Consider the following 72,089-nt stretch of genomic DNA (forward strand, 5'->3'; position numbering starts at 1 on the left):
AAATACTCGCACAAATAATTACTTCTTATTGTGGTAAGTGCTACACAGGAAAAGAGACTGCGTGTCCTATGTGTAATTAACAGAAGACCCTAACTAGTCTTAGGGCCCAGGGCAGGGTCCTGCCAGGAAGTGGAATTTACGCTGAGCCCTGTGGGATGAGTAGGAGTCAGGCACGCAAAGGGAGAACGGCTGGCAGGGGGACTGGAAGGTTGTTGTGGATGGATATGTAGGTTGTTTAATTATTTCACTAATAAATGCTGTAATGAAGGGCCTTAAATTATTTCCTTAAGGCAAATCCCTAGAACTGATATTGCTAGGTCGAGATGTACGCAGATCCATCCTCCCTTACTCTCTTTTTTTCTTTTTGCTTAAACCTTTCCTATATATTACATTCCTGGAAGGGTGGTGGTTTAGGTGTCTAGGGAATTCCAAGTCCCCTGCTATTTTGCTGCTTACTTCTCAAGATGATTCAGACAGGATTCCAAGAGCCTTGGAAAAAAAGACCCTATGGGAAATCTTTGCAAACTGAGGCTGGCAGGTAGCTGCAATGCCTCAAGTATAAAGAGCATCACAAACACTGAACATTGAAATCAGGTTCCAGTAGATCTGAAGCGTAGTGAGAAATCTTCTCCTTCTCCTCCTCCTCCTCCAACTGAAGTGGAGTGAGAAATCTCCTCTTACTCATCCTCCTCCTCCTGCCCCTCCTCCTCCTCCTTCTTCCAGTCTCACTTTGGAGTGCAGTGCTGCGATCTCAATCTTGGTTTACTGCAACCTCTGCTTCCTGGGTTCAAGCAATCCTCTCACCTCAGCCTCCTGTGTTGCTGGGACCACAGGTGTGCACCGCCACACCCAGCTAATTTTTGTTTTTGTTTTTTGGTAGAAAAGGGTTTTCCCATGCTGGCCAGAGAGCTCAACTGATCGCCTGCTTTGTCCTTCCAAAGTGCTGGGATTACAGGCATGAGACACCACGCCCTGCCTATTTTCTCTTTACTTAGTTTCTTTCTTAAATGGAAAGTCATTGAAGAACTCTGTTAGGTTCTAGTTTTGATTGCCTTTTCAGTGACTCTGATGAACACATTATTGTAGTATCTGGGCAGGCTAGCTATTTAAATACTAAGTGGTACTGAAATTATGACCATTTTGCAGGTTAGTACTGAAAATTTCAATTTCAGTTCTAAATTCCAAATGAAAAAAGGCACGAAGTCATTTACAAGAAGCACATGAAATAAAATGGCAATTAAAAAATCTGAAAGCAGGAATAAGGAAAGAAAAAGCAAATTGGTCAAATCATACTAAAAAGAGAAATAAGATGAGTTACATATTCAAATTATATGAGAGGAGGAGGCATGGAATACTTATTTTACCTTAAATTCATTGAGTGGCCTTTTTATGTTCAGTTTTTCTTGAAAAAAATAGTTTTGCTTCTCTCCTCAGACACCTTTGTGAATTGCCCTTCACTTTAGTTAGGTCTTGCCTTAAATGCCATGACATCAGAGTTCTTTCCTGATCACACTAGTTAAAATAGAGCGTCTTGTCTCCAGAATCCTACATGGTCTTCCAGCTTCTACCTTTGTTCTTTCTGATCCATTCTCTGTGCTGGAGTCAGAGTGCTCTTTTGAAACCCAAGTCAGCCCATGCTGTTCTGCTGTTTGTTTATTTATTTATTTAGAGATGTCATTCAGGCTGGAGAGCAGTGGCTTGATCTCTGCTCACTGCAACCTCAGCCTCCTGGGTTCAAGTGATTCTCCTGCCTCAGCCTCCCAAGTAGCTGGGACTACAGGCATGCACCACCATGCCTGGCTAATTTTTTTTTTTTTAAATACTTTTAGTAGAGACAGCATTTCAGTATGTTGGGCAGGCTGGTCTTGAACTTCTGACCTTGTGATCTGCCTGCCTCGGCCTCTCAGAGTGCTGGGATTACAGGCGTAAACCACCGTGCCTGGCCTGTTCTGCTGTTTAAAGCTTCCAATTTCCATTAGAATAGTTCGGACACTCACATGGCCTGTAAGGCCTTACCTAGTCTGGCCACCATCTCACTCCTCTCTCTGACTTTTCTTTTACCACTTTCCTGTTGTTGTGAGCTGAATTGTGTCTCCCTACCTCCCAAATTCATGTTTTGAGGTCCTAACCCCCAATACCTCAGAATATGACCTTATTTGGAAATAAGGTTGTTACAGATGTAATTAGTTAAGATGAGGTCACACTGGAGTAGGATGGGTCCTCTAATCCATTATGATTGGTATCCTTGTAAAAAGGGGAAATTTGGACACAGACACACACTCGGGGAGAATGCCTCATGAAGACTGGAGTGATGCTGCCACAAGCCAAGGAAATACCAAGCCTAGGAGATGGCCTGGAATGGATCCTTCCCTACACCTTCAGAGGGAGCATGGCCCTGCAGGCACCTTGATCCTGGACTTCAAGATTCCAGAATGGTGAGACAAGAAATTTCTGTTAAGCCACTCAGTTTGTGGTACTTTGTTACAGCAACCCAAGTGAACTAATACACCTCTGTTTGCTCTTTAGCATTCTGGACTCCTATGGTTCCTCAAACAGGCCAGATGCAGTTCCTCCTCAGGGGTTCTGCATTGCAAGTTCAGGTCGCCTGGTGTCTTTGCACAAGTATTTGCATGGCCCACTCCCTTGCTGCTCTCTGCTCAAATGCCACTTGGTCTGGGGGTCTTCTCTGGGCCCTCTATTAAAAACAGCACCCGGGCTGGGCACGGTGGCTCACACCTGTAATCCCAGCACTTTGGGAGGCCAAGGCGGGTGGATCCTGAGGTCAAGAGATCGAGACCATCCTGGCCAACACGGTGAAACCCTGTCTCTACTAAAAATATAAAAATTAGCTGGGCATGGTGGCAGATGCCTGTAGTCCGAGCTACTCAGGAGGCTGAGGCATGAGGATCGCTTGAACTTGGGAGGCGGAGGTTGCAGTGAGCCAAGATCACACCACTGCACTCCAGCCTGGCAACAGAGTGAGGCACCGTCTCGAAACAAACAAACAAAAAACAAAAACAGCACCCCTGCTCCTTCATGCTCTATCCCTTTACCCTGTATTATTTTTTTCTGTAGCACTTAACATATTTAAAGTACTTTAATAAATTTTACTGTCATCCCTCACCAATCCCTTACCCCAAATATAAGCTCCATGAAGGTCAAGAATTTCTTTAATTTGTTCACTAGTATATGCTGAGTCTAGAGTAATAGGCACTCCATAAATATTTGCTGAATGAATGAATAAAATATATAAGCAAAGGTCAGGTGCGGTGGCTCATACCTGTATCCCAGCCCTTTGGGAAGCAGAGGCGGGTGCATCACCTGAGGTCAGGAGTTCAAGACCAGCCTGACCAATATGGTGAAACCCCATCTCTCCTAAAAATACAAAACTTAGCTGGGCATGGTAGTGTGCACCTGTAATCCCAGCTACTTGGGAGGCTGAGGCAGGAGAATCACTTGAACCTGACAGGTGGATGTTGCAGTGAGTTGAGATCATGCCATTGCACTCCAGCCTGTGTAACAGAGTGAGAGTCCATCTCAAAAAAAAAAAAAAATATATATATATATACACACACACACACACACACATATATACACACACATATATATATACACATACATACACACACACACACACACATACACACACATATATATGTGAAAATTTAAATCCTGAAGCTTGGAACTAGGGTAACTGTGAAGGCATGCTAACCAATACATTCCTTTTTAAAATGTGATATTCCTAGTTACCACTGGGTCCTAGAGAAAGAGAGTATGGTTCTGGACTTCAGAGAACTTAAAATGTTAATAAACACACATCACTAGTGAGAATTATATGACTGGCTGTTATTTCACTTTCATTAAGACTTTAGATTCTCTAAAATAATTAAACCTACTTTTGATAAAGTTAATACTTCCTACCCACTGAGTATTTAATTAGCTGTGTTAGAAAAGAAATTTGAAGATCTACTACGCTCTACAAGAATTATAGGGAAAGCATCTTACACGCAGGGGAGGAAATTCCTAAAGTGGACAAATAAATAGTCAAATTTAAATGAAAAGAAAACTATGCCAAGTGACAACTGCTCCATTATCGGCCACCTCGAAATTGCCATGTTGAACACCACCAGGACCAGCTACTCCAGCTGCTTGAAGTCACTGTAGACCATGACCAGGGAGACCACGGCTTCCACACAGACGCTAAGCAGGCTAATGGTAGGAAGCCCATGCAGTTTTTGTCCAGGCCCACACTGACTGTGACTGCATGGATGTGACTTGCCACGTGATTCCTGTTGTTTGGTAGCAGCCCCTTTGCCACCTGATATTTATATATTTTTATCATTGCCTTTAGGAATCTGTTTGTCCAACTGAAAAAGGGATCATGTCACCAGTTCACTTCAGGTGTTAAATGTATTTGTAAATGATGAAAGAGCCATGTTATAGAATATTTTGAAAATAAAGAAAAATATTACCCAACTGTTAGCATTTTGGTAATGTTTTCTGTGTAACATTACACAGGGTTAATGTTGTAATTAAACTATGGCTATGCTTCTTACACCCTGGGTTTTCATTCCTATTATACTCATTTTTACCTTACCGCCTCATCCTAAAATGAATAATACTGCTTCATAATGGTGTTTTAGTGGTTGCCTCACATTCAGTTAAGTGGATGAACCATAATTGACAACCATTTTCCTATTGTGAGACCTTTAGTCACAACAGCTCTGCCCCTGCCCCCAGCTTTCTGCTATTTGAAACTGCAATTACTATCTTCACATTTCTAAAGTATCTTCCATAGTTTGCATAATTGTTTACTATAAATGTCTAAAAGTGGGATCCGTGGTGGGGAGGAAAGGGTTAACTGAGCAGATCTAGGCCACTTAAACCGTGCACATTACCAAGGAAGGGGGATTTTCATGACTGGACCTTGGCTGGCTCCTCGGAACTGAGCCCTTGCAATATTCTGACTGATAAGAGCATTTTGCATGCTGGGAGGTGTTCAGCCACACTGTACTCCATTTAGTTTATCCTAACAATGTGATTTACAGTGAACACCTGCGTTCCCTCTGGGGGGTGGAGCTTCAGTAACTGAGGTCAGCCATGCAGGCACTGTATGCATATGTGACTGGCCATCAACAAAAAACTCTGGGCCACCAGTCTCAGGTGAGGTGTGGTTGCGTGTGTTATCACACATCCTTGCTGGAGGAATTAAGTACATCCTCTGGGACCTCACGGAGACTCTACTGAGACAGGAGTCTCAGAAACTTGTGCCTGGAAGTTTCCTCTCCGTGCACAATCACATGTGAGTCCATTTAGTAAATCATCAAGCTTGGAGACCCTTGACACCCCTGGCTATACTGATTGGCATTCAGTTGCAGATAATGGAAACTACTCTAGCTGATTAAAGCAAAAAGTGTTTATTATCATGTATTCTATGACTTCCAAAATTGTTGAAAATTGTTTACTAGCATGTATTCTGTGGTTTCCAAAGATGTTGGAATTGCTAAAAAAGTAGATGCAGCTTCCAGGAACCATTTCTAGCACCAGCATTTCACTGCTTCTGCCAGAATTAGAAAGCCACCAAACTAATAAGCTACTTGCTATAAAAATCATACTGCCTTAGCTAGGATCCATGTCAGCAAAACGCGTGCCTTACATCTTACCTTGCTGCCCTCTTAACTCAGTTCTGAATCCGGGCATCTGAATGACAGCCATATCTGACACTGTAGCTGCAGGGGCATCTGGAAATGGAGCATTTTGCATTTACAGTGCTCAAAGATACAAGCAGGAAATTAGAATTTATGCTGAGTGAGCTAATCCACAGTATCTAACACATTGCATTCAAGGGTATGAACATTTTAACGTTTCTTGGTAGACAGGGCCAAACTGCTTTTCCAGAAGGTTGGAAAAATTCACAATAGCAATAGCAATGAATAACGTTCCATTTTTCCAACACTTTATAGTTTCCTAATGAGGGAAAGATAATCTCAGCAGACAAAAACAAACACTAAGTCATAAGGCACTGTGTGTGCCCACTCTTTTTCTCGCTCTGTTTTCTTTGAAGAAGCAGATTTCTTAAGATTGTGGTTAGGAGTAATCCCTTGCTTGAAAGCTGGGAATTATAAGTCGATCTACAAATCAGCTATTCTATGATGGTGACTTAAAAACAAACAAACAAAACCAAAGCAAGGCACTCATCTATGCAATGCTGGGCTAAGCAATTTTGGTTATTGTTGAAAAGTACTGAATAAAGTAAGGGGAAGGCTAATTTTACTTTTATAAGTCTAATTTATAATTTTCTGTTCCCACAGTGAATTGTCAGGTTCCTCATCTTGGTCTTCCTCCAGGCCCTGCATCTCTTCAATCGGTCCTACATAATTACCACTGGTTGCCTTAGAAATAGGGATTTGGGCTTGGGGTCACAGCTGCTTTGATCTTTGAGGTTGAGATTTCTGCTTGAGAATTTTAGCTATTGAAAGATGTAACATCTCATCCAGACGTCCAGGAAAATAATAACTGTGATGGAGATGTTTATATACACAAGGGATGGCATCAATAATAATGACATAAACTTCCTAATTCCTCAAAGATACTTACAACTTCACAATTACTGGGTCACGGAACACTTCGTCAATTGGTTAAACAGCGATAGAAAATGAATACAGGGTATTTATGATACACTGTCACAATGAGATCCTATTCTACATATTACATGTGTATGTAGAGAAGAACATTGCACAGGAAGAATGCTAAATGCTTATAGCAGTTATCACTGGGGGTGAGACAGTGAGTGGCTTTTACTGTATTCCTTACATATTCTGGATTGTTTGAAAATTCTAAAATGAGCACATCTTACTTTAATAAAGATTTTAAAAGGTGAGAAAAAAATCACTAAAAAAGTATTTGCCAATACCTTAAAGGGTTGTAGTAGATTTAAATTACGTAATTGGTAAGAATGTGTTTTTGTAGATTATGTACTATTATGAAAATACAATGTAGTAAATTTTCCTAAGTCCATGATCTCCCCTCCTTACTTAGAATTAATGGGTCTGAAGCCTTTAGGTATGTTTAGTTTAAGAATTTTATTTTAAAGGAATTTCTGTGGCATAACATAATGTTTATGGTACTTTTACTGAAAGTCACTTATAATGATCAAATTATAACAATTTTTGCAATAAGCTCTCATTAAATTTTCCTAAAAGTAGAAAAAGTACACATTATATACCATTTTGAACTTAATTATTTCTTTAAAATCTCAAAATAATTCAGTGTAAAATGTTAGTTTCAAAGACAATTTATGGGAAATTATAAAGCAACTATAAAGTTCTTTATAATAAATCCAAGATAAAAGTAATTTTTTACAGGTTGAAAATTTTTCAAAATGCCTAAGTGGATTATAAATACATTTTGGCCATCTGATGAATTTAGAGGCACTTTAAAAGGTGTCTAGTTGAACTACTACAGATAGGACATGTTTGAGGAAATTTAATTTAATCTGTAAGTCTAATAACACCAGTGTTCATTTCTTCCTGACAAAACAAGAAATTTATTGGAAAAATCCATGAGCAGCATGATTAGTTTGATTTCTTTTTTTCTCTTTTTTAAGAGACAGGGTCTTGTTCTGCCACACAGGCCACAGTGCAGTGGTGTGATCGTAGCTTACTGCAGCCTTGAATTCCTGGGCTCAAGTGATCCTCCCTCCTCAGCCTCCCAAAGTGCTGGGATTATAGGTGTGAGCCACCATGCCCAACCTAGTTTAATTTCTTCATAAAGATTCTTTTATAAGTTGTGCTAATACCTGGAAGGCCTAAAACAGAAAAAAATATTAGAATTAATTAAATTAGGATACTACATTGGAAAACTCTGTAATAACTTTAAAAATCCAAATAAAGAGTATCTGTCTAAGGTTGAGAGAAGGCACTGGAAAGTCAAGTTGAACATCAACTTTATCCGTGCAGGATGCCATCAATGTCTATTAAAATATGAAGACTGAAGTACATCAGATTTCCAGGATTATTTGTTGTTGTTGTTGTTGTTGTACTTGTGGCCTTCAAGATCATTTTCCATTTTATCCATAACATGAACTATTTTAGATTTTATATAACCTCTCACCTGCATTTTATATAGATTTAATTGCCCAAGTCCACTAATAAATTAAAACAGAGAGAACTTATGAAAAACACATTTAATGACATGAGAATGCAAGTAAATAAAGAACATGCCAAAAATGTCCCTTTCCAAGGATAAGTATAAACTCTTCTCAAGGTTAATGGCACTGTTCAATTTATAGCTCTTCTGTTTTATTTCCACATACACAGCTTATGTTGGTTAAAGCTAGATTGCGATTAAGAAAATTATTCTATTTGACCCTTGCTGATACTTTTTTCTTCAGAGAAAGAGACTGACAGCCATCATGAATTTGTACTTCTGGCTCATATTAATTCATTAAAGGAAAGAAAGAAGTTTTCCTCATAACATGACAATTTACCCAGCTCAGTGGGTTGTGATACATTATTCATGCAGACAATACATTTTAACTCCAATTTAGTCTCATTTCTATAGAAGTCTAGCAACAAAGTAAAATGGGTCTTTGAATGATAGTTCATGACTGGTCAACAAATACCTGAATTTTAGAAACCCAAACAGATATTAAGTAATACTCTAATTCACAAAGTATACACATGCATTAAAAAAATAGAACTGCCAGCTAGTATTACTCTGAAGAGAATACTACACTCACCATATCCATCTGTTCTGGAGAAGCTGAAGAGAAGGATGCTCTCAAGTAAGGGCTAGGAGCTGAGCTATCGATGTAGAAAGCATTTCCAGGGAGCATTAATACCTAAGAGAGTTTGTGGAAGATAGGTAATGTACCACTAAAGAAAAACTCAAAGATAATATAGTTCAGCCTAATCTCAGAGTAGGGAAGGATGTTTTAAATTTAAAAGCAGTTAAAGAAATCACAAGAAAAAGTACTAATTTATATAAAAATTGTGTATGTCATACAATGAACAAAACTAAACACATAGAAACTGAAAAAATGTTCAGAATAAATATGGCAAACACTATCTCTTCTCAAACTGTCAGGAATACAGGAAAACTGAGAACACTCAAATTCTAGCTTTAATGTAGAAAGGACAGTTTACTAAAGAAAGATAAATGGTAACAGATACAAACAAATGTTTAACTAGAAAAGTAATTTTTAAGTAATTAAGTTTGAAAGTTACTTTTAAGCTGGGGCCTGAAAGACAAATTAGGTCAGACAAAAAGCAGGGAGCAGTATTTGAGGGCAAAGATACACAGAGTAAAGGCCCTGAGATGGGAAGAAAATTGGTGCAAAGAACTAAAAGGAGGTAAAAGATGTAATGTATAAAATGAAGGAATAAAAGTATTAAGTAAGCGTGTCAAGATGGGGTGGTCGGAACAGCTGCTGTTCTTGATGGCTACACAGGCAGACAGCTCACTGACGGTAAGCTCCATTTCCTCTTCTTCCTGGGCATCACATGTACCCTATTCCCCAGCCTCTTTCTAGCTGTGTGTGACCATGAGAGCAAATCCTAATCAATGGATGTGAGCAGAAGCCAGGTAAGCGACGTCTAAGGCTGGCCCATACAAATAATCCCATGTGTGATCTGCCACGCTCTTTCCATTTTGTGACCATCTTGGAATCCGTATTGAAGAATGAAAGGCAATGAGATGTAAGAAACACGGGTCTCTGAATCACTGTTGGAACACAGCAGGCTGCAGGTCACATCTTAGAATTATATGTGAGTCAGAGATAAACCTCTATTGCTTATTAAGTCTTTGAGATTTTCAAGTTTATCTTCTACGATGGTTAGGGTTGACTAGTATAATCATGATCTTCAAAAGCACCGAGTAACTGCTTGTTACACTGTCTGCTAAAACAAGAGGAATTGGGAGTGACATGATCTGGAGTACTCTGGGGAAAAGATTTCAAGGCAGAAGATGGGTTTCTCCGTCCTGGTTAAAAATAAAATGAAAGCCATCATTTCTCCCAGTAGCATGGATGAGTGTTGGGATGTACTAGAAGCAAGGAGCTGAAAGAGAAGATAGCCAACATCTGGGCTAACGAAGTGGGGATAAAGCTGGAGATTATTTAGTAAAGGTAAAAAAAGAACATGTAGCAGGATATATGGAGTAAATGAAGAGGACTGAAGAAGAGTATAGTAAAAACAAAGTCTATATCCTTAGCACCTCACTCAGACATACCTACAGATAAGCACTTACCACATATTTTGAGGATGATGGCATTGACAGAAAAGAAAAGAATGTATCAAATTGATTTATTATACTACAATGTATTATTTGAAATAAGTCAATTAAGTATTTATCAAGTACCTACTATGTGCTGTGATTAGGGTTAGAACAATTAATAAAGTTTGAGTCCTGCCCTCAAATAAGATGGTTAAGAGAGGATAATAGCTTTACCAAGGCGGTGGAGGTAGGACTGAAGTCCAGGCAGTCTGTCTCTAGATCTAACTTCCAGAGCACCTTGTCTTTTAGGCACTAGCATGGCACTTTGCCATCATCAGTCCAATCTGTCCTTTAGTTCTTATGATTCAAGACAAAACTGACTCTAGCAGTAGGTTTCAGTGTGTGTAAAAGACTGACAAACATGCTAATGGCTTTAATTAATGGAGAAGGAATAATTTATCTGGTAAACTGGAAAGTTACACAGAAGAATGTTTAGAATTTTCAGCTTACTTGATGCCCCAAATGAAACCTAAGTAGACTTATAATTTAAATATAGAAAGAGGGAAAAAAAAGAAACCTAGAATACATTCTATGAGCTAACTTTAAGTGAAAAAAAAAATCAGGATACAAACTTTTCTGTATAATTTTAACCATGTAACATAAGTGCACAGCCAAAATACTAAAAGAACAAGCGTTTCAAGAAACTATACTATAAATGGTCACAAAATCTGGGTGGTAAAATCATGGGCTATTTAAAAAATTTTCATTATACTTTTATACATTTTCCAAATATCCTATCATGAGTATACTTTATCTTCATCATCAGAAAAAAAACCCTTCATTTTAAATACCAGTGGCTCTTACTGAGCACTGAGTATGTGCCACATACTAGCCTAAGGGCTTTACACATATTAACTCACTTAATCATCAGAGCAACCCTGTGAGAGAGGGATTCTTACTACCTCTGTTTTACAGACAAAGCACAGAAAGGATAACCTATTCAAGGCCACGCATCCCCTAAAGGGTGGTGCTGGGACTCAAACCCAACAAGTGCGACTCCAGAGACCACGCTCAGCCACTATGCTGATCAGTAGCTGAGATGAACAACCGTATTTCCACTAATTTAGACCAGCTGGATAATTATGTAACCCAAAAGCCTCTTAGATTTTGATAATGCAATAAAATATCTAACATTAGAACATTATGAGTTGGCTGGTGGGCAACAAGAAGCATCTATTTCTATTTCTATTCAAGTAAAATATTAAAGAAAAAGTGTAACTTTTCTTTAGGTTTCCCAGCCCTTCGCCTCCCAGTTTTACCCCCATCTTAACGGCTTTTTCTTCAATCAGTTCTTTTACATCATTAATGCCTTTAACTTTAATCCATAAAAACATTCCAGCAGCAGGAACATGCCATTCTGCCAAACCTACAAATAAAAGAAGAGAATAAATGTCTTCCAAAGTAAAGCATCTTGGATGATATCAAAGTGTGTTGTTAAATGGCGTAAGTGTAGTAAGTAGAAACTAGTATTCCTAAAAAAGTTCCTTCAATTATAGCATTTTAAAAAATATCATTTAGTGAGCCTTGAAAATTGATGTTCTGGATTTTATTTCAAGTTACTACGGGTGAGGGAGGAAGGGAGAGGTAAGGTGGGCAAGTGATAGCTCACGTGTGCATATTTACAACGCAGTCAGTCTTAGGGTAGTGCAAGAAATCCCACTCACCTCTCCTTCACTTAGAACCATACTTAGACAAACATGGCTATTTCAATTTAGAAGAGGATTCTTCCATTATTTGTGGATTCTTCCAGCATTACAACAAATCCTATTATTCTTGTAACAGTTTAGATGTCCAGTGGATTAGCGTTTTTATCAGAATGTAATTAATTATGAAAAGAAATACTTAAAATTCAAGAATTCCAGAAGCAGTTGTGGGCTTTATGTTTCATTGAGTATTAGGACACAGAAATCAAAAACAAAGCCTAATGATTTTTTTTTTTTTTTTTTTTTTTTTGAGACGGAGTCTCGCTCTGTCGCCCAGGCTGGAGTGCAGTGGCCGGATCTCAGCTCACTGCAAGCTCCGCCTCCCAGGTTCACGCCATTCTCCTGCCTCAGCCTCCCAAGTAGCTGGGACTACAGGCGCCCGCCACCTCGCCCAGCTAGTTTTTTGTATTTTTTTAGTAGAGACGGGGTTTCACCGGGTTAGCCAGGATGGTCTCGATCTCCTGACCTCGTGATCCACCCGTCTCGGCCTCCCAAAGTGCTGGGATTACAGGCTTGAGCCACCGCGCCCGGCCGCCTAATGATTTTTGATTTACGTTACTATCTTTTTTAAAAAAGAACTTGCTGTTGATCAAAAGTTTTTCTTCAGTACTATTATGCAAAGTAGTAAAATAGTGCTCTTGTCAAAAAGATACTAATTCTGTTTTTTTTTTTTTTTGGATGGAGTTTTGCTTCACCCAGGCTGGAGCGCAATGGCATGATCTTGGCTCACTGACACCTCTGCCTCCCAGGTTCAAGCGATTCTCCTGCCTCAGCCTCCTGAGTGGCTGAGATTACAGGTGCCCGCCATCATGCCCAGCTAATTTGTGTATTTTTAGTAGAGACAGGGTTTCGCCATGTTGGCCAGGCTGGTCTCGAACTCCTGACCTCAGGTAATTCACCTGCCTTGGCCTCCCAAAGTGCTGAGATTACAGGCGTAAGCCACCACACCCAGCCACTAATTCTGTTTTTACCAAGACTTTATAGAAAATAAGATAGGACAGAAATAAGGAATTGCTATTTTTGGTTTACTATTATTTATATCAAAGGCATTTTAGCAATACAATTAAAGCCATGTGATTAATTTGACCTTCATAATAGAAAAATGAATCTAAAACATCTTGTAATCAAGTTAGCAATAGATAATACTACAGAGATAAATGAGGTTAATGATTAGAAGGCAAATAATGTATCAATGAGACATCTGCCTTTGTACAGTTTAGTTAGAAGAAGCATGGTTTGACAATTTTACTTTGGGTTAAAATTCTGAAATAACTAAAATTTTTGAAAATAGATATTATTAAGCTTTAAGTAAGTTAGAGGTTGATTTTTAGATTTTTTTTTTTTTTAAATCACAAATTCTTTGCAGCAGACAGGTAAAGTGGATAGGAAGGCCTGTGCCCAGGTTTATCAAATGTTGCTTCTAAGATGATTTATGGTGTAATGTTTCCTTAGCAAGAATACTCCTGGACTGTTTCTTTTCCACCAGGATTGTTAGTAATATGCAGTGTTTAGCCCCTACTCTTACAGGTGCTACTGTTTATCATGAGGATGGAATACGTTCCACTCACCAGTTAACCACTTGTCTGCAGCTGCCAATATTGCATCCTTCTGGTTACTATAGAAATCAGTAACCCTAGAAGAAGAAAACAATGAAATAGATGTGCTCAGTACATTGATTGCAGAAGCAAAAAAGGCTCCAGAGTCCAGGCTATAAGAATTTGTTTTCTATCTTGATTAAAATGTTGAATGCTTGATAGAAGAATGGAGCATATTTGTTTCACTTGTCTGGTGATAAACTTTTAACCGCTGTGTTTTTTCCTTCATTGTAGAATAATTACAAAATAAAAATTCAAAAAGAGAAGTCCATTTCTATGTAAAATATAGAACCTAGAAGTAGCAGGATCAATCTTTGCATTTAGTTATCTAAATACTGGTTCTCATCACTCAGGATAAAAGACAATACTATTGAAATAATGAATCACTGGTCTGGGAATGCAAATACCCAATTCCTCCTTATTTCTAAATGTCCTAGGAGGTACCACATTTACACAGCTAAAGTAATCCATAACTTGTACCAATATACAGACTATTTAGGGAAATTATGTTCACAATCATCTTTACTTGAGCCAAATCCCATGTCATGTATTCTTCATAATTAATCATTATTAAATAAAATATTTCTGTGTATGAATAGTTTACCCATTAAATCATTTAAGTAAGTAAATCCTAACCTGGTGGGAATTTTGGGCTACCTTAGGAGTGGGTGGACACTGCTTTCAAACCACACCTTGGATGCTGAGAAGACTTGCTAGGTGAAGAGCTAATAAAATGAATAGACTTTTGACTTATAGTAGACCATTCCTATTGTTTCTCCTTTCCCAGGATACTTAGGAAGGAAGAATAAATCAATACTGTAGGTGATCTGTATTATGTTCACTGGGCTCCTATTTTGTTCATAAATATTTAAAGAAATGATACAATACCTATCTACATGAGCCATGAAACCCTCTTCTCCCCAATCATGTAGAAGCTGTGATATCATGAGCTAAAAGAGATAAAATCAAAAATACCATGTTTCATCCCCTGAAAATATAATTTTTGCCATATATAAAAGCAAATCACTTTTGATTACATGTAAACCACAATAAGATATAACAAGCTGAGCCTAGCTTATATAGTCAGTGATTTAAAACAAATGTCAATTAATAACAATGACAATACTAGTAAAAATAACAAATATTGATACAGTACTTGTTATGTAGCAGGCACTATTGTAAGATACTAATATATTTTACCAAATGTAATCTCCATAAATTTCTATTTTACTAATGAGGCACAAGGGTTAAGTTAACTTTTCTGAGTCCCACAGCTTGAATTCAGTCAGGCTATCCAGCTCTTGACCCGTGCTGTTAATTGCCATACTATACTGCTTCTCTAAATATAAAAATGTACAGTAGATATGTAAAGTTACATGACATATTTGGAGATTTTCTATTTAAAATAGAAATTCTAGGCTGGGTGCAGTGGCTCACACCTGTAATTCCAGCACTTCGGGAGGCCCAGCTGGGGGATCACCAGAGGCCAGGAGTTAGAGACCAGCCTGGCCAACATGGTGAAACTCTGTCTCTACCAAAAATACAAAAATTAGCCGGGCATAGTGATGTGTGCCTGTAATCTCAGCTACTTGGGAGGCTGAGGCAGGAGAATCGCTTGAACCTGGGAGGCAGAGGTTGCAGTGAGCCAAGGTCATGCCACTGTACTCCAGCCTGGGTGACAGAGCAAGACTCTGTCTCAAAAAAAAAAAAAAAAAAAAAAAGTTTAAAATGTTATAAATTGATAGTTAACTTCTGTTGATAACAGACACAAAAATATGTGAACCTCTGTTGATAACAGATACAAAAAATATGAAAAAAGTCCCCAACTTGGCAAAACATGGGGCCATCTGCACTTTATGGAACATACATCAAACAAATGTCCTATTCTATGCAAACTTTTCTCTTCTATTCATTCTTGCAAGGTTGTGTTACAGAGGGATCCAATAATTTCTCAAAGTTTGTAAGGAAATTTACATATTCTCTTAAATTAATTTTACTTTATTTTAATTAAAACGCATTCCAACCAATTTCTTTAGGAAAGATTAGCATGTCTGCAAAGAAGGCAAACTATGAGTCACTAAACAGGTTTGGAGTTTCTGTTCTCTACCATCTATTTTTTTTAAAAAATTCTGATCTGATTACAAAAAAAAAAAAAAAATATTTCCTAAATTGTCCTTACCTGGTTGAAAGTGCTGGGGTGCAATGTTGAAACTTGTATGTGTAAAATAACTCTCTCTATTAAGGGTTTTGGACCAGTTAAAAATCCTATTCTCAACCTATGTCAAAAGAGAAAAGGCACGATACCAATTCCATATTAACAATTATTACATATCACTTTCCTGATTTCATCAGACAGACAATTGTGACCTGGGGACAAAAGGATCTAGATAATTAAAATATTCTAATAAAACTACTTCTTATTTCAAAAATCAATTTAAGTGTACATTTAAAACAAGATTGACCATGTGTTTCCAAATGTGCCCTTTCATACCTGATATCAAAAACCTGACTGGTCCCACTACAATGTTAGATAAACAGCCAATAATCTTTGATTATTGGAGGTGAATAAAGCGAATAAAAGGCCTATGTTAATATTAATAATGAAACTAATATTTTAAGACAAGCAGACTACAAGCATTTTAAATGAAAAAATTTGTCTAGACTAAAAGATACTGAGGTACTGTCTCTGGCTCTATTAGATCTAGTGTCAAGTTAGAGACACAGGGCCTTACCCGGAGGAAATGATTTTTGAAAAAGAGTCAGCTCTGATGACACGTCCATCAACATCCATGGAAAGAAATGTTGGTACCCTGAACTTAAAATGAAAAATAAAAAATACTGTTGATCTAAAATCTCTGTTAGTCACTGTATGATTATTCTGAATAGAGAGTAGACAGGAGATGGATTTGGATAACAACAGTACAAATATTCTCTTACCTTTATTTCAACCCTTTAACATGGAATAACAAACAAAGATGCATGTTCTTTTATTAGCATCTGCTTGTCTTCATGGCTTTTCTGCCAAAAACACACACAAGGGCTCATTATTTGCTTCAGATGCCATTATTATGAACTTAGGGAAACTTCAAACAGGCCCTCTTTGCCCCAGAGGTTGAAATCCAGGATTAACAGACTTACAGGAGGGACTCCAGGAACACTAGTTTGAACAAGACTATAATGAAGATGGCCAGCAGCACTCAAGGGTATTCAGAGAGAGAGCTGATCCTTACGATCGGCAGAAAGAAAAATGATGCGAATGAAGATGAGAAATTAGTCAATATGAAAGACTGACTTCAACATTTACTTTAAAAGTAGCTACAAATGAGAAAGGAAATTTGCTGGCATGCTGATGGTGGGAGGCAGGAGGCAAAAGTGATGTTTTAGGAAACCCTGTAGAGAAATAAAGAGTTCTTATCTTTTCCCAGTATATTTAAGGGGCAAGCTGAATCCAAGTGTATGTTCTCTGCGGCCTTGAGAGCAAAGAAAGTGTTGGCTTTTGAAGAATCAGGCTTTGGTCTTACCATTATTATCATCTATCAGAAAAAATCATCATGAAAGGTAGCACACATACATAATAGTGTGAGAATCAATCTAAATGCCCATTACTCTGCAGTAAGATCCATGACAGAAATGACAGGGTGGCAAATGTGTGGTGTGCTGCCTGTGATGCCTCCTCTTGTGTCTATGGGAGACACTGCTCACGGAGCACAGCCCTCTTTCTCCTTCCGCTTGAGCATGGCTTCCTAACCCTTCTCATACATCATTCTAATCGGCCACCCCCAAGACACAGAAGTCGACAGCCAAAGATGAAACTCAGTTCACATCCCTGGGTGATGTTTGAGGAGCTGTGAACTTGGATGTGGAGTTCAAGGCATCCATCAGCCCTGATCTACTGTTTGCCCCAGTGCCTGGTACAGAAAGCCAGCTACTGTTTTGAAGGAAAGTAATTTCTGGAAAGAGCAGTAATAACAAAAAAAGAAAGGTACTAATTCCATAATAAAACTGGAAGACTGAAAAGTAAAGTAGTAGCAAATTAATCATAATTGATTTACTTTCCACGTAAAAGTGGATCAGTTCTGACTCTGCAGTCAGCCTAATATCCAACACAGTGCAGTAACTTACAACAACTTATCTTCTAATAGTGAAATAAGTTCATATCATCACTTACCTTGTTAAACTGGAGAAAATAGTAAGGATCATCTTCTATTATGAGGAAATCATATTTTCTTGCAAGCTAAAAAAGGTTGAGGTAATTGTTTATTTCTTAAAGTCATCTATTTCTTAAAAGTTATCTAAAATTAAATTCACTTGGAATTGTAATTTTTTGTACGCATTCAAAAAACTACTGTGTGTCTATTGTCTTAGACAATGAGGATAAAAAGATGAACAAGGCATTAAAGGCTCTTATTCTCATGGAAGTTAGATTCCAGGGGAAAATACAGCATATACAAAGCCTGTGGATCATGAGCAGAATAAACATTAGATGACTGGTTTTATTTACTTTCTTTTTTTGAGAGAGTCTCGCTCCGTCGCCCAGGCTGGAGTGCAGTGGCGCGATCTTGGCTCACTGCAACCTCTGCCTCCTGGGCTCAAGTGATTCTCCTGCCTCAGCCTCCCAAGTAGCTGGGATTACAGGCATGCACCACCACACCCAGCTAATTTTTATATTTTTTGCTAGAGATGGGGTTTCACCATGTTGGTCAGGCTAGTCTCGAACTCCTGACCTCAAATGATCCACCTGCTTCAGCCTCCCAAAGTGCTGGGATGACAGGAGTGAGCCACTGTGCCCAGCTAGATGGGTGGCTTTAAAGTGCTGGGCAGCGCATTACAACAGGTGAGGGAAGAGAGTGACAGGGTAGCTATTTCAGGTTCAATCACTGAGAAGCCCTTCCGGACCAGGTAACATCAGAGCTTAAAATGACAGGAAGGAGTCAGCTGTGCAAATATCAGAAGAAGAAGAATCTAGACTAAGGGATGAATGAGGGCAAAGGCGGCAGGATACGCAAAATGCTTGACATGTTTAAGGGCTAAAAAGGGCAGTGCGGCTGCCCCAAGTGCAGCAAGAAGAATGATAAGAGAGAAGGCTTGAGAATAGACTGACCATGTTACCTAGCTCTGCAGGGCAGATAAAAGAATTTGGGCTTTATTTTAACTGCAAGGAGAAACCACTGGAGCCTGGAGCCCGGCTTTATACTGACATTTCTGCAGGGATGGATGTGGCTGGCTGCTGTGTGAAGAGTGTGACTGGTTAAGAGCACAGGGTGAAATACAGCTGGTGCAGTGAAGGCACTGGAGGAGTCCAGTGAGGGCAGGCAGGGGCTCAGAAGATGGGGACAGTGATGACAACAGAGAAAAATGGAGGGACTTGGATAAGCTCAGTGGTACAGTCCACAGGAGGAACTAGATGTGGGGAATGTGGGGCAAAGGAGGGAAAGACAGGAATAAAGGGTAACCATTCATAGTTGCACTCTTTATGGAGATGGAGAATGTGAGAGGCTGGAGATCAGAGGTTTGGGGTAGGGCAGTGGAAAATCAGGAGTTCTACTTTGGGCATGTTAAGTGTGAAACGATTATTAGATATCTCTGTGGAGATATCAGTAGAAAGTTGGATACAGAAGCCTGGGGCTCAGGGAAGAGGTAGGGGCCAGGCAATGTGGCAGTCATTGTGTATGTAATGGAATAGACAGACACAAAACTGGACAAGGCTGCCTGGGGGGTATGTAAACAAAGAAGAGAACGCAGGACAGAGCCCGGGAAGTACAAACAGAAGAACATGACGGTGTATGTGGTGTGTGTACATATATACGTGTGTGTATATATATGTGTATATATACGTGTGTATATATGTGTATGTATATGTGTGTGTATATATGTGTAAATATATGTGTGTATGTATATATGTGTATATAGGTATACTTACATGTATTATATACATGTATTAGGTGTATATATGTGTGTGTGTGTATATATATTTAGAGTTGGAGTCTTGCTATGTTGTCCCGGTTGGTCTCAAACTCCTGGGCTGAAGCGATCCTCCCACCTCAGCCTTCCAAAGTGCTGGGATTGTGTAAGTCACTGCACCCAACCTGAGACAATATTTTGTACCTAAATTTTCTTTTTCTTTTTTTTTTTGAGATGGAGTCTCGCTGTGTCACCCAGGCTGGAGTGCAGTGGCACGATCTCAGCCCACTGCAAGCTCCACCTTCCGGGTTCATGCCATTCTCCTGCCTCAGCCTCCCAAGTAGCTGGGACCACAGGTGCCTATCACCACGCTGGGCTAATTTTTTGTATTTTTAGTAGAGATGGGGTTTCACTGTGTTAGCCAGTATGGTCTCCATCTCCTGACCTTGTGATCCACCCGCCTTGGCCTCCCAAAGTGCTGGGATTACAGGCATGAGCCACTGCGCCCGGCCTGAACCTAAAATTTTCTAAGTAAAAGGAACTGGCTGTAATCTTTCCTATGATTCCACTGGATGTGACTAAATTCTATAGAGTTTAAAAAGGGTTTGGTATTTATTTTAAAAAGCTATTTGTAGTAAAAGGTTGGGGGCACAGTCAGGTACATAAAAGAGACTTTCTAAAAGGCAAAATTTCTCTTATTTTTCAAAGATTTCTGTGGAGCTTAACATATGTTTGATACTTAAAAAAATGTTTATAGTGAAAAGCTAGGCATCATTGGTATCTCAGAGAGATTTCATAAAAGGGGAGCATGCCTCTTATTTTTAAAGAATTCTTGGTAACCTAAGATGACAAGGAGTAGGAAGCAGAACAGGCAAGTTAACAACACAGAAAAAACGGATATCAAACTTGGGGTAAAATATTAAATAATCTCATAAAATTTAACATCAGGCCAAGGATGCTATTTCTTTTGTATTAAAACATCAATTATGGAGAAAGAAAAATCTCATAACTAAGGAAAGATGCAGAAATTTATTGTGTCTAAATTTATTAGGACCCTGAGCATATATGATTTCCTTTTATTAAAAATTATATTCCTTGAAAGCAAAAGGCTAATGAGAAAGGGAGCTTGCATAGTGCTCTTCTAAAAAGTCACAAAGAAACAGGAACATAACTGCTTTAACCCATTCTACAGTACCTCATAGATTTCCTTTTTGCGTTCACTTGTTAATGAGTTTCCAGTAGGGTTGTTGCCACTTGGAACAGTATAAAGAAATTTGGGGGTGTTTTTCTGGGGATTCTTTGAATCTTCTGGTTTCCATCTGGAAAGTATGTCTCTTAGGGAATCTGGAACAATCCCATGTTCATCACTGGCAACATTAATAATGTTGCAGCCCAGTGGGTGCAGCTGTTGAGCACAAAAGAAAGCCTGAGTCAGTCGTGATTACAAAATGTAAGTGCTATTTTTTTTTTCCTTCTAACCAAGAACTTGCTCATTCATACCCTTAAAAATATATAAACCTGCACGCAGCTCTGAGCTCCTGAGGGTTGAGGTTATACACTTTTTTTTTTTTTTTTTTTTTCTGAGATGGAGTCTTGCTCTATCACCCAGGCTAGAATGCAATGGTGAGATCTTGGCTCACTGCAACCCCCGACTCCCTGGTTCAAGAGACTCTCCTGCTTCAGCCTCCTGAGTAGCTGGGACTACAGGTGCATGCCACCAAACCCAGGTAACTTTTTGTATTTTTAGTAAAGTCGGAGTTTCACCATGTTAGTCAGGGTGGTCTGGATCTCCTGAACTTGTGATCCACCCTCCTTGGCCTCCCAAAGTTCTGGGATTACAGGTGGTGGTGGGACAATGAATGGGATGAGCAGATCACCAAGCAGTACAGTAGAATTTCCATATTTTACCAATTGCTAAGGCTGTACTGGCATTGCTTATAGACTTAGCTTTATACAAATTTGTGGAATCTCATTCATGGTTGAGCATTAAAATAAAAAAAAGGAACTTAAGAAATAATAATTGAATGAGGTTCTAAAAAAATTGCAAATGAAAAGCAAATACTCTTTTAGCAGTCAAATGTAGAATTATGCATAAAAAAGAACAATTCAGATCCTCCTTATGACAAATTTAAAAGGCCTTAATCTTATAAAGCACATCTACCATGAATAAAGCAAATCAACACTGCGCCATACAATAAACGCATACTGCTTATTAGCATATTTCCTCAAAGCTTGGCATACAGCTTCTGTTTTTCTGTTTGGGTATGTGAAAACATTTGTGTGTGTGTATATGCACGCTTTGTATGTAGACACCGGTTTTACATTCACAGGCATTATGTAATCTTAAATCTTAGGAGTTTAGGAAAGTAAATTATGAGTATCCAATCATTAAGAAAAAGTAATTATTTTATTTTAGTTTTTTTATTGTGGTAAAATTGTTGCCATTTTAAGCCTTTTTTTTTTTTTTTTTTTTTTTTAAAGCGACAAATTTTTTTTTAAGCGACAAAGTCTCACTTTGTTGCCCGGGCTGAAGTGCAGTGGTGCAATTATGGCTCCCTGTAACACCATGCTCCTAGGCTCAAGTGATCCTTCCACCTCTGCCTTCTGCCTGGCTAATTAAACAAACAAAAAAACTTTGTAGACACGTGCTTTGCTATGTTGCCCAGTATGGTCTCGAACTCCTGACCTCAAGTAATCCTTCAGCCTCGGTTTCCCAAAGTGCTGGGATTACAGGCGTGAGCCACCTCGTCTAGTTCATTTTAACTATTTTTAGGAGTACAATTCAGTGGCATTAATTACATTCACAATGTGTGCATCTATCACCTCTGTCTATTTCCAAAACTTTTTCCTCACCCCAAATAGAGACTCTGTACCTATTAATCAATAACTCTCCATTCTCTACTCTTCCCAGCCACTGGTAACCACCCATCTACTTTCTATCTCTATTAATTTGTCTATTCTAGATGTTTCATATAATTGGAATAATACAATATTTGTCCTTTTGTGTCTGGCTTCTTAAAGTTAAAACACTTTCAGGGTTCATCCATATTGTAATATGTAACAGATCTGTGTTCCTTCTTATGGCTGAATAATACTCCATTGTATGTATATAACACATTTTATTTATCCATTCATCTACTGATGGACACTTGAGTTGCTTCTACCTTTTGGCTATTGTAAATAATATTGCAATGAACATTTGTATACAAGTATCTGTTTGAGTCCCAGTTTTCAATTCTTTCTGGGTATATACCCAGGAGTGGAATTGTGGGTCACACGGTAATTCTATTTTAATTTTCTGAGGAACTGACAAACTTTCCCATGGTGGCCATACCATTTTACATTTCCACCAGCAATGAATGAACCCAGTGTCTTCACATATTCACTATTTCTTTTTTAAATAATAGCCATCCTGGTATGTGTGAGGTAGTATCTCACAGTACTTTTGATTTGCATTTGTCTACTTAAAAATTTTTTTTCCCCAAGCCTGAGTCTTGCCAAATAATCAGACTGCAGGTACAGCTGTCACACATTGTAGAGTACTAACCACTACACGATCAAGGAACTTGCAGCTTTCATATGTTGATTTATGTTGCTTTGCATTTCTCTAATCACTAATGATGCTGAGCATCTTTTTATGTGCTTATTGGTCTTTTGCACATGTTCTTCAGACTAATGTCTCTTTAAGTCTTTTGTCCATTTTTAAATTGGGTTGTTTATCTTTCTATTGTTGAGTTCTAGGAGTTCTTTATATGTTCTGGATATTAAAGCTTTATCAGATATATTATTATAAATATTTTCTCCCATTGTATAGACTCTTTTTTCACTTTTTTCATAATGTCCTTTGATACACAACCACGTTTAAATCTTCAAGTCCAATTTATCTATTTTTGTGGTTGTTGTTGTTCATATTTTTCATCATATCTAAAAAATCCACCAAATCTAAGGTCATAAAAATGTGCCCTTATGTTTTCTCCTAAGTGTTTGTAGCTTTAGCGCTTATATTTATGTCTTTGATCCATTTTGAGTTAAATTTTCATATGGTGTGAGGTAAGGGTCCAAGTTCTTTCATATGCATGTGGAAATCCAGTTGTCCCAGCACCACAGTTGAAGAGACTACCCTTTCCCCCACTGAATGATCTTGGTACCCTTACTGAAATCAACTGGATTTGTGGGTTTATTTCTGGACGCTCAGTTCTATTCTATTGGTCTATATGATTGTCTTTATGCCAGTACCACATTGTTTGATTACTGTAGCTTTGCAGTTTTGAAATTGGGAAGTGAGGGTCTTCCAAATTTGTTCTTTTTCAAGATTATTTTGGCTATTTAGGTCCTTTAAACTCACATCAATTTAAGGATTGGCTTTTCTATTTCTGCAAAAAAGGCTGTTGGCATATCGATAGGGATTGTATTGAATCTGTAAATTGCTTAGGGTAGTATTAATATCTTAACAATAGTAAGTCTTACATTCTACGAACAGTGGAAGTCTTTCCATTTATTTGAGTTTTGCTTAATTTCTTTCAGCAAAATTTTTCAGTTTTTAATGTACAAGTCTTCCACCTCCTTTGTTAGATTTATTCCTAGGTATTTTATTCTTTTGGATGCTATTACAAATGGAATTGTTTTATATATTGCTTTATATGTTGATTTTCATAAAAATAATATAAAATTTTTTAAAAATAAGAGAATCCATGAAGTTGGAATCAACAGAGCATAAAGGTCATCTCATTCAATTCCCCTACTCTAAGCTAGAATTACGTTTGCTGTATTTGTGTTAGGTGGCAGTCAAAAGTAACTGAGCACCTACAGTGATAGGCAATGTTGTAACCTCTTATGAAGTCCGGCAAGGCCAACGGTTAGCAAGTTCTTATATAGAGCTGAAATTATTTCCCTGTGGTTCCAGTTCTATCAACCTAAGGTCATGTACAAATAAATCTAATTCTTTTGTTACATGACTAACTTCTATGTATTTGAGGACAGTTTTCATGCCTCTCTTGAGTCTTTTCTTTCTGGGGAAAATAGCTCCAGTTCCTACAACATTCATCATATGGTATGGTTTCCAATTCCCTATTTACTCTGACTATCTTTCTCTGAATATGCTCCAGTTGTGGACATTTCTTTCTTAAAGTAGACTGCCCCAAACAAACCTAATTCTCAGCAATGTGCTCTGACCAGTGCAGAGCACAGTCAGATCATCAGCTTCCTCATTCTGTATATCACAGTTCCACGGGTCTAACTTTGGAGTGGAAAGTCCTAATTATACCATATTAGTATACTAAACTGACATATAATATGGTTGTACTTATGCATATGGTAATAAGATAGTAATAAAAAATAAATTTTTGTAATTTAAGTTACATTTAAAGTGAAATATTAAGAGAACTGGACATGATTTTATATAACCTAATTTTAATGCCTATACACTTGGATTTTTAAAAAGAAATGTATAAAGAAGAGGGTACATTTAACATATTTTGTGTATATCATTTATCATCCTGCTTATGGATAAAAGATGCTACTTCATTTTTCTGTGTATAGATTATTGTAAAGTTAATAAGATATTAACTTTATTATAATAAACTTATAAAACTTTTATTATAAGTTTTCTTCTTATTTACTACAACAGAGTTGCCTTTTGTAAAAATGTATACTCACACTTTGAAGAGTTCCTGAATAAGCAGGTTCATCTAGGAGGACATTATCTCCAGGGTTAATGATCATTTCAAACACCTAACAAAAGAAGCATAGGTTCACTTGTTAGTCAGCATAGGTTAGTACTGTTTCCATGCTCAGAAGCCCATTTTTTAGTTTGAGCTCACATGATTCTAGAGTAAGAATTAGCAAATTGTTTATAAAGCGCCAAACAGTAAACATTTTGTGGATCATCGTATTTCTGTTGCAACTATTCTGCCTCTATAGTGAAAAAGCAGCCATAGACAATATATAAATGCATGGGTATGACTGCGTTCCAATAAAACTTTATTTATAAAATTTGATGAAGGCCTGGATTTGGCTCTCAAACCATAGTTTGCCAACTCCTGTTCCAGAGTAAGGTGAACAGAGGTTTGGCTCCTAACATTCATTTATTCCTTTCATTGCTTCTTTGAAAATCTATTAAAGGTTTACTATAAGCCAGGCCTGTGTAAAGTGTCAGAGACAAAATAGCGAGCAAAATGACATGGTTCTTACTCTCATGGAGCTACTGATCCACTGGGAAAGCTAGACACCAGTTAAATAACTACCCAATAAATGTGCAATTAAAAACAGTGGTAAGTGATATTATGTACAGATGCACAATGACATAAGAGCTCATTGTAGGAAGACCTAGGCATTGAGGGAACTCAGGGAAGGCATCCTGGAAGAAATGATGAGTTGGTGTAGGGGGTGACAATAGTTACATTTGAAAAGCCAAAATAATTATGTGTCTTGAGGCAGAAGGTAGAGAAAAGAGTGGTGTGAGATCAGACAGAAGTGGGCAGAGACCAACCATGTAGGCATTTGAGCCAAGGGAGGGAAGTAAGGATTTTAAGAAGAGAGTGGGGAGGGAGAGTCGCATGATCAGATACTCATCTTGAAAAGATCAATCTGACTGCAGTATGAAAGAACAAAAGAAGGGTGAGAATACATGTGGAAAGTTTGGAAAGTTTTTAGTATTGTTTGGGAAGTTACTGCCACAGTCCTGGAAACAGATAAGGGTCACCTTAAAGTAGAGTGGTGACAGTGGAATTGTAGGGAAGAACTGAGAGGTATTAGGAAATGAAAAGTAATGGAACATGATTATGGACAATAGGGAAATGAGGAAGAGGAGGTGTCAAGAATGATGCCTAGGTATTTGGTTACGGAACTAGATAGATGGTGGGGGTGGTGCTATTCACTGAAATGCAAAACCAAAGAGCCACCCATATCTGAGTGAGAGGATGATTTGTTTTAGTGTGAGATGCCTTTGAAACATCCTGTGATGATGTCAGATGGATAGATGGACAAATGGATTTGGAAGGAGTTTGGAAGTTACTGGCATATGGTTGATCATGTGAATGTAAATGGAGACACCCAGGAAAAGTACATAGACTAAGGAGAGATGTTCAAGGACGGAGCTACAGGGAACTCCAATCAATAATGGCTGGGTAGAGGAGGACACTGCAAGGAAGGCAGGGCAAGTGGGCTGGAGGAGAACCACACAACATGCTACTGAGAGAGCTGGAGGAGGACAGTGTTTCCAAAAGGGCGGGGGAGACTTCCAGTTCCAAAATGGTGGTGTAGAAGCAAGTTGGCTTCATTCCCTCCCACAAAACCACTAACAAATATACAGTGCTAAAATTTTCACCAGAAACAACCCAGAACTCAAATATGAGGATGAGTCAGTTCCTAGGACTATAGAGAAGTGAAAAAACTCTGAGCAGATGGTAAGAAAAACATACTTCTGCATCTATGATACTCCTCCTCCCAATTCTGCCTGGCACCAAGCACATGGAAAATCTCCCCCTAACTCACGGCTTCTACACTAGAAAAAGTGAGATTGAGGTGGCCAAGAGTTTCCCCACCATCTTTGGTTCCCTGGCAGGAGTCCTGTCCTTGCCTTAACCCTTGGGAAGCATCATGATTGACTGGAGGAAAAAACATCCCTGAGGAAAGGCATAGACAAAATGGGGAGGCAGGACTACCATCCCAAGCCCTGGAAACTCTGCACTGTAACTCAGCAAAAAGGGCATGCCAAATCAGAGTGATTGTTCAGCAGCACCACACTGCAGGAGGAATGCTCCAGAGGTTCCTGGGTATAATTATTTTGCTAGCCATCTCATGCCAATGGAATAAATCCTTTGGGACCTCCCTGATTTGGGACAGGCTATTCTCGAATTATTTACTAAACCTGGGCTTAAGGTGCTACCTATGAAGATGCCAACAAGGAAGCAGTGACCCAGCAATAGAGATTTACTAAGCAAATATATCCAATAAAAAGCAAAGCAAGCCAGACAAAACAAACAAAAAACTAGAATAAATAACTAATCCTTCAATGCAAAAAACAGATGTATACCTACAAGAAACAATAGCAAACAGGAAACCATGACCTCCCCAACATGACAGAGCAACAATCCAGTGACTGATCCTAACAAGACGGCAATTTGTAAGATCTTTGACCAAAAATTCAAAATAGCAGTTTTAAGAAAACTCAGGGCTGGGCGCGGTGGCTCACACCTGTAATCCCAGCACTTTGGGAGGCCGAGGCGGGTGGATCACGAGATCAAGAGATCAAGACCATCCTGGCTAACACGGTGAAACCCCGTCTCTACTAAAAATACAAAAAACTAGCTGGGCGAGGTGGCGGGCGCCTGTAGTCCCAGCTACTCGGGAGGCTGAGGCAGGAGAATGGCGTGAACCTGGCAGGCGGCACTTGCAGTGAGCCGAGATCCTGCCACTGCACTCCAGCCTGGGCGACAGAGCGAGACTCTGTCTCAAAAAAAAAAAAAAAAAAAAAAAAAGAAAAGAAAACTCAGTGATCTTCAAGATAACTCAGAACAGCAATTCAGAAATTTATCAGAGACATTTAACAAAGAGATTGAAATAATAAAAATAAAACGCCCCAGAAATTTTGGAACTGAGAAATACTGAACTCAGAATTGTTGAACTGAGGAACTCATTAGAGGCTCTCAAAATTAAAACGGACCCAGCAGAAGGAAGAATCAGTAAGCTTGAAGGTTGGCTATGTGAAAATACAGTCGGGGAAAAAAGAAAAAAGAACAAAGAATGCCTACAAAATATAGAAAATTACCCTAAAAGACTAAATCTAAGAATCATTGGTCTGCAAGAGGAAGGTGAGCAAAAGCAAGGCGTATAAAGCTTATTTAGAGAAATAATAACAGAAAAAGTTTCTAAAACTTGAGACAGATAAATATCCAGGCCACAAAAGAAGGTCTGAGAACATCAAACAGATTCAATCCAAATAAAACTACCTCAAAGCACATAAGAAACTCTCAAAGGCTAAGGACAAACAGAAGATATGAAAAGCAACAAGACAAAAGAAGAAAATATATACATGAACTCTGATTTGTCTCGCAATAGATGTCTCAATGGAAACCGTACAGGCCAGGAAGAAGAGATATGGCATTTTCAAAGTGCCCAAAGAAAAAAGCAGCTGTCTAAGAATATTGTTTTCTTTTTTAATGGATTGAGATGGGGCCTCGCTATGTTAACCAGGCTGGTCTCGAACTCCTGGCCTCAAGCAATTTTCCCATCTCAGCCTCCCAAAGTACTGGGATTACAGGCATGAGCTACCATTCCCGGCCCATCCAAGAATATTGTACACTTGATCTTAGCCAGAAGGCTGAGAAGCGATCATCCAAGAATACTGTATCCAGCAAAATTATTCTTCAAATATGATGGAGAGATAAAGTCTTTCTCAGACAAACTAAAGCTGAGAGAATTTACCACCACCAGATCGTATGAAAAATGCTAAAGGGAATTCTTCAACCTGAAATAAAAAAGTACTAATGTGCAAAAGAAAACTTTTCAAGGTAAAAATCCCACTGGTAAAATTAAGTACGTGGACAAACCCAGAATACTCTATGATTGTAATTATGGTGTGTGATCCACTCATAATTCTCATATGAAGCCCAAACGACAAATCGATAAAAAACATTAATAGCTACAGCAACCTGTTAAGATAGGTAATATGTAAATTGAGGTATCTCAAAGCCAAAATGTGGGGGGAATGGAGTTAAAGAATAGAGGATTTTTTTGTGTGTGTTTTTTGCATTTGTTTGCTTCTCCAACATAAGATAAGTTGATCCAAGATAAGTTGTTACCTCTTTAAAATAACTTTTTATATCAATAAGTTTTTTTTTTTTTCTGTAAGCCTCATGGTAACCACAGTACAAAAACTTATAATTGATTCACTAAAAATAAAGAGCAACAAATTACATAATAGTACCAGAGAAAATCACTTAACCACAAAGGAAGACAGTAAGAAAGGAAGAAAAGAAGAGAGGAGTCTCAAAACAACCAGAACACAAGCAACAAAATGCCAGTAGTAAGTCCTAACGTATCAATAATAACACTGAATGTAAGTGGTCTCCATTATCCAATTAAAAGGCATAGAGTGGCTGAGTGGATAAAGAAACAAGACCCAATCATATGCAGCCTACAAGAAACCTACTTCACCTACAAAGACACACAGTCTGAAAGTGAGGAGATAGAAAAACATATTCCGTGGAATTGGAAACCTAAAAAGAGTAGGTGTAGCTACACTTACATAAAATAGACTGCAAATCTAAGATTGTAAAAAGAAACAAAGAAGGTCACTATATAATGATAAAGGGGTCAATTTGGCAAGATAATATAACAATTATAAATATATATGCACCCAACACCATACCTCCCAAGTATACAAAGCAAGTATTAATAAATATAAAGGGAGAGACAGAATGCAATACAATAATAGTAGGAGACTTTAACACTTCACTCTCAGTAATAAACAGATTATCCAGACAGAAAATCAACATAAAGAAACAGTGAGGTAAAACTACACACTAGATCTAATAGACCTAATAGATATTTACAAAAATATTCAACCAACTGCTGCAGCATATACATTCTTTTCATCAGCACAATGAAGAGTCTGCAGAACAGACCATACCTTAGGCTATAAAACAAGTGTGAACAACAACAACAACAAAAATCTTATCAAATATCTTTTCTGACCACAATAATAAAACTAGAAATCAATAACAAGAGGAACTTTAGAAAATATGCAAACACATGAAAATTAAACAACGTGCTCCTGAATGGGTCAATGAAAAATTAAGCAGGAAATTAAAAGTTTTACTAAGAAAAATGAAAATGGAAACGCAATATACTAAAATTTGTGGAATACAGCAAAAGCAGTAGTAAGAAGAAAGTTTATAGCAATAAATGCCTGTATCAAGAAAGTAGAAAGACTTCAAATAACAATCTAATAATGCACTTCAAGGAACTAGAACAACCTACAGGATAGGAGAAAATATTTGCAAACCACCCATCTGACAAGGGATTAACAACTCAATAGCAAAAACCCCAAATAATCCCATTAAAAAACGGGCAAAAGATCTTAACAGACATTTCTAAAAGAAGACATAAAAATGCCCAAAAGGCATTTAAAAAGTGCAGTATTACTAATGCAATCAGAAATGCAAATCAAAACCACAATGAGATATTACCTCACCACAGTCAAAATGGCTAGCTTCAAAAAGACAAGTAATAACAGAGGCTGATGAGGGTAGAGAAAGGGGAACCCTTGTACACTTTGATGGGAATGTAAATTGGTACAGCCACTATGAAGAACAGTACAGAGGTTCCTCAAAAAACTGAAAATAGAACTACCATACAATCCTGCAATCCCACTGCTGAGTATATATCCAAAACAAAAATATCAATATATCAAAGCAGTATCTGCACCTCCATGTTTATTATGGCACTTATTCACAATAGCCAAAATATGGAACCAACCTAAGTGTCCATCAGCTGATGAATGGATAAGGAAAATGTGGTATACACACAATGGAATATTATTCAACCATAAAAAAGGAATAAAATCCTGTCATTTGCAGCAACGTGGCTAGAACTGGAGGTCATTTATGTTAAGGGAAATAAGCCAAGTACAGAAACACAGATATTGCATGTTCTCCCTCATCTGTGGGAGCTAAAACAGTGGATCTCATAAGGATCTCATAAGGACAGAAACACAAATATTGCATGTTCTCCCTCATCTGTGGGAGCTAAAACAGTGGATCTCGTAAGGATAGAGAGTAGATTGGTGGTTACCAGAAGATGGAAAGGACATGGGAGAGATAGGGTGAAAGAAAAAATAAAGAATATAAATGTACTTATTACCACTGAACTGTATACTTAAAAATGGCAAGGATAGCAAATTTTATGTACATATTTTATGGCAACAGAAAAAATTAAAAATTAATTTTAAAAAATAAAATGGATGGGGAGATCAACAGTATTAAAGGATATGTCTAGGTCAAGTAATAGAAAGTTTGACAAATCTTTGGAAATTATGTGGATAATATGATTTCTACTACAATCACTAGAGCCAGGCAATAGATTTTTCCAGCCTAAATCAAAGGGGTCTATTATCACTAAATCATACATAAGTCACAGAATAATTGCTTCTTAACATGTGATGTTTCACAATCCCCAGTTTGAGTCCTTTTTCCTACCATTTTATCAACCCACATCTCACCACAAACAGTATGGCCATTATCAACTGAGATAGAAGACTTGACTTTTGTTTCCCAATTGGCCTGTGATGTTCAGTTTATCTTTTCCTTATGAGCTTTTGGCATCTTATGACAAACAGTATTCTCCTCTGAAAAGTTTCTAATTGACTTAAGCTTTACAAGACATCCTAGGACCAAAGGAATCACTTGGGTGGCATGCACATATTAACAGATCAAAGGAAAACCTAATTAGCATTGGTCCTTGAACAACATGGATTTGAACTGCACAGGTTCACTTATACGCACAGTTTCTTCTGCCTCTGCCTCCCCTGAGACAGCAAGACCAACCCCTCCTCTTCCTCCTTCTCCTCAGCCTAATCAACATGAAGATGACGATGAAGACCTATATGATGATCCACTTCCACTTAATGGTAAATATATTTTCTCTTGCTCATGACTATCTTAATACCATTTTATTTTCTCTAGTTTACTTTATTGTAAAAATATAGTGTATAGTACATATAAAATACAAAATATGTGTTAACTGACTATATTATCAGTAAGGCTTCTGGTCAAGAGTAGGCTATTAGTAGTTATGTTTTAGAGGAGTCAAAAGTTATATGCAGATTTTCAACTGCATGGAGTCATTGCCCTTAAATCCCTGTGTTGTTTAAGGGTCAACTGTAAATATATTTTCCACATCAGTTAGGGGACATACAAATTTCAAATATATTAAATTAGAAGGGAAGGCTGTTATCATCTGGGAGCATTGTTTAAAAGATGAGAGAGAAACACAGGAGCCTAAAATAACATGAATCCTGGAGAACAACGTGGAGGAAATATTAAACCAGATACATATTAGTGCCCCTGTAATAAGCATGTCTGTAAGTAGTAAGTTACTGACGTATTTAGCCATCTATGCTGTCTTCTTTGTATAACTGGTGCTGTAATGGATAAAGAAGAAACTGTCTTGAGCAACTTTCTGGAAGAAAAAGTCCATAGCACCCTTTCTTGAGGAAAGAATTTCATTGAAAAATAGTCTTATATCATTCTATACAATCACAAATGTTTCTCTTCAAGCAAAGACTCAAACACTAGCTAATTCTTTTACTTTTCCTAATTATATACAAAAAGGGTAAGATTTTTTTTAATTTTTAAAAACTTTAAAAAATGTTTTTACTACTATAACTCATTATTTCATAACAATAATTTAATTAAAATTCATTAAAGCAAACAAGATTACAGTTTTCATATTTCCATGAAAAAGAAAATACTCTGGTTTCAGATAAAGATAAATGGGAGTCAGAGATTAATCTAGATCTGAGAATGAATATAGAGAATCTTATTATTCATGGAAAACAAAGGAGAAAATATACCAGCACTTTGGGAGGCCAAGGTGAGCAGATTGCTTGAGCCCACAAGATCAAGACCAGCCTGTCCAACATGGCAAAATAATATAAAAATTAGCTAGGCATATTGGTGTACACCTGCAGTCCTAGCTACTTGGGAGGCTAAGGTGAAAGAATTGTTGGAGCCCAGGGATGTCGAGACTATAGTGAGCTGTGATTGCGCCACCGCACTCCAGTCTGCATGACAGGGTGAGACCCTGTCTCAAAACAAAAAACAAAAAACAAAAAACAAAAACAGAAAAAAGAAAAGAAAAGAACAGATTAAACTGAGGACCACAGATGTGGTCTCTTTATTGTGGCAACTAACCAGTGGTGTTTACATCTGTGGAGTTCCTGGAACCCATAAGGGAAGAAGATGGAATAACTAATGCCACGAGGAGAGGGAGAGAGAGAACCAATCCATGTAAGAAGTCAGAGATACAGACATATAAATAGATCTAGAGAAATGCACCCAAGAGGGGGACAAGATACAAGCAGTGGCAAGCACAGAGATTCCATAGACAGATATGAAAAGGAATATAAATTTTTTTTTCTCAGGAATATGAAGGTATGCCCTCTAAAAAGTTTAAAAATCATATTGAAATTTCCTAACTATAGGCAGAAATCAAATGTAACTTGAATTTTTGAGCCAGATGAAATTAAGCAGTGTTCACTAAGCTGTTGGTAGGAATTGAGTACTCCCTTAGTGGGAATCCTGCTTTAATGGTTAATAGGTCTGCATAATTGACCACATGCTCTGTATTTAATATTTAACAGATTAGGCTAGCGAATGATGTTAAGAACAGATAATTTTTGAAAGTCCTTGTGTTCACAATGAGGAAAACTAAGGGGAAATATTGATAGATCAACCTACAATATTTCTGCCTGGCTTTTGCTTACAGTCAACATCCCCTACCCACCCTTGCCCATCCCCGGCCACAACTGCTCCCACCCGCATCCTATGACTTGTCCTTTAGTTCCCTGTTTATAATTCTAGGTGAAGACAAGGAAGACTACCAGTAATCCATAAAATATGATTCTCTGTGATTAAGTGAGAGAGGACTATAGAAATAAATGCTTCCAATTCTCCATTTTGGCTGAGTTTTCCTTTCAGTCTTACCTTACAAAGACCTTGTTGGCTGCCAGATGTGACACATAGGTCCATTTGTCCTTGACTGGGTGGGTAATGGACAGTAGGAGGATTATGCAATTTTATTTGTAACTGTTTAAGCCAGGACAAAAGCTCTGGAATTCTAAAGCATAAAATGTATTTTTAAATTCATAGTAGTAAAAATCATAGTAATAGTAGTAGACAGGAAATAATAAATGACAGCTTTATCAAGCACTTTGTACACTCAATTAAAAAAACCCTCAAATGCTTTTTTCCAGTATTAATATTCCTATTTAAAAGATAGGCAGTAGACTTAGAGATTAGGAAATTCCCATAAGTCAATCAGCCAGAAATTCTCATAAAGTCAATTATGTAATCAATGAGCTGAGATTTGAATCTATATCTTTCTTATTCCAAACCTGAAGTCTTTAGAGTAATCATTGCATAATCGATTCTTTGTTCTCTCTAGGAAGAGTTCTATGGCTATCTAGAAGTTCAGGCTCAATAAGTTGTTTCTATTACGGAACGTTCGAATAAGACTATGTATATTTAACATATTATGTAACTAATGCATGTATACATGAATAACATATTTCAATATACTTTTCAATCACAGAAAAAACAAGGTTTTAATAAAGTATAATTTATAGGTTCTTCATAAATTATCCTTTGTCACTGGAAGAAGACCAGCTAAAGAAAGTCGTCAGATATGTTTCAGCTTGCGTTTAAGAAATTAAAGACATTTGAACCCATGAGGGCAATGTATTTGCATGGCTGCTTGTTTAGAAAGGGAATATAATTATTAAAAAATTGCCTGGGGACTTAAAGTTGCTGCCTCCTAGACCTTCCATTTCTTCATTTCTCCTGATATGTTTTTTTCACCTGGATATCTTCTCATTTTTTTGGACTCAGCTCTAATGGTATTTCCTTCTAGAAGTCTTCTTGGTCATTTGCAATTGAGAAGCAATCACTGAGGAGTGTTAAGCATTCAATATCCTTTCTGCTCTTAATTATCCTTTGAAAACCTTTCCCCAGACCTTCCTAACTATTGAATACTCATTTGGTTATTATTCAATGATCAAGTGAGTATTTGGTCACTGAATGACCAAATGAGTCAATGGCCTTAGAATGTTTATTAATGGGCCTTAGAATATTTCTTTAATATTCTTTATCAATGGGCCTTAGAATATTTCTCATGAAAATGAGCCAATAAAACTATGTTAAGTATTGATACTTACCCAGCACTCGGAGAATACTGAAGTGCTCTCTTCATCATCTCTTCTCCAAATTCGATGGTCTTTCCATTTTCTACAGTGATTACAGCAGTCTTAAAAGGAAACATGTTTGGATTTGGTAAGCCACCAGCCAAGGAGATCATCGATTTTGGTCCTCTGCTCGATATTTCAGCTACAATACCCATGGAAGAGAAGAAACAATTTCACTGAAGATTGTTATAAGCAGATAGTTAAGCATGCATTATAATCAATACAACTATAAAGTTTAATAATTTCTAGTGACAGAATGTGCCATGGTCTAAATGTTGGTGTTCCCCCCACATTCATACTTGGAACTTGATACTAATGTGATAGTTTTAAGAGGTGGGGTCTCTAGAGGTGATTAGGTCAGGAGGGATCCACCCTCCCGAATGGGATTGGTGCACTTATAAAAGAAGACTGAGGGAATGCCCTTGGCCCTTCTGCCATGTGAGGACACAGGTTCCCCTTTCTACCACGTGAGGATGCAGCAAGAAGCCTCTGTCTATAAGGAAGGGCTCTCACCAGATACAGAATCTGCTGGCACTTTGATCTTAGACTTCCTAGTCTCCAGAACTGTGAGAAATAATTCTATTGTTTATAAATTACCCAGTTTGTGGTATTTGTTATAGCGGCCTGAATGGACTAAGACAAACGCTAGTCTAAAATAAACATACAGAATAACTTTTTCTGGGCCGCCTCACCTGTGGAGGGACCAAAGAATGAAGGTGACCAAAGAGAAGGCAGAGGGATCAGGAAGACAGCAAAGGGCCACAACAGCAGAAGCCTTCCTCCACTTAGCCCCGACCTGTCTGTGAGCTTCATGGCCCACCCCTACCTCTCCCATTTACCTGGCCCTCTCCACTGCACACCCATCTGCACGCTGTGCCTGCCCCTTCTCAGCTTCCCAGGAAGGGCATTTCTCGATAGCACGCCCCCTCCCTTCCAAGGCCGTGCCCCACAGCAGTCTGCGCCTCTCTCTACAGCTGCTCGGACTCTGCTCCAGCAGAAATACCCGCCTTCCGTTTCAGCCCGAGTTCTTTGAGAACAAAGGCTCTGCCTATTTCATTTCTGCACGCAGAGTCTGGCTCAGCGCGAGAGTGCACAGGGGTACGCATGGATGCAACCAAGCGGTGGCTTGCTAGGGAACCTTCCTTAGAGGCTGTGCGAGGAATGTCCCACCCCAAAGGAGTGATGGTCGCCCCGTTTCTCACTCGCGGTCCGGATGGGAGAAGGGTTTCTGGCTGCGCTCGCGGCGGTGATGAACCGTGCGTAATTCATGTCTCTGACAGCCAAGCATCAAGCTTCCTCTTCAGTGGCTGAGGACTAGAAAAACCAAAGAGCCTCGTCAAGTCCTGCCTGCTAACTTCCTCACTCTGGCAACGCCAACGCGAGCTGTCCCCCCGCTGCGTCTGGCTTCCCGCGCGCAGTGCCCGGAGAACGCCGCCGAAACTCCCCGGCTGGACGCTGCGTTCGGTCTCCCGGTCCTAAACGGGTCTGGGGCTGGTGGCGAGCCTGGCAAAGTCCACGCCGCACGCGCTCCGGCGGCCGCCAGGGCCCACGCCAGTTTTGCCCCGCCGCGGGCCTCGCCGCGCCCCCTCCCGCCCCGCGCCGTGGCCTATGGCCGCCCGCCGCGCGCGCCTCCCCGTCCCGGATCATCGCCCTCAGAGCGCAGGGCGCGCGGGGGAGCCCGGGTGCGAGGCGCTTGCAGCCCCAGGCCAGTGACTCTTGACCTCGCCGCTGGGAGTCACCAGAAGCCGGCGTCCGCGTTGGCCTGCCTAGGTGCCGGCCGGGAGGCCAGCCCAGGGGCTGCCCGAGGGGACCGGAAGTGCCCGTGATCCTAATCCTCGGGAACCATCTGGCGGCCGCTTGGGTCCACTGCAGGGGGCTCCCGAGCTGCGCCCAGCCTGGAGAGGCCACACCTTAGTTCCCGCGCGCTCCGCTGGCCTTCTCTCAGTCACTGGGTCTGTGCATTTTGCCCGTTCAGACCATGGCTATGCTAAATACCCATCTTTCGTTAGTGAAACTCTGGGCACTCTCCTGGGAAGCACCCCGGCGACCCAGACGAATTTCAACATCACTTTCTCGAAGATCTCAGCATTTTGGAGTGACGATGGAGTTCTGACAAAAATTTTTCAAGAATCACTCTAAGAGTCTCTTCAATTTTAGTGTCTACCCTCGCACTGAATTTCTGACCTTTCCTTAAATGAGAATTATCTTGGAAGTGAATATCCGGATCTTTTTGGGTCTAGCACCTTGCCTTTTTTTTCTTACAAAATAATCCTTAGGCCCCACCTCCCTCAACTTTTCTGCAGTTTCTCCTTCCTGAATCACCAAAATGGAATGTACAAGGTTTAACGTGAGCACTTAGTGAGGGAAGGGTTTCAGAAAACCTCTCTTTCACTTTTTAAAAATAATTATTTAATGGTCATTAAAATGAATGAACTGGATTCACTCATTCAGTACACATTTGCTGAGTACTTCCTCGAAGATTATTGGCTCACTGCCAAATGGCTCTCTTTTAATCCTTGTTTAATAGGTTGGTCAAGGAGCCACTGCTTTTATCTAGGTCCTGGCGGCAAAAGGCTGAGATAACCCAGTAAAATCTTTATGCTAGCAGCTAAATAACAAAAAGGGAGTATCATTAGTAAACCTGTTAGAAACCCAAGAGTCAAGATGCTTGTGGATTCAGAGACTTCAAGTAGTTGAAATGCCACTTGATGGCTTAACAGCTGGGTGTCTTTGGACATGTTGTTTAACCTTTCTGTGTATTGGTTTTCTCACAGGCCTGTTGGCAGGAATAAATTAGATAATCTGTATTAAACTAATAAGTGCAGTGGTCTGCACATTGTAAAAACACTCTATGAACATTGGCTGTTTTTATTAGTAACAAATGCTTTTAAGCAAAACTTAAGGACTCAGCCTTCAAATGTTTTTGACTAGAGAAGCTATTTGGCAACTTTTAAGGCATGTTCTCAGTTAATCCATGCACACAGATCCTTATCTGTTTGAGCTTGTCCATTCTAAAAGTAGTTGTCCCTGAATTTTTATAGAAGTTAACTCAGGAAGCACTAAAAACATCTAAATAAGGTGTAGATCAAGGTTATTTATGACTTGTAACTAGATATATTGATGTTCCTGGGGACTTCAGGCTTTTTTTTGATAGGGGGAGGGCTCTAACTGAGCATGGTTTCCTCACATACTTAGAAGAAAATTTAAACTTCGGCCAGGTGCAGTGGCTCACGCCTGTAAACCTAGCACTTTGGGAGGCCAAGGTGGGTGGATCACCTGAGGTCACGAGTTCGAGACCAGCCTGGCAACGTGGCAAAACCCCGTCTTTAGCCGGATATGGTGGCAGGCACCTGTAATCTCAGCCACTCGGGAGGCTGAGGCATGAGAATTGCTCGAACCCAGGAGGCCGAAGTTGCGGTGAGTCGAAGCTGAGATCACGCCACTGCACTCCAGTGGGGGATAAAGCTGGGGGATAGAGCGAGACTCTGTCTCAGTTTAAATGTTTTCCCTCTGGCAGTAGCAACCTGTTTGGTCAAAGGAGTTTGAAGTCCTGGGCCAAAAGACTAAAGGTTTTTGTAAGCACATGGATGCACTGGTCTGTGATTTATAGTATTTATTACTCACAGGCTATTTATTTTATTTTATTTTGAGAGACAGAGTGTCTGGAGTCTCACTTTGTTGTCCAGGCTTGAATGCAGTGGCGCCAACCATAGCTCACTGCAGCCTCGTCCTCCTGGGCTCCAGCGTTTCTCTTACCTCCGCTTCCCGGGTAGCTGGGACTACAGGAGAACACTGCCACAGCAGGGGAAGTGTTTAAAATACCTTATAGAGACAGGGTCTCCCTATGTTGCCCAGGCTAGTCTTCAACTCCTGGCTTCAAGTAGTCCTCCCACTTTGGCCTCCGAAAATGCTGGGATCATAGGCATGAGCCACCGTGCTTGGCCTCACACAGGCATTTTTAAAAATACATAACTAATTGATTTTCCCCCTTTCCAAACAGGGGTGACACAATTTAAGGAACCCAAACTGAAGAGACGTGAGGTCATCAAATCCTAAGGTGCAGGTTTTCAACCCTTAAACAGTTTGCTGAATTTTCTATTTGGCCTGCCCTGGAGTTGTACTACTGAGACGTTGGGGGTGCTGATTGATTACAAGCTGGCTGATGATTCAGGCCAGATGGAGAGGCAGAGAAATGGTCCATCAGGGCGGGCTAATGGAATGCAGGGGCACTGGGGGTCATGATCAGAAAATGCAAGGCAGAATATAGTCACAGTGGTGGGAAAGGGACAAGCAAGGGTTAAGTTGGGAAGAGCTTACCAGACAATAGAAGCTGAAGACTGAAGGTAAATTTGATTGCCAGAGAAACCAGACTTTGGATTTGTCAGGCGACAACAGCAGAAGGCTTCTCCTGAGGGACTAAGATAAATGAGCAAGGTTCATTGCTCAGTGCTGCCTTTTTAGAAGCTTGGCTTAGGACTGCCCGAGGATAGAATTAAAGACGTCAGATTCTTTCTCCAAACAGTTACTGAATTCTTACTCTGTTCTAGGAACTGTAATTGATTTAAAAAGATAACTAAGACAAGTCGCTACTCTTGAAAAGCAACTGTTTGTACATTAAGACGTCAATAATTTCAGATAATACAATGTTTGTGGCAGAGACAGGTGCAAGCTGCTAAGGAAAGCAGAGAGAAGGAAGTCTTTCTTTTCTTCTCCTCTCGTCTCCACTCCCTTCCCTTTCCCTCCCCTCCCCTCCCCACCCCTCTCCTTTTCTTTTCTTAAGTATCCCTTATCTGAAATGCTTGGGAACAGAAGTATTTGGGGGTTTTGGATTTCTTTACATTTTGGAATATTTGCATATACATAATAAGGTATCTTGGGGATGGAACCCAATCCTAAACAAGAAATTCATTTACATTTCATATATGCCTTATGCACGCAGCCTGAAAGTAATTTAATACAATATTTAAAATAATTTTGTGCATGAAACAAAGTTCATGTACATTGAACCACCCATGTAGGCCCTCTGTAGTTGTTTGGCATCATTATCATTCCTGACTCTGAATTTATATGCTACTGATAAGCAATCATTTTCTTGTAATTATTCACACATAGTACTTAACAGTAAAATATTTTGTTAATCGTTAGTACAGTGAAGAAATAATGTGTTTAGGTCAACTGAGCAGCACAGCAGCATCACCACAATACCTGTATCAGCTGTTAAACAACAGTAACAGCAAACAATGGCAGGATTTCAGTCTCTAGATATGGTGCTGTGTTTTGATTAAGGTTATGTAGACCGTATTTTGTATTTTAGGTAAGAAGAAATGTCAGAAGCAGTTGAAGGACCAGAAAGTGGGTCCCCTAGGGATGAGGAGTCAATCTGCTGGATGGATTTTAAAACTCTGTCCTCTAGAGTCATCTGTTTCATTAACAATGGTTTTTGTCTGAGAAGGCGCTGTTTGATTTCATAAGCTGACATGGTTTCTTGTTCTCTTATACATGCATGCTGCTCTAGTGCTTAAAAAAGCCCATCACAGATTTTCACCATGTCAGCTATAGACACTTTTCCTGCTGAGTTAACATCATCTTTATCATCCACTTGTGGCATCATTTTGGTGCTCAAAAAGTTTCAGATTTTGGAGCATTTTGGATTTCAAATTTTTGGATCAGAGATGTACAACTTATACAAATAAGAGCACATTGACAGGTTGTGTGTGTGCATGATTTTTGGGAGACACTATTCAGCCCGCTATCGTCAATGACTAAAGGAGCCTAATATGTAATAGTCTGGGAGATAGGAGGACAACCAGAAATTTACAGTGAGAAAGACAGTGAAGGAAGGGAATGTTTCGAGAAAGACTGAAGGGCTCCTAAGAGGATAAACTTATATCTTTTATCTCAGAGCTCCAGGATCATAGATTCAATTATCATGAACCAATAAGAGTAACACTCAATTGCTTTAAGACTGTTTTGGGTTCTTATGCCAGCCCATGTCTCATCAAGGAGTAATCATGAGATGTGTCTTAGTGTCTTAGTTCATTTAGTGTTGCCATAGCTGAACACCCGAGGGCGGGTACTTTATAAAGAAAATAGGTTGATTTGACTCATGATTCTGAAGGTCAGAAAGTGTAGGAGCATGATACTTGCATTTGCTCAGCTTCTGGGGAGGGCCATGTGTTGTGACAAGACATGGCAGAGAAGTGGAATGCTGAGGGGACATATGCAAAGAGACAAACACTAATGGGTGGGCTTGCTTCATAATACTTGTTCTTGCATTAACTTATCCAGTCCTGTGAGAGTGAAAACTTACTCCCATAAGATGGCATGAATCAATTCATGAGGGATCTGCCTCCATGACCAAAGACCTCCTATTATGCTCCACCTCCCAATGCTTCTACACTGGTAATTAAACTCCAACATGAGTTTTTGTGGTGACAAACAAAATCCAAACCAGAGCACATAGTAACTTGAAAAAAATTACTATTCATAAATGGCATTTACCTCAGAAATAATTCTTTGAGTTAGGGTGGACAGCCTTGCCTTGTGGCCAATATATCCCTGTTGAAATATGTATATCGGAGATCTCAGTCATTAATTTGGGTGCAGTTTGGAGCGCAGAAGAGAAACACAAAAATAACCACTGGGTTCTGATACAGACAGAAATGTACTGAGGTCCGTAGAGTAACCATCATAATAGAACTGCCAGTCAAAGCTTGAGAGATGGCAGATATTACCTGTCATGAAATGGGCAGGCAACTCTAGAACTTTATAATTAAATAGGAATAGTATCATCTTAGAGTACTGTTCAGAATCAACACCTTTGTGTGTTGAGTCTATGGGTATAGTCTTTGGAAAGAGACACAATGTGTCTTTAGACTGAAGACCATAGGATGACTCTGTGGAATGCTGTCCTTGTCATTTAGGATGCTGGCTGCTCAGCTGTTAAATAGCTAATGTTCATTTGATATAATGCCATTCTTCTATTACATGCATCGTATGTAGGATACTTGTTTATATTATATGTATTTTAAATCTTCTCAATCTATTCCTCATTTAACATTTTTCATATTTTATTACTTTCACTGTGCTGTGTCCATGTGGATTTTGTAGTTATAGTTTTAAAGTATTAATTTTTTTTATTCAGTTATTTGTAGTTGCTTGCACATTTTTCTCAGTCATTTTTTCCTTTTTTTGAGAATAGGGTCTCGCTGTGTCACCCAGGCTGGAGTGCAGTGATATAAGTATGACTCATTGCAGCCTTGACTTCCTGGGCTCCAGTAATCCTCCTATCTCAGTCTCCCGAGTAGCTGGGACCACTGGTGCACACCACCATTCCTGACTAATTTTTGTAGCTTTTGTAGAGACAGGGTTTTGCCATATTGGCCAGGCTGGTCTTGAACTCCTGAGCTCAAGCAATCTGCACACCTCAGCCTTCCAAAGTACTGGGATTATGGGGATGAGCCACTGTGCCCAGCCAAGTTTGAAATATCAATGAAAATATTTTTTATTTCTAGGATTCTGATTAATTCTTTTCTATCTTTGTGATTCTTTCTCATATTCATCTGCTTTATTTAGATTTTGAAAAGTGGGTATCATTTTCACCACTAGTTCTTTCAGGTCTTAAATAAACTTGTTTTTAGGTCTTTCTCATATTGCTTTCTTATTTTCGTCTTCATGAGAGTGAATTCCCATCTGTTGAGCTTCCCTTGGCCTATATTTCATAGTGTCTGCTTTCCCCATGTCTTTGACATTTTGCATGAGTAGTTTGGTGTTTTCTCTCCTCGTACTCTCTCCTTTCTTCTGGCAGTATTCATTGCTTCCTCCAAAATTCCAAGAGAGGTAGAATCAGCTCTACTATAAAGGTTTGTGGCCCTTGTTCACAGGATGTCACAGATGGGCTCCTATAGCCTTGGGCAGCTCCACCTCTGTGACTTTGAAGGTGATAGCCCCCCTTCTGGCTGCTTTCACAGGCTGGTGTTGGGCATCTGTGGCTTTTCCAGGTGCTGGTGTTGAGTGTCTGCTTTCACAGGCTGGTGTTGAGGGTTTGCGGCTTTTCCAGGTGCACAGTGCAAGTTGTCAGTGGATCTACCATTCTGGGGTCTGGAGGATGGTGGCCCTCTTCTTACCGCTCCAGTAGGAAATGTCCCACTGAGGACTCTGTGTGGGGGCTCCAACCCCACATTTCCCTTCTATACTGCCCTACTTGGGGTTCTCCATGAGTCACCCCACTTCCACAGCAAATTTCTGCCTGGACATTGAGTCGTTTCCATACATCCTCTGAAATCTAGGCAGATGTTCCCAAACCTTAATTCTTGACTTCTTTGCACCCTCAGGCTCAACACCACATAGAAGCTTCCAAGTCTTGGGGCTTGCACCCTCTGAAGCCATGGCCCAAGCTGTACTTTGGTCCCTTTTAGCCACAGCTGGAGCTGGGACACAAGGGCACCAGGTCCTTAGGCTGCAAACAGCAGTCCTTTCCCCAGACCTGACCTGTGAAACCATTTTTTCCAACTAGGCCTCCAGGCCTGTGATGGGATGGGCTTCCATGAAGGTCTCTGGCATGCCCTGGAGACATTTTCCCCATTGTTTTGGTGATTAACACTCAGCTCCTTGTTACTTATGCCAATTTATGCAGAGGCTTGAATTTCTCCCCAGCAAATGGGTTTTTCTTTTCTATCACATGGTCAGCTGCAATTTTCCAAACTTTTATTCTCTGCTTCCTCTTGAACACTTTTCTGCTTAAAAATTTCTTCCACCAGATACCCTAAATCATCTCTCCGAAGTTCCAAGCTCTAGGACAGGAGCAAAATGCCTCCAGTCTTTGCTAAAGCATAACAAGTGTCACCTTTGCTTCAGTTCCCAACAAGTTCCTCATCCCCATCTGAGACCACCTCAGCCTGGACTTTTTTGTTCATATCACTATCAGCATTTTGGTCAAAACCATTCAACAAGTCTCCAGGAAGTCCCAAACTTTCCTACATCTTCCTGTCTTCTGAGTCCTCTGAGTCTCTAGGAAGTTCTGAACTTTCCTACATTTTCCTGTCTTCTTCTGAGTCCTCCAAACTGTTCCAACTCCTGCTTGTTACCCAGTTCCAAAGTTGCTTCCATATTTTTGGGTATCTTAAAAGAAATACCCCTACCAGTACCAATTTACTGTATCAATCCATTTTCATACAGCTATGAAGACACACCCAAGCTGAGTAAATTATAAAGAAAAAGAGGTTTAATGGATTGACAGTTCCACATGGCTGAGAAGCCTTCACAATCATGGCAGAAGGGGAAGGAGGAGCAAAGGCACATCTTATATGGTGGCAGGCAAGAGAGTGTGTGCAGCGGAACTGCCCTTTATAAAATTATCAGATCTTATGAGACTTATTCACTATCACAAGAACAGCATGGGAAAACCTGCCCCCATGATTGAATTACCTCCCACGTTGTCCCTCCCTTGACATGTGGGGATTATGAGAGCTACAATTCAAGATGAGATTTGGGTGGGGACACAGCGAAACCATATCAGTCCCATTCCCTTGCAGGAGTTGAAATACCAGAATTCATCCAAAAGATTTTAGATAAAGACAAACAGTTGGGGGGAGGAAAAAAAAAAGACGACGACGTAGTAACAGTGCTGTGCTGAGTATATCGGTGTTGGGGCAAAATAAAACATCCTCACTCCTGATCTCTTTGTATTTACATGGTTGATATTTATTCATCTTGGAATTGCTGCTTCAATTTTTACATTTTAAATATTCTATAGAAATTCATTCATTCTGATAACTGGGATTTTGGTGCCTTTTCTAATTTCGTGCTGGAGGCTCCTTGCCTCCTTAGTCTCATCTCGTCCAGGTTCTTCCTTCCTGTTCACAAGTGACCAATCTCTTTGTTTTCTTTTCTAGGCTTGGATTATTCTCAATGGCTATCAAGGCCACCATGTGGAGCAGTGCTTCCTGGACTTGGTTTCTTCTTGGCATCTAGACCCTGCCCAGTGCTACAGGATCATCTACTTCATCTCCTGGAGCTCCTGCTTCAACTGTGCCCAGGAAATTGCTGGATTTCTGAGGGAGAATAGACACATGAGCTTGCATATCTTCACTGCCTGCATCTATGATTACCACCCAGGATATGAGGAGAAACTGCACATGCTGCAGGGAATTGGGGCCCAAATTTCCATCATGACCTCTACAGGTAAGAATGGAAACTTTGGGTGGGCTGGGGTGGGTGGGGGCAGGGAGAAGAAAGTTACTAGAAAGGTAGGGAAGGTCGGTATCCCTGGGCAAAAAGCCCTGGTTGGCTGCATGCAGAGGTTTATGAAATTGCTGTTCATAAATGGCATCCGCCCAAAAACAATTCTTTGAGTTAGGGTGGACAACCTATACTGAGGCACAGAGCCCTATAGATATATGCGTTTTCATATCCCAGACACCACTATGTAGTTCCATTTTGTTTCTGGTTTCATATAGATTTCTAAATTGTTTTTGAGCTCACGTTTGTCTTTTTATGTTTTAAAAATATTTAATGCCCTATTGTGTTTTGTGTTTGAAGTAAAGGGAGAAAAATAGATCAGCAAGTTTCTGCATAAAATTTGTTGTGGCAAATTGTTGCTCTTGGTACCTACTTCTACATGTGCATATATATATACAGGGATACCTCATAGATATTATGAGTTTGGTTCCAGATCATTGCAATAAAGTGAGTATCTCAGTATAGTGAGTCATGAAAATATTTTGGTTTCCCAGTACACGTAAAAGTTATGTTTATATTATACTGTAGTTTACTAAGTGTGCAAAAGCATTGTGTCTGAAAATCAATATACATACCTTAATTTAAAAATATTTTACTGCTGAGTGGAGAGGTGGAGCAAGATGACCAAGTGAACCCTCCAGTGATTGTCCCCTCCTGCAAGAACACCAAAGCGAACAACTATGCCCACAAGAAATCACCTTCATAAGAACCAAAAATCAGAGGAGCAATCACAGTAGCTGGTTTTAACATCATGTCAAGGAAAGAGGCACTAAAGAGAGTAGGAAATACAGTCCTGAATTACCTACACCACCCCTCCCCTTTCCCTCAGCGGTGGCTGTGTGGCATGGAGAGAGAGTTTGTGTGCTTGCAGGAGGGAGAATGCAGTGATTGTGGGACTTTGTGTTGAAACTCAATGCTGCTCTGTCATGGCAGAAAGCAACATAGGTAGAATTCAGCTGCTAAGTGCCCATGGAGGGACCATTTAGACCAGCCCTAGCCAGAGGGAAATTGTCCATGCCAATGGTCGGAAACTCAGTTCTGTTTAGCCCCACTCACCATGGGCTAAAGTACTCTGTAGTCCCAAATAAATTGAAAAGGCAGTCTAGACCACAAGGACTGCAATTCCTGAGCATTTTCCTGTTACTTATTACAGTGTTGGACTCAGAGCCACTCACAGGACTTGCAGTGTGTATGACCTAGTGAGACACCAGCTGGGGTGGCCAAAGGAGTGCTAGTATCACACTTTCCTAACTCCAGAACGCACAGCTTGCAACTCTAGGAGAGACTCCTTTTGCTTGAGGAAGGAAAGGGAAGAGTAAAGAGGATTTTGTCTGGCAACTGGGATACCAGCCCAGCCACAGTAACATAAAACAACAAGCAGATCCCTGAAGTCTCCATTCCAGGACCTAGCTCCAGGATGACATTTCTAGACCCACCTTGGGCCAGAAAATAACCTGTTACCCTGAAGGAAAACACAAAGTCCTGGCAGAATTTACCACTTGCTGGCTAAAGAGCCGTTGGTCGTTGAATAAACAGTAGCAGCCAGGCAGTACTCATCACGGACCTAGAACAGTGATGGCCATGGAGAAAGACTCTTTTTGAAGAAAGTAGAAGGAGGAGTAAAAAGGACTTTGTTCTTGCAACTTGGGTTGCAGCTCAGCTGTAGTAAAATAAGACACCAAGCAGATTCCTAAAGTCCCCAGTTCTAGGCCCTAGTTCCTGGACAATATTTCTAGACCCACTCTGGGCCAGAATGGAACCTGCTATACTGATGCGAAGGACTCAGTCCTGGCAGGATTCACCATCTGCTGACTAAAGAGCCCTTGGGCCTGAAATAGACATCGTGGTAGCTAGGCAGTTATTGCCAGTGGCCTGGTGATGGCCATGTGAAAAGATTCCTTCTGCTTGAGGAAGGAAGAGGAAAGAATAAAAAGGATTTTGTCTTGCAACTTGGGTACCAGCTCAGCCACAGGAAAATGAAGCTCCAAGTAGATTTCTCAAGTTCTTAAAGCCAGGCCCTAGTTCCTGGACAACATTTCTAGACCCACCCTAGGCAAGAGGGGAGCTTACTGTACTGAAGAGATGGACCCAGTCCTGGCAGGATTCACCACATGCTGACTAAAGAGTCCTTGGGTCTTGACCAAACATCAGTGGTGGCCAGGCAGTAGTCGTGAAGGACCTGGGACACTGGTGGCCATGGGGAGAGATTGTTTCTGCCTGAGGAAAGGAAAAGAAAGAGTAAACAGGACTTTGTCTTGCAACCTGGGTGCTACCTCAGCTACAGTAAAATGAAGCACCACATAGATTTCTAATGTTCCTGATTCTAGGCCCTAATTCCTGGATATATCTAGATCCACCCTGGGACAAGAAGGGAGCCTGCTGTACTGAAGGGAAGGAACCAGTCCTGGCTGGATTCACCACCTGCTGGTTAAACAGCCCTTGGGCCTTGAACAAACATCAGTTGTAGCCAAGCAGTAGTTGCCCGGGGCCTGGGATGGTGATGGCCACAGGAGATAATCCTTCTCTTTCAGGAAAGGAGAGGAAAGAATTAAAATAACTGCTTTGCAACTGAGGTACCGACTTTGCTACAGTAAAATAAAGTACCAAGCATATTCCTAAAACTTCCAGATCCAAGCTTTAGCTCCCAGAAAGCAATTCTAGACCCACCCTGGGCCAAAAGGGAACCTGCTACACTGAAGGAAGGTACTAGCCTCAGCAGGATACACCATCTGCTGAGTAAAGAGCCCGTAGGCTTTGAATGAAGATCAGTGGTAGTCAGGCAGAAGTCACCACAGGGACAATACCCAATACTGTGCTAGCTTCAGGTGTTTACCAGCACATTCCCAGCTGTGGTAATCATTGGGAGACAAGATTCTGCTTGAGCAAAGAAGATGGAAGAATAAAAAGCACTTTGTCTTACAACTTGTATTCCTGCTCAGCCAAAGTAAAAGAAAGCATCAAGTAGATTCCTAAAGTCCCCAAATTCAGGCCCTAGCTCCTGGATAGCATTTCTAGACTCATCCTGGGCCAGTAGGAAACCTGCTTTGTTGAAGGGAGAGATCCAGGCCTGGCAAGACCCATCACCTGCTGAGTAAAGAGCACTTGGGCCTGGAGAAACATCAGTGGTAGCTAGGTAGTAGTCACCACAGAAATTGACCAAGACCCAGTACCATGCTGGCTTCAGGTGTGAACCAGCCCAGTCCCAGCAGTGGTAGTCATGGAAGTGCTTGCATAACCCCTTTCCCATCTCCAGGCAGCTCCAGAGACAGTGACTCATGTGGTTTGAGGTAAAGTAAGGGAAGATAACTAGAGACTGCATGGTAATCAAGAGATTTCTTCAGGATCTTACCCAAGACCCCCAAGGTGACAAGTGTGGAAGAGCCACAGTGTTTCTGGGCTTAGTGTGGCCCCTAATACAGCTGCAGTGACCAAAGACTTGGACTACAACACTCAAGTCCCTTTGAATACTTGGAAAGCCTTCTCAAGAGGGATGAGTACAAACAAGCACAGATTGTGAGGATCAGAATAAGTACCAAACTCTTCATTGCCCAGACATTGATGAACATTCACAAGCGTTAAGATCATCCAGCAAAACATGACCTCATCAAAACAAATTAAATAAAGCATCAATGACCAATCCAAGAATTACAGAGATATGTAATTTCAGACAGAGAATTCAAAATAGCTGTTTTGAGGAAGCTCATTGAAATTCAAGATAACACAGAGACGGAATTCAGAATCCCATCAGATAAAACTAACAAAAACATTGAAATAATTTTTAAAAACCAAGCAGAAATTCTGGAGCTGGAAAATTATCTGACCACACTGGGATAAATCTAGAAATCAATAACAAGAGAAATTTTGGAAATTATACAAACTCATGAAATTACACAATATTCTCCTGAATGACCAGTGAATCAATGAAAAAAATTAAGAAGGAAATTAAAAAATTTCTTGAAACAAGTGAAAATGGAAAAACAACATACAAAAACCTATGAGATACAATAAAAGCTATACTAAGAGGGAAATTTATAGCAATAAGTGCCCACATCAAGAGTAGAAAAACTTCAAATAAACAATCTAACAATGCATTTTAAAGAACTAGAAAAGCAAGAGCAAACCAAACCCCAAATTAGTAGAAGAAAAGAAATAATAAGTAACAGAGTATAAATAAGTAACATTTAAATAAAAAATGCAAAAGATCAACAAAATAAAAAGTTGGTTTTTTGACAAAACAATTAACAAACCTTTAGCCAAACTATGTATGAAAAAAAGACACAAATAAATAAAATCAGAGATGACACATTACAATTGATACTGCAGAAATTCAAAGGATTATTAAAGACTACTATAAGTGACTCATATGCCAATAAATTGGAAAACTGAGAAGAAATGGATAAATTCCTAGACATGTAAAAGCTACAAGATTGAATCATGAAGAAATTAAAAACCTGAATAGACCAATAACAAGTAACAAGATCAAAGCTGTAATTGTCTCCCAGCAAAGAAAAGCCTGAGATCCAATGACTTCACTGCTGAAATCGACCAAACACTTAAAGAACTGGCACAAATCCTGTCCACCTATTCTGAAAAATAGAGGAGGTGGGAATACTTTCAAACTCGTTCTATGTGGTCAGTATTGCCCTGATACCAAACGCAGACAAAAACACATCAAAAAAGAAAACAATGAGCCTATATTTCTGATGAACATTGATGCAAAAGTCCTCAAAAATACTTGCAAACCAAATTCATCAGTACATTAGAAAGAGCATTTATCATGACCAAGCAGAGTTTACGTCAGGGGTACAAGGTTGGCTCAACATACACAAATCAATGTGATACATCATATCAACAGAATGAAGGACAAAAACCTTATGATCATTTCAATTGATGTTGAAAAAACATTTGATAAAATTCAAAATCCCTTTCATGATTTAAAAAACCCTCAAAAACTGGGGATAGAAAGAACATACCTCAACACAATAAAAGCCAAATATGATAGACCTGCAGTTAGCATTATACTGAACAGCAAAAAACTAAAGTCTTTCCTCCAAGATCTAGAACATGGTAAGGATGCCAACTTTTACCACTGTTATTCACCATCGTACTGGAAGTCCTAGCTAGAGGAATCAGTCAAGAGAAATAAATAAAGGGCATCCAAATTAGAAAGAAAAAGTCAAATTACTCTTGTTTTCAGATGGTATACTCTTATATTTGGAGAATCCTAAAGATACTACCAAAAAACTATTAGAACTAACAAACAAATTCAGTAAAGTCGCAGGACACAAAATCAACTTATAAAAATCAGTAGCATTTCTACATGTCAACAGTGAACAATCTGAAAAAGAAATCAAGAAAGTACTCTTATATATTATTGTTACAAACAAAATAAAATGCTTAGGAATAAACTTATCCAAATAAGTGAAAGATCTCTACATAGAAAACTATAAAACATTGATGCAAGAAATTTAAGAGAACCAATGAAGAAAGGAAAAGAGGAGCTGTATTAGTCTGTTCTCGCACTGCTATAAAGACATACCTGAGCCTGGGTAATTTATAAAGAAAAGAGATTTAATTAGCTCATGGTTCTGCTAGCTGTGCAGGCTTCTGCTTCTGGGGAGGCCTCAGGAAACTTACAATCATGGCAGAAGATGAAGAGGAAGCTGGCACATCCACCATGACTGGAGCAGGAGAAAGAGAGGGAGGCGGGCAGGTGCTACACACTTTTAAACAAGCAGATCTCAGGAGAACTCTATCACCAGACAGCACTAGGGGGATGGTTCTAAACCATTAGAAACTGCTGGCATGATCCAATCACCTCCAACCAGGCCCCTCTTCCAACACTGGGGATTAAAATTTGACATGAGATGTGGGCAGGGACAGAAATCAAAACTGTATCAGAAGGCTAAATGGCAAATACTTACTCTTATTTATGCTTTGTGCAAATAACCAGGCCACGTATATTAAGACTAAAGCTTATTTCACAAACAAATCAGTCTTATCATGATTTGTTTTTAATAAAAATGAGGATTGGAGAGAGAAAAAATACGTTTCAAGAACTATAGTACACCTGTATTTAGATTCCAGTCTCATCAGTTATTTTTGAGTTTTTGTCTGCAATTTAGACTAACCCTTCTTATTCCTGTGAAATAATCAGTGATCTCTGGCTGCATCTCAGAAGAAAAGATGGATGGGTAGTGTAAAAATCTGGATCAATATTCTAATTCTGCACATGTATTACAATCAGCTAGCAACTCCATACACCCAAGTCTTAGCAGGCATGACTATACCCACCAGCCACGTAGGTGTGTTGGTAGCCCTAGGATTTTTTTGGAGCTGTCATCTTCCTCTTTTTTTTTTTAAACTGTTCTTCTAAAGGTGATAACTTGATTTGTCCCCTTTCACGTTCAGGCCATCAAGCCCCAGATGATCCTCAGTGAAGGATACTGACCTCTCAAATAGTCAAGAGTCACCCTTCTGCAGCGGGCCTCTAGACTGCCCGTCAATGGAACACAACAGAGGCAAAATCCTGCCCCTTTCTCCCTTAAGCCTGGCTGGATACTGGTTTCTACAACCCGCAGAGCCAACCCTGCCCTGACAGCTAGTAAGAGGCCAAGACCCACAGAACCACCACCACTGCCCTTCTGTCAGTAGGAAGCAGTTACAGAAAACTGACCTTCATCCATTTTCCCCAAAGAATTGGAGTCTTGGACTCCAGAGGGGGAAATGTTACAGTAGGCAGCTAGTTAAACATGAGCAGGGTAGGAGAGGGCTCCCAACCCCCACCAGGAATGTCAGGCGACATCAGGTGATCTCTCAAGTCACCCACTCTGCCCTCTTCCAAGTATACTTTACTTCCTTTCATTCCTGCTCTAAAGTTTTTAAGTAAACTTTCACTCCTGCTCTAAAACTTACCTCGGTCTCTCCTTCTGCCTTATGCCCCCTCGGTCCAATTATTTCTTTGGAGAAGGGAAGAATTGAGGTGGCTGCAGACTGTATGGATTCACTGCTGGTAACATGCTGACTGGAGTCGCACTTTTAATTTTCCTCAAGAACTTTTCTTTTGTATTTACAATTGGGCTAATTGTCTGGTGCAAGAGACTTAGTTTTCAGCCTCTGCCAGCTTTTGACATACCTTCCTCACTAAGCAGAATCATTTCTGGCTTTTGATTTCAAGTGAGAGACGTGACTCTTTGTTTCACTTGAACATTTAGAGGCTATTGTATGATTCATAATTGGCCCAATTTCTCTCAGGGAATAGGGAGACCTGAGGAGAGGAAGAGAGATGTGGGGAATGGCTGGTAGGTGGAGTAGTCAGAACACACATACCGTCTATGTATTAAATTTGGTGTCTCATATGGGTGTAAATCTTCGTGTCCCCAAACAATTACAGTAGTAAAATCAAATATCACTTGTCACAGATCACCATAAAAGAAATAACAGTAATGTAAATGTTTGAAATACTGTAGGACTACCCAAAATGTGACACAGAGACACAAAGTGAGAACATGCTGTTGGAAAAATGGCTCCGATAAACTTGCTTGATACAGGGTTGCCACAAACCTTTAATTTGTGCAAATCATAGTATCTGTGAAATTTAATAAGCTAAACACAATAAAATCAGATGAACCATTATTGTGCATGAATAGATAATTATTTGGGGGTAATTCTTCACATATGTAATGAATATTTTTATACAAAAGGTACACATGAGCCAATTATTTCTAAGGAAGATAAAGACTTTTAGGTAAAGCTGATATGGCAAACAAACTAACCTGAACCTACCAGATAGAGGAACTGCTGCTAATAAATTAAATACAGTAATTATTATAAATTCAAGAGCCTTGAAACACTAATTGGTCGGCTAAAATGTTACAGATTTTAAAATAAATCTTGGACAATATGTCAACAAACAGGTAGACTATATGACAATTCATTTGTCAAATCTAGTATCAATTAAAGGAAAGGAAAATTGAAATTGAGAATATTTTATGTTAGAACACATTAAGAAAGGATCTAGTAAAGCAAGGATTAGATTGGAGTTACGATTTTGAAAATCTCTTTGTCTTTGAAATAGCCCAAGCAGGCTCTCTGATGTCATCTTTTTGGACTAATAATTATTATGTAGTTAGAAAGCTCAGAGTCTTATGGTTATCACACTGCATATCTCTACCCAAAGAATGGGGGCTTGTCCATAGGGTTGGCGCTCCTGAAGCATGGGGCAGGAAAGCAAAGACCTTTCTCAAGGATATCTGGGAGAAGTGTTGGAATGACAAGGCCTTCAGCCTAGAAAAGGGCTTCCTCTGTAGGTGTGGCCATCAGTGACAAGGAAAATACAAAATCAATTATATAACCAACGAGAACAAGCCAAGAAGAGGCTTGTATCCATAATAATAAAATTTAAACAATCTATGCAAAAGATTTTAATTTTTATTTATTTTTGAGACAGGGTCTCGCTCTGTCACCCAGGCTGAAGTGCAGTGGTGTGATCACTGCTCACTGTAGCCTTGATTTCCCAGGCACCAGGGATCCTCCCACTCAGTGCCCCTGACCCCCCAAGTAGCTGGGACCACAGGTGTATGCCACCTCCCTGGCGAATTTTTGTATTTTTGGTAGAGACAGAGTTTTGTTATGTTTCACAGGCTGGTCTCCAATTCCTGAGCTCAAGCAATCCACCTGCCTCAGCCTCTCAAAGTGCGAGAATTATAGGTGTGAGTCACCACATTCAGCCAATTTTTATAAGGCATGAAGTTTAATTATTATTATTAGTAGTAGTTGAAGAGAATGCTGTGTGTTGATTAGCAGTGTTTTTGCTAAAATCTGAATTAACGATTTAAGGTACCTTTGTTTTACAAGATATTAGACTTAGTCATATGGGTTCACAGCATTCCACTGAAGTTTCAGATTCTGCTCTGAGAAACAGTCTGCTTAGCAAACATGGGGAAAACATTGCTAAAACCTGGAATAAGATATTAAAATAACAGAATATTTTAATAACATCTGGGAGAAGGGAAACAGACATGAATATTGTGAATTTTATTGTTGTAAAATTTACAAAATGATGATCTATTTGTATTTTGTTCAAGTCTCCTCAGTGAGTATGTGTACTCATAGAGGTAATAGTAGAAATTGAAACTGACGATGCAACCATGGCATTCATCCATGGGAACATCTTGCATCCAGACAATGGGATTTATTGAACAATAGGGAAACATTCCCACTTGACAGGTTTTAGGATTTTGTTGTGGCTGTTGTTGTTGGATGTGTGGGTGTTGGCAGGAACAGCTTTGTTAACACATTACATTGATATCTAGAGTTGACCTGGTGGACTTGGCTGGCAGGGTATTTGGGTGTTTCTTTCCTTTCTATTGCTCCATACTGGTTGCTATGGCAGCTGTACTCCTGTGAAGAGAGAATGCCTGCCTAGTGTCTGTCTGTTCTTGTTTCAATCAGAAAAGCATGTGGAGCCTTTCCAAGGTAGGCTGGATCTTACCTATGATGTATTGGTAGTGCATGGACATGCTGTGGTCAGCACTGTCCAACTTGCAGTGGGCCTCTGGGACATGTTCTGAGATGGATGAGGTTTTCATTTTGCACTTTATGAGATTTCGTGGTCTGCTTTTTAGAAACCCATGCAGTATTACAGCCATTGCTTACAGAAGCTGTCCACTTTAAATAGTGTGGGTTTGAAAATTGAGACCAGAGCTGCTTAAAAGACTCCAGAGTATAACTGAGATAATTTGCTGCACATGGATGGGTAAAATAGGAAAGAGTAGGAGGAAGGGAGGGAGATGATTGCATAAGGAGACAGAAAAGAAGTCTGTATAGGGCAGTGACTCAGAAAAATGACTTACCAGAGCAAAGGACATGTATAATAATTGATCTCCAATTCATCTACTTCTGTGAGGTTTATCACAGATATCTGTTCTGGTTTTAACTCACCACTTCCTACCATTGCCCTGTGAAAGAAAAATAAAAATCTCAAGACTCAGATTACTATGCCAAAAGGGAAAAATTAAGCTTGAAAACTGAGTTATGCCAAAACAACAACAACAACAACAACAACAACAACAACAACAACAACAACAACAACAAAAACTGCCTTTCCTTTTGTTCCTAAACAAATAGCTAAAGGATAGAAGGCCACATGTCTCTGCAGGTGACCTCTCTCTCACTGACAATGTAAATCAACAGCTTATCTTCACAGGTGTGAGACAAGAGAAAACTAGAAATCATCCCCTCATGGACCCTGAGACAAATCCCTGTTAGACTTTTCCCTGTGCTCTCTCTATGTTTATCTTTTGTAAAGTGCAGATTTACTAAGTGTGAGACACTAAGCATGAGACAAATACATAACCGATTGTTCCCTCAACCACCTCCTTTTCATGTACAACATATGGATTCATTGAGCTCTAATCAAAGCCTCACAAGGATGTGACCATACTTTCCCCCCTCTTTTTTTCTTTTCCCTCCTGCCTGCTTTTTCCCGTTTAAGTGTTGAAACTCTCAAAATCCTCTTTGGAAAAAGTATGGACTGCAGAGCCTACTGTGGTTTGTGTCTCTTTTTCCTGGGTGCATCCCCAATCTTGGCAAAATAAACCTCTAAATTAATCGAGAGTGATCTCAGCCATTCTCTTTGGTTTTACAATGCTGTGCAAGTTTATTACAGACAGTATCTACAACATTGCTTATAAGCATCTCACTTTCCAGTAGTTGGTAAACTACTTGAGGATAGACACTCTTTGAAGGAAATTAAAATATTTTACCCCAAAATGTACTTCTTTGACATGTTTAAAAATGACGGCCACCTGGCCACCCTGTCAGAAGTAGCACTGCACAGCTGTCTTAAGTAGGGAGAGTTTGCATCTGTAGAGAATCCCCATGAAAGTAAGTTTGCCTCCCTCCCCTTCGTATGCGTTTCCCTGGATCCAGGAGAAACTGACAGTCTGACACCTTTTAAAGTCTGAAAAGAAACATTTACCATCTGTTCCGAGGGAGGCTTCGACCACATAACAAGGCCATCTTTGCTAGCCAAGCTTCTTTCTTTCTCTCTGTGTTAGCCTGTCTTGCCACTAAACCTGATTTACCTGTTTCTGGCCATTCTCTGAGTCTGTGTTCCTTACTGTGGCCTCAGAATGGTAAAAGTTTCTGTAAGTCCTTGGGAATTTGGGTCTTCACATTGAAGGCTCCCTGATATATACATTAAATACATTTGTATGCCTTTTCTCTTATTAATCAATCTGCCTCCTGTCAGTGACTTTTAGTGATCATTTAGGGGTCCAAGAGCCTGTGACCCCCTACAGAACAGGATGATCATCAAAGTTGCTCTTCTCTTCTAGAGGCTACAGTGAAGAGAAACCAAGAGACTGATCTGCTGGCAAAGGGATACAAATTTCTTACCAAGTAGGCTACTGGCCTCTCTTTCTCTGTGTACCCCAGTGAGCAGATGGTAAAAATCACAGTCTCATCTGCAAGGTTTTGATTAACAGGAAAAAGGAATTTGACTAGTCTTGCATTGTAGTGTCCCTGATGTACTTTCAGTACTTTGTGGTATGAATACTCATATTGTGTGCCCCCTTTTCTCTCAGAAATAGCCTTTTCTGTTGCTGTTTTCCTTTATCTTTCTGTGTTGTTCTGTCATAAAGAGGGGTGGCATTGGATAGAACATGGGTCTAGAACCCCTTTGTACCTGCTATTCAAGCTTATCCTGCATACTGGTCAGTTTTTTCAATTCTGGATAGACCAGCATGTGTTCAGACACACTTTTCTGTGAGTCCCTGATACAAAAATCAGATGAGGTTTCCCTCTCATCTTGTTCTATGTCCTTAAGAACTTGACTTTGTGGCTACATGGGGATACTCTCTCTTAGTCTTTACCATCTGGGCATGTGTTTTTAAAAATTTAAACTTTTCAGCCCGGTGCAGTGGCTCACGCTTGTAATCCCAGCACTTTGGGAGACCGTCGTGGGCGGATCATGAGGTCAGGAGATTGAGACCGTCCTAGTTAACAAGGTGAAACCCCCTCTCTACTAAAAATACAAAAAATTAGCTGGGTGTGGTGGTGGGAGCCTGTAGTCCCAGCTACTTAGGAGGCTGAGGCAGGAGAATGGCATGAAACCAGGAGGCGGAGCTTGCAGTGAGCCGAGATCGTGCCACTGCACTCCAGCCTGGGCAACAGCGCAAGACTCCGTCTCAAAAAAAAAAAAAAAAAAAAAAAAAAAGAAAATTTAACCTTTTCATCAATGTTTAGAATAGAGGGCATGCATTTTTTGGTTCACATTAGATGGGCAGTCTGAAAAGACTGGGAGCCTGAGACACATAATATTTTAAGCAAGACACTTTTTATACTGAATGTGTCACACTCTTAGGGAAATTTTGCCTTACAAGACCCATCCCTATGGAGCTTTTGTCATCTTTTGTCTATCTTATCTCTGTTTCTCAGGGTGGATTTTTGGGAGTCATGAGGATGTCTCATGTTTTTCCTCATGTTTGTAATAGATATACTTTCTGAGATGGCTAATGGTAGTTGATTAGAGCAAATAGTTATTACTACAGGGGATACTCTGTGTGTGTTTATTACCACAGGGGATATGCTGTGTGTGTTTATTACTACAGGGGATACTCCAGTAATGTAAAACCTGAAAAATTACCACCTGGGCTTTACAGAGGCTTTTGAATATAGTTGCTATTGGAATAAAGTACACCATTGAAAATTCTAATTGCCAATGGCCAGAAGATAGATTAAAAGAAAGATTTGTGAGATCTCTTATACTAAACAATTGATGAAAAGGTTAAATTTTTAAAAAGACATGTGATAATGTTATAGCTAGCCTTAATATTTTTTTTTGAGAAAAGTTTGCCATAGTTAACTCATAGCCTTAGCTTAGGCTTATTGATTTCACCTAGGAAGTTACCTTTGGTAAAGAAGTTCAAAAGTTCAGAAATATCAGCTGTTTGTCCTGACTAAAATCTGATAATAAGAGATTTGAAAGAATTTTTAGAGTTCTATAGTCAAAAGTCAACGTAATTAAAACAGGTATTTAGGCTACATATGTGTATCTATATTGTTTTAAAGCCTCTGTTCTCTCTCTGTATAAACTTCTCAGTGAATTTTGTCTGTTCCACCATTTACTTCTTCCTATCTTCCTTCCTCTTTCTATCATGTATGCCACATGAGGGACCTAAAAATAAAAAAGGAATTTCTAACAGCCCAGGATCCCCTGGGAAAAATGGAAAATGTACCAGACTCCTGTGTCTGGAAGGAACCTCTGATTTTCTTCATGGAATCCCAAGAGTTGTAAATGGACAGATTCCACTCAGATCTAAAAGCTCTTTTCTCTTTTGTATTGCATTACCTAATCTTTTTGGCTTTTGGGGATTTGAAAATTACTTTGCATTATGAAAAAATGTTTGACATTGGTGTTTGTAATAGATATACTTTCTGAGATGGTTAATGGTAGTTGCTTAGAGCAAATAGTTATTACTACAGGGGATACTCTGTGTGTTTGAGATAAGAAAGGGCATGGTTTAAACACGTAGAGAAATGTCTTCATGACAAAATGCACTGTAAAAATATTATGTGGCCTGGCCCCATGGCATTTCTCTCTTTTTGGGATTCAGGATTCAGTGTGGGCTCTGCTCTGGGCTCAGTGGTCCAGTTAAAAGATAGTAAATTAAAAAACACCTATCTAAATAAAATCGGTCTAACAAAACACTGTGATAGACTTCTATGATTTTGTGCTGTCTTGGTATCCATGTTATATTTTATTTTATTTTGTTTTATTTTATTTTATTTTATTTTTTGAGACAGGGTTTTGCTCTGTTGCCCAAGCTGGAGTGCAGTGGCGCGATCTTGGCTCCCTCCAACCTCTACCTCCTGTGTTCAAGTGATTCTTGTGCCTCAGCCACCGAGTAGCTGGGATTACAGGCGCTCACCACTATGCTCGGCTAATTTTTGTATTTATAGTAGAGACAGGATTTTTCCATGTTGGCTCGGCTGGTCTTGAACTCTTGACTTCAAGTGATCTGCCCACCTTGGCCTCCCAAAGTGCTGTGATTATAGGTATGAGCCACTGTGCCCGACCGACATCTATTTTAAAACTTCCTCTAACACACTTGAACTTTCTCTCTCTCTCTGATTTGAGAAGTAAATTTGCTATCTTGTTTTCTCCAAAACTCAGTGAGGGCATTAGTCATGGCCATGAGAAATGGATAAACTTTAACATTTTCACAATTTAATCCAACTGTCTTTTTGGACTAGTGAGTGTATCTATCTTATGACTAAAATTTTAAAATCAAACTATAAAGTCCTGGATAAATAAAATGTGGTACATATACACCATGGAATGCTATGAAGCCATAAAAAGGATCATGTCCTTTGCAGGGACATGGATGAAGCTGGAAGACATTATCCTCAGCAAACTAATGCAGGAACAGAAAAACAAATACTGCATGTTCTCACTCATAAGTGGGAGCTGAACAATGAGAACACATGGACACAGGGAGGGGAATGACGCACACTGGGGCCTATGGGGAAGTGGTTGTGGGAAGGAGAGCATCAGGAAAAATAGCTAATGCATGTTGGGCTTAATACTTAGGTGATGAGTCCATTGGTGCAGCAAACCACCATGGCACACGTTTACCTATGTAACAAACCTGCACTTCCTGCACATGTAGCCTGGAACTTAAAATGAATAAAAACTATAAAGTCTTTATGTTATTATAATCTTTATGTGTACATGGGTATATGTCTGTCTGTGTACTATCTGCATGGGTTTTAAATTGACTTACTCATAAATAAAGTAAATAATCCTAAATGCTTTTCAAGTAATATGATTTTAGTAATTTTTGGTAAATATAGTTTTAAAATTATCAGTAAAATAAAATGGAAGCATGTTCAGAATTTAGACATTTGATCTGAATTAGTCACTGTCTCTGTTAGATGTTTTAAGATACAAAACTTTGCTCCTGATACTTGCTTAACTTGTCTGTAACTTACGTGCTTAGATTTATGCCTTTAGGATATGAAGCCTAACTCCAGGCATTGTTCTTTGCTCTGGGTTATGCACCTGGTACATAATTAAAATTGCTTACTTAGTAGGTTTTTTCACTAAAATAAGAGTTACTGAGAATTAACATTACAATTAATGCATGTAATGAAAATTACTGGATACATTCAAGTGTGTAAGAAAAGTAAGATGTATTTTTGGCCAAAAAAAAAAAGTTAAAAGAGGGCATGAGAATATGTTTTTTTTTTTTTTTTTTTTTTTTTTTTTTAATAAGGGGAAGGAATTTTGTCTAGTTTAAGGGGTTTTAAGAATTCTTTTAAGTTATAAATAGAACAAAATGGAAGATGTTAAGCAAGTTGTGGAAAGTTTGAGAAAAGATTGATCCTGTAAAAGGAATTCTGTATGTGAACGAGTTTGCTAAAATTTGAAGGGGATTATTTAGTTTTTCTGTAAATTAAGCATTAAAATAAAAAGCACAATGATGGAGAGCCAGTATCTGGGCTCCTGTATCTGAATAATAGGGTTTTTTTGGAGTATTCATCTATCTGCTTTTTGACAGGAAATTATAAAAGGTTATAAAAGACTTATGACAATCTTATATTATGGCCAAATTCATTAAAGTTAGATTTGTTCATATAGTTTTATTAAAATTAGATTTAGTGCTAATAATACACCACACAAAGGTAAAAATTGGTTTTCTCTTGAACAAAATTTTTGTGTAATATTAAGAGATAGTAGAAGATTTGTGTTTACCTTTTGAGTAAATCGCAAGAGAGAGAGAGACAGATTTAGTTGGCCTCATGCTGTCTTTATTAGGTCTTATTGTTTGGGAATTAAGTCTCCATTCTCAAAGAGTAAAGGTTTTTGCTTTTTGAAAATTTTAAGTTATCATTTTGGCTAAACAATTGATTTATTTTACAATGACTCATGATCCTATTTTGTGATATAAAGTGTTCTAAATCTTCAATGTTTGACAACTATTCCAAAATCAAATTCTAGATTCAAACTTTTGACCTCAAACTAACTTTATAGAAGTCTGAGAGAGAGAGATTTAGCTTAATTAATATGTTAAAATCATTCAGGAAACATTGTCAAAAATAAAACTGTGTTCAACTTTTTTTGGTTTATATTTATGTAAATGTGTTATTAGTATGTGTTCCAAAATTGTGAATTCCTGTAATTCTGATACATATTAGCATACATTATCAGTAGTAATTATAATTATTATGTTAAATTGTTATATACCACAGAAATAACCAAATTTCTTTGTCAATTGTGTCTTTGACCATGACTGTTCTAAGACTTTTGTTATCTAAAATTATTTTGCTGTGATCTTTTTTAAAAGACAGCTTAATTATAAACTAATTATAGTTAAAGGATTCTCACAGATGCCCTTAAATGCAGGTTTCTGATAACTTTACAAATTGTGCCATTGGAGCAGAGAAAAAAGCATCTGGACTCATGATGTGTTCATGAGGCTTGCTGGCCCAATATTGAGCAGAACAGGAGCTAACTGTGAAACTGCCTTTGGAAAAATTATAACGGAGGAAATTGTGACAGTGAAAGAGATCAGACCTAACAGACTCTATCTTGCTTCTAACCTCTAAGCTGTTCTTGTTCATTCCTGAGTGTAGGCCAAGTTAGCCTTGGGAAATGATTTAATTTATAGTTAAACCCTGAAACAAAACTGATAATAGTCCTTTCCTGAAAAAAATCCCTTTTTGCCTGTGAACCAGTCTGCCTTTGTAGGACTAACAAATCAGTTACAAGATTAGAAATTACCATTTAGGAGCCATGCAGCCTCTGGCTGCAAGAGCCTGAACCTCCTCAAATTGCTCCTGGGATTAACATCACTGTTGTAAAGCCTAAGATCAGTGCTTGAGATATTTCACAAACCCTGCATTCTGATGGACCAGCTGACATGGCCCAGACCAGTAATCTGGCTCAACCAGTTCTGCAATCCCACACAGGAACAGATGTCAGCAAGAACTCACTTTGACCCCTTGTGATTTCATCTCCAGCCCAACCTATCAGTACTCCTCACTTCCCAACTATCTACCCACCAAATTATCCTTAAAAACTCCAATCCCAAGTTTTCATTTTTGGGGAGACTGATTTGAGTAATAATACAATTCTGGTCTCCCCACACAGCCCGGTCTGAGTGAATTACTCCATCTCCATTGCAATTCTCCTTTTGCAAAAAACCGGCTCTATCTAGGCAGCAGGCAAGGTGAACCCATGGGGCAGTTACAATTGCATGGACTGAACTAATAGAAGACTGAAATAATTTTTTTTATGAATTCTTGTGTTTGAAGCATTGCTAATTCTTTTTGTTTCGTTTTACAGAGTTGGGAAAATCTTTTCTGAGTTACTTACAGCTTTTAACAATTGATTAGAGCAAAATTTGAAGCACATTTCTTTCTTTCTACTTGATTTTTCCAGAATTTGAAAGCTATTTGTGAGTATTCTTAACTTATGGTAATATAGTTATTTGCATAAATTCAGTAAGATCTGTTTTCTTGTGTAACAGGACACAGTTGGAGGCACTGGCTCTTTTACCAAGGCTTTAATTGGAAGGGTATATTTTCAGATATGAGCAGATTTCTGTAAGGAATTGAGATTGACTTATAGATCTGATAAAAGTTCTTTGGAAAAACTGACCTCAAACATTTTCTATGTAGTTCCTTTACAGATTTCCTTACATGTTCCTGACCTGTGGTAAGTAAAGAATGTCACTTTCTGACAGGCCCAGGAACCCCAAGTTATTTTGGGATTTCAAGAAGAGAGAAGTTTCCCAATTCATACAGGTACCTGCAGGGATAAATACTTGGCTGTGCTCATGACTTTTAAAAGGTCTAATTTGTGATTCTTTATGAAAAAAGCTTCTGGAAAAGTCATCTTAAAACAGTCTATATGAAAAATAATTATTCTTGCTGCCCTTTATGCAAATAATCAGTCCAAACATAATAAGACTAAACTAATTTTGCTAAGAAATTGATCCTACTATGATTTTGTCTTTAGTAATATTGGAAGATTGGAGACAGAAAAATTATATTTAGAAGGAAACTATGTTATACCTGTTATTGGATTTTAGCCTTATTCATTGTATTCAGTTTTGATTATTTTCTACCATTTGGACTGGATCCTAAATTTTTTTTCCTGGCTACAAGTCACCAAGCTAATATGTTCAGTTTCTGCCCTCCATTTTTTTTTTATCTTGAAATCACTAGAAATTAAAACTGCTTTTCTTAAAACTCTGCAAACTGAAGCTATGCAACTTAAACTCCAGGAGAAAAGAAGAGCAACTTATATATAAACAAGCTTCGAGCCTACTTGCTAATGTAAAGACTTCTCAGAAAGTTAGCCTGAATGCCTGGTTTGAATTGCAATCCAGAAGAATTTGTCAGATTGTCACTGCAATCTGAAGATGCCTCAGAGACCTTAGGAAAGCTGTATATAGACTGCTGCAATCATTAACCTTTGTTTTTTCTTGTGTTTTTATAGAAATACCTTTATTAGAGATCTGATTGCCTATATCATATATAGAGGCCTAGTCCATCTGCAGTGCCACCTCTCAGAATGGGACACAGTTGTTTAACTGAACTGGTCTATTCTCAGTCTCTATTCTCAGAGACTGACTAACGAAGATATGGGAAGATATACTTAAATTTGCTCCTTTCTATTCATCTCAATTTGTCTTTCTACTCCTTTCTCTATATCTATCTAACAGTCTCTAGATCAAATCTCTCCAAAGCTACCAGCTTGGCTTTTGATATGTGAAACTTATTTTAAATTGCAAAGTGGAGACTGAAGAAAATTAAAATATTTTCCCCCCAAATATATTTCTTTGACGTATTTTGAAATGGCTGCCTCTTGGCCATCTTATTAGAGGTGGCATTGCAAAACTGTCTTAAGTGGGGAAAATTTGCATCTGCAGAGAATCTCCCTTAATGCAGCCATGCCTTCCTCCCCTTCCTATTCCTTTCCCTGGATCCAGGAGAGACTGACAGTCTGACACCTTTTAAAGTCTGAAAGGAAACATTTACCATCTGTTTCCTCTGAAGGAGGCTTCATCCACTTAACAAGGCCATCTTTACTAGCCAAGCTTCTTCCTTTCTCTCTTAACACCTCTTGCCACTAAAGCTGATTCACTTGTTTCTGGCCATCCTCTGAGTGTGCTTTCTTTAGAGTGGCCTCAGGATGGTATGTAAGTGTCTGTATCTCATTGGGATGTTGGATCTTCATTCTGAAGGCTCCCTTCTATACACTGTTAAATAAATTTGTATGCCCTTTCTTGCATTAATCAATCTGCCTCCTGTCAGTGATTTTTAGCAGTCATTTAGGGGTCCAAGAGCGTTTGGCCCTCATGCCTTTTTAATTTATTTCCTTTCATTTTTTACAATGAACTGCTTTCCTTAGTTCCTCAAACATCTGTGGTACTTCATAAATATTTCTAGAATAAGTAAGCACTTCAATTATTTTACACTGTTTGTGGCATTTGGGTTAAATAGTGATATGGTTTGGCTTTGTCCCCAACCACCCAAATCTCATCTTGAATTGTAATTCCCACAATCCCCGCATGTCATAGTAGGAACCCAGTGGGAGGTGTTTGAATTACGGGTGCAGGTCTTTCTTGCACTGTTTTTGTGATAGTGAATGAGTTTCATGAGATCTGATGGTTTTAAAACACGAGTTTCTCTGCACAAGCTCTCTTTTTGCCTGTTACCATCCACGTGAGATGTGACTTGCTCCTCCTTGCTCATGATTATGAGGCCTCCTCAGCCCTGTGAAACTGTGAGTCCAATTAAACCTCTTTCTTTTGTAAATTGCCCAGTCTTGAGTGTCTTTATCAGCAGCACAAAAGCAGAATAATACAGTAAATTGGTACCAGAAGTGGGGTACTGCTGAAAAGATACCCAAAAATGTGGAAGTAACTTTGGAACTGGGTAACAAGAAGAGGTTGGAACAGTGTAGGGGGCTCAGAAGAAGACAGGAAAATGTGGGACAGTTTATAACTCCCTAGAGACTTGTTGAATGACTTTGGCCAAAATGCTGATAATGATATTGGCAATGAAATCCAGGCTGAGGTGGTCTCAGATGAGGAAGCTGGGAACTGGAGCAAAGGTGACTCTTGTTATGTTTTAGCAAATAGACTGGCAGCATTTTATCCTGCCCTAGGGATTTGTGGAAACTGAACTTGAGAGAGAAGATTTAGGGTATCTTGTGGAAGAAACTTCTAACCAGCAAAACATTCAAGATGTGACTTGGGTGCTGTTAAAGGCATTCAGTTTTATAAGAGAAGCGGAGCAAAAAAGTTCAGAAATTTGCAACCTGACAATGTGATTGAAAAGAAAATCCCATTTTCTGGGAAGAAATTCAAGCTGGCTGCAGAAGCTTGCATAAGTAATGAGGAGCTGAATGTTGATCACCAAAACAATGGGGAAAATGTCTCCAGGGCATGTCAGATACCTTCAGGGCAACCCATCCCATCACAGTCCCAGAGGCCTAGGAGGAATATGTGGTTTTGTGGGTTGGGCCCAGGCCCCGCATGCTGTGTGCAGCCTAGGGACTTGGTGCCCTGTGTCCTAGCAACTCCAGCCATGGCTGAAAGGGGCCAATGTAGAGCTTGGGCCATGGTTTCAGAGAGTGAAAGCCTCAAGCCTTGGCAGCTTCCATGTGGTGTTGAGTCTGCCAGTGCACAGAAGTCAAAAATTGGAATTTGGGAACCTTTGCCTAGATTTCAGAGGATGTCTGGAAACATCTTAATGTCCAGGCAGAAGTTTGCTACAGGGGCAAGACTCTCATGGGGAACCTCTACTAGGGCTATGTGTAATTTTGGTCTTCCTCAGCTATGGGGAGACTCACCACCAGGGAGATTACTGCCATCATAGCTACCATTAGATTACTAGTGGTCAGTGACTTGTTCTGAGACTTCAGGTTCTCTTCTGCAATGTGAGCTAGTCTCTTCATCTGCCCCCAGGTTGCTGGAGTTGCTTGGTGAGTTTTACTGGTTTCCATCTGCTCAACAGAGATGTTTATCTGAGCCATCTGACAAACTGGGGGTGCAGGGATGTTCCGAGGTCTTTTCCTCTTCCTTGGATTCTGGCTCATGGCACAGCTTAAGATGTCTTGTGGGTACCCAGACAGGAAGCTGATTCTCTCCTGGTGAGATACAAGCAAACCCTCGACCCTATGTAATGATTTTGCCCTTTTCCCAGGTTTTGGTTCTGACGTCCTTCCACCACACATGTTTTCCTTCATGAGGATTTATTTTTTGCCCTGTTAAATGCTGCTCTGCTGCCATTGTAACCTGATCTCCAGACAAATTCAAAAAATTTAAAGTGATAAGAGTCAATTGTAGCTGCATATGTGGAGTAGAGTATTCTCTAGTTCCCCCTTCTGTCTTTTGTTTTTGTTATTGAGATTTTAAGGTTCAATTAGCCCGTTCAACAATGGCTTGGCCTTGAGAATTATTGGGTGTTCCAGAACGGTGCTCAATGTGCCATTGTTGAAGGAACATTTGTAAAGATTTACTACAGTAGCCTGGGCCATTGTCTGCTTTAATCTTTTGTGGGATGCCCATGGCAGTGAAACAGGAAAGTAAATGTCTTTTAATATGAGCAGCCACCTCACCTGTTTGGCAAGTTACCCATACAAAATAAGAAAAGGTGTCTATAGTAACATGGATGTATGGAAGTTTCCTGAATGAAGGTAAGTGGGTTACATCCATTTGCCACAACATACTGGGGGTTAATTCCCGTGGGTTAACACCAGTCCCTTCATGTGGCAGTTGTAGTACCTGGCACTGAGGGCAATGTTGCACAATGTCCTTTGCCTGTCTTCAAGTAATTTGATATTTTTGTCTAAGTCCTGCTGCATTAACATGTGTTAGGAATGAAAATCTTGGGCATTAGTAAGCACAGTGGAAACTAGTAAATCAGCTTGATTGTTAGCCCTTACAAGGGGCCAAGGAAGATTAGTGTGTGCTTGAATGTGTGTAATATAGAAAAGAAAACAGCAATCACGCACTGCCTTTTGTAAAGAAGAAAACAACTGATAGAGTTGTTCATCCATAAGATATTTAATGAGTACAGTTTCTATGTATCGAGTAGCTTGAACAACGTAAGCCGAATCAGAGACAATATTTACAGGTTGCTTAACGTCTTCTAACACAGCAATAACTGCCTGTAATTCAGCCCTCTGTGCCAATTGAAAGTCAGTTTGAATAATTCCATTTTTAGGTCCTATGTAAGCTGCTTTTCCATTGCTAGAGCCATCTGTAAACACAATCACTGCTCCTTCCAATGGAGCACTATGGGTAATTTTTGGAAGGATCCATGTTGTTAGCTTTAAAAACTGAACTTTTTTTTTTTTTGGATAATGATTGTCAAGAACTCTAATGAAGCCAGCTAAATTTATCTGCCAATTGACTGAATTAACAAAGCCTTGCCAAATCTGATTTTTATTCATCGGAACTATAATCTTATCTGGATCTGAGTCACAAAGTTTAACAACTCTAAGGCAAGCTTGCCCAATCAAGATTGCTATCTGATCCAAGTATACTGTGAGTGTTCTGACAGTATTGTGAGGCAGAAAGGACCATTCAACTAAGTCCTCACTCTGAACTATAACCCCTGTAGGACAATGGAGAGTAGGGAACACAATGAACTTTAATGGTAAACTTGAGTATTCTATTAACCTGGGCCTGTTGCATTTTTTCTTCAATCATTTCTAATTCTTTGGCAGCCTCAAGAGTCAGTTCTCATTTACTATTGAGAGCAGGATCTCCTCTTAAAATAGAGAACAGATTAGACATAGCATAGGTAGGGATTCCCAAAGTAGGTCGAATCCAACTGATATCCCCTGATAATTTTTGAAAATCTAAGTTTTCAGAGAGTCTTTTCAAATTTGAACCTTTTGGGGTTTAATTGCCCTTTCCTGAACCTGCATTCCCAAATATTGGAAAGGAGTGGCCCTTTGAATTTTATCTGGTGCTATGAGCAATCCAGCATTGGCTATCACCTCCTGTAAATATGGGTAACACTGGATAAGTGGGTCTCGATTTTGGGCTGCACACAATATGTCATCCATATAATATGATATACGAATCTAGAAACTGATCTCTCACAGGTTGAATAGCCTTCCCCACAAAAGTTTGACAAATAGTAGGACTATTCAACATACCTTGCAGCAAGATTTTCCAATGATACCTGGCTGCTGGTTCCTTGTTGTTCATGGCAGGAATAGTAAAAGCAAATTTCTCAAAATCAGACTCTGCTAGAGGAGTATTAAAAAAGCAGTCCTTCAAATCTGTAATTATTAATGGCCAGTCTCTAGGAATCATGGTGAGGGATGAAAGCCCTGGCTGCAGAGCTCCCATTGGCTGGATGACTGCACTGACCACTCGTAAGTCAGTTAGCATGCGCCATCTGCCGGATTTTTTCTTTATTACAAACGCTGGCGAATTCCATGGAGAAAATATGGGCTCAATGTTTCCTTTGTTTAATTGCTCTTTGACCAATTCCTATAAGGCCCCCAGTTTTTCCTGAGAAAGCGACCACTGCTTGACCCAAACAGGATTTTGGGTCTTCCATTTCAAGGCAATAGGAGTTGGAGGCTCAACAGTGACCGACCCTAAAAATGGTAACTAATCCTTTTCAGTCATTTTTTTACAGTATGGGTTCAATAACGCCTGTCTCTTGTTTTCCTAGGCTTTTTCCAGGAACATAGCCCATGTTTGATATTATTTTTTGACTAGCTTGACTGTACCTGGGAGAAAGGATTGAAATTTCTGTGCCCCATTGTGGAAGCAGATCTCTCCCCTATAAGTTAACAGAAATGGGTGTAATTACAGGTTGTATTGTGCCTTCTTGTTCTTCTGGACCAAGACATGGTAAGAGAAAAGTACTCTGGAAAACTTCTGAATCAGTTCCAATCCCAACAAGACCCACTGGGGCCTTTTGTTTGGGCCAGTTTTTTGGCCATTTATAAAGAGCTATGATTGACACATCTGGTCCTGTGTCGACCAGATCCTCAAATTGTTTTCCTTGAATAGTGACCATACAAATAGATCTATTGTCAGAGACTTGATTTACCCAATAGGCAGCCTTGCCTGCTGAATTTGTGCTTCCAAATCCTCCTGTTCTTTTATTCTGAGCTTTCTCCTAACTTAACATATGGTAAAAGCAAGAGTTGAGCTATTCTGTCACCTGGATTAGTACTCCAGGGAACAGTGGGAAGAGATAACAATTTGCATTTCTCCCTGGCAATCAGATCCACTACTCCAGTATGTACTTGAATTTCCTTTAAGTTTAAGCTGGACCTTCCAAGTATAAGTTCCACTGTGCCATTTGGCAATGGGCTGTAAACTCCCATTGGGACCTTCCTAGGAGGCTCCCCAAGAAGGAGGGATACGGCTCCGGTACAGCATAAATCTACTGCCCCACTTTTAGCTGTGAAGGGGGACAATTGTTATACATTTGTACAGGGATAGACTGAGCCAGGAACACTCCGTTTGGAGTCAGGGACATTCCGTCCTGAATTGAGAATGCCCCATTTTGAATCCGGGCCTGGGGCTAGCCCCTCTGTCCATTTCCTGGCAAGGGCTATCCACTATTATCAAATTTTGAATGACATTCATTAGCCCAGTGTTTTCCTTTTTTACATCTAAGACAGGTACCTGGTTCCCTGCTTTTTTCTTCCTGAGTTTTCCGTTTTTTGGCTCTTTGTACACTCTCTTTTTGTATGTCCTATCTTTTTTTTTTTTTTTTTTTTTTTTTTTTTTTTTTTTTTTTTTTTTTTTTTTTTGAGACGGAGTCTTGCTCTGTCGCCCGGGCTGGAGTGCAGTGGCCGGATCTCAGCTCACTGCAAGCTCCGCCTCCCGGGTTTACGCCATTCTCCTGCCTCAGCCTCCCGAGTAGCGGGGACTACAGGCGCCCGCCACCTCGCCCGGCTAGTTTTTTGTGTTTTTAGTAGAGACGGGGTTTCACCGTGTTAGCCAGGATGGTCTCGATCTCCTGACCTCGTGATCCGCCTGTCTCGGCCTCCCAAAGTGCTGGGATTACAGGCTTGAGCCACCGCGCCCGGCCTGTATGTCCTATCTGTCCACAATTATAGCAAGATCCAGGGAACACTCGCATATTTTTTGTTACCCTTAGTCTAGCCATTGCCTGGGAAAGGAGGCTGGCCTTATGTAAGTGTCCCCCAATGCCATTGCAGGCTTTAATGTATTCACTTAAAGTTTTTTAGATCTCATTTAGATCTGCCTTTCCCTTAATAGGTCTAATTGCTGCCTGACATTCTGTATTAGCATTTTCATAAGCAAGCAGCTGAATGATCACTTTCCTGGCACGAGAATCCAAAATAGCCTTTCGAGTCGCATTTTGCAAATGGGTGATAAAATCTGGATAAGGCTCCCTGGGACCCTGTTAAACTGAGTTAAAAGAAGGATAAGTAGTACCAGGTTTGTGAATTTTTCCCCAGGCTCTTAGGCATAGAGTTCTGAGCTGATCAACAGCCTCATCACCCATTGCCATCTGTTGATTTAGAGTACCCCATGCCTGTCTGATTCCAAGCAATTGATCAGATGTGATACTAACGGGCAGTTGGGCTTGAATGTTTTTGCATGCCTGATTTGTTGCTTCATCCATCTACTAGGTTTTAAATTGGAGAAGTTCAGAGGGGGATATGGTGGATTGGGCTAAAGACTCCCAATCCACAGGTATTAAACACTGGTTATAAGCCACAGATTATAACAAGGAATGAACATAAGGAGAATTTGGCCCATCTTGTCCAATTGCTTGCTTTAAGTCTTTTAATATTTTAAAAGGAAATGGCTCCCAGCCTGCTTGAGCATGTTCTCCAGGCTCCTCAGCTGGTGAAATAATTACTGTAAACTGTCAAGCATCCAAATCCCCCATTTCTTGTGCCTGGCGAATGGATGCCTGGATTTCCCTGCACCATAATTTGTATTTGGGCCGGCTTGCAGCATTACTCTATAATAATTAACAGGTGGGCAAGCCTGGATCATTCCCTCACTTTAATTGGCAGTTGGGCGAGCTGAAGCTTCCCTTCACCATAGTTAATGGCAGGGTGTGCAACAATGGGAGCGGCAAGCTGCGTCTCAGGTTCCTCTTCCAAAAATTCGTAAGGCTGAGGTGGTGGTGGCCATTTGAAACCTTTCCCTAAAGGTGCAGTAGGTGGCACTGTTTCTGCAGTAGGTGGAACTATTTCTTTCATAAGTTTTTGGAGGTTAGCATATATACCTTCCTGTTTCTCCCCCTTTTCTAAACTAGACTGTGATGGTTCACTTTGCTGATCATCAGACTCCTGATTATTAAACTTTTCTATGTCATCCTGAAACTTCTCCTCCTGCCTCTCAATGTGGAAGGGCTCCAGGGCTATTTTAA

The 72,089-nt window shown here is 39.5% G+C and overlaps 1 protein-coding gene across 3 annotated transcripts; it reads right to left on the reverse strand.

Annotated features, from left to right (window-relative positions):
• Window positions 1-7,063: 7,063 nt before the first annotated feature.
• On the reverse strand, window positions 7,064-37,263 carry AADAT (aminoadipate aminotransferase). Of its 3 annotated transcripts, none has more exons than XM_008000259.3 (14): window positions 37,157-37,257; window positions 36,638-36,749; window positions 35,409-35,577; window positions 34,180-34,312; window positions 25,130-25,204; window positions 20,670-20,879; window positions 17,742-17,807; window positions 16,306-16,388; window positions 15,753-15,849; window positions 14,462-14,523; window positions 13,547-13,611; window positions 11,535-11,641; window positions 8,741-8,842; window positions 7,064-7,807 (listed from the first exon to the last, which is right to left on the reverse strand). In XM_008000259.3, exons 2-14 carry the CDS (start codon window positions 36,702-36,704, stop codon window positions 7,766-7,768), a joined length of 1,278 nt encoding a protein of 425 aa, XP_007998450.1. In that variant the 5' UTR covers window positions 36,705-36,749; window positions 37,157-37,257; the 3' UTR covers window positions 7,064-7,765. The 3 variants fall into 3 exon arrangements, with proteins under 3 accessions (XP_007998450.1, XP_072873821.1, XP_007998449.1); XM_008000258.3 differs by having other exon boundaries at window positions 7,118-7,807; window positions 37,175-37,263; XM_073017720.1 differs by lacking the exon at window positions 37,157-37,257 and having other exon boundaries at window positions 36,638-36,983.
• Window positions 37,264-72,089: the final 34,826 nt, after the last annotated feature.

Source organism: Chlorocebus sabaeus, chromosome 7, assembly GCF_047675955.1.
Source record: "Chlorocebus sabaeus isolate Y175 chromosome 7, mChlSab1.0.hap1, whole genome shotgun sequence".
Taxonomy (NCBI): domain Eukaryota; kingdom Metazoa; phylum Chordata; class Mammalia; order Primates; family Cercopithecidae; genus Chlorocebus; species Chlorocebus sabaeus.

Excerpts from the sequence above, each read along its gene's own strand:
- AADAT (XM_008000259.3), bottom strand. The coding sequence starts at position 36,704 with ATGAATTACGCACGGTTCATCACCGCCGCGAGCGCAGCCAGAAACCCT. Across the intron at positions 17,808-20,669 it reads GCAAAAAGGAAATCTATGAG|CTTGCAAGAAAATATGATTT; the intron begins GTACTGTAGAAT and ends AACCTTTTTTAG. Across the intron at positions 14,524-15,752 it reads ACCCCAGCACTTTCAACCAG|CTCATGATATCACAGCTTCT; the intron begins GTAAGGACAATT and ends TATCTCTTTTAG.